This window comes from Capricornis sumatraensis, chromosome 2 (assembly GCF_032405125.1).
Source record: "Capricornis sumatraensis isolate serow.1 chromosome 2, serow.2, whole genome shotgun sequence".
Classification (NCBI taxonomy): Eukaryota; Metazoa; Chordata; class Mammalia; order Artiodactyla; family Bovidae; genus Capricornis; species Capricornis sumatraensis.
In genome coordinates, this window is record NC_091070.1 from 143,641,130 (window position 1) to 143,713,218 (window position 72,089).

The 72,089-nt window shown below is 39.7% G+C and overlaps 1 protein-coding gene and 1 pseudogene across 3 annotated transcripts; one reads left to right on the plus strand and one right to left on the minus strand.

Annotated features, from left to right (window-relative positions):
* Window positions 1-12,337: 12,337 nt before the first annotated feature.
* LOC138073658 (vascular cell adhesion protein 1-like) lies at window positions 12,338-33,170 on the minus strand. 3 transcript variants are annotated; one of them, XM_068965499.1, is made up of 9 exons: window positions 33,107-33,170; window positions 32,267-32,359; window positions 29,468-29,788; window positions 27,703-27,969; window positions 21,912-22,187; window positions 19,572-19,892; window positions 18,170-18,436; window positions 15,858-16,124; window positions 12,338-12,498 (listed from the first exon to the last, which is right to left on the minus strand). In XM_068965499.1, exons 1-9 carry the CDS (start codon window positions 33,168-33,170, stop codon window positions 12,338-12,340), a joined length of 2,037 nt encoding a protein of 678 aa, XP_068821600.1. The 3 variants fall into 3 exon arrangements, with proteins under 3 accessions (XP_068821600.1, XP_068821599.1, XP_068821601.1); XM_068965498.1 differs by having other exon boundaries at window positions 32,081-32,359; XM_068965500.1 differs by lacking the exon at window positions 21,912-22,187 and having other exon boundaries at window positions 32,081-32,359.
* Window positions 33,171-44,411: 11,241 nt separating this feature from the next.
* Window positions 44,412-44,618, plus strand: LOC138074610 (U2 spliceosomal RNA; annotated as a pseudogene).
* The last annotated feature ends 27,471 nt before the right edge of the window (window positions 44,619-72,089 follow it).

Consider the following 72,089-nt stretch of genomic DNA (forward strand, 5'->3'; position numbering starts at 1 on the left):
AGGCTATGGTTGTTCCTGTGGTCATGTATGGATGTGAGAGTTGGACTGTGAAGAAAGCTGAGTGCCAAAGAATTGATGTTTTTGAACTGTGGTGTTGGAGAAGACTCTTGAGAGTCCCTTGGACTGCAAGGAGATCCAACCAGTCCATTCTAAAGGAGATCAGCCCTGGGTGTTCTTTGGAAGGAATGATGCTAAAGCTGAAACTCCAGTACTTTGGCCACCTCGTATGAAGAGTTGACTCATTGGAAAAGACTCTGATACTGGGAGGGATTGGGGGCAGGAGGAGAAGGGGACGACTGAGGATGAGATGGCTGGATGGCATCACTGACTCGATGGACGTGAGTTTGAGTGAACTCCGGGAGATGAAGATGGACAGGGAGCCCTGGCGTGCTGCAATGCATGGGGTCACAAAGAGTCGGACATGACTGAGCGGCTGAACTGAACTGAACTGACACATTAGAAATAAAGTAATTTTGAGTAGTTCCATTGAATATCAGCAAGAAAAAGGAATGCATGACCATTTTGAGAAGAAACACATAAAAATAATTCTTTAAGGATCAGACATACAAAGTAAGTAAAAGAGACAATAAATTTACAGAATGTAGCCATTTGATTTGTTGTAGAAAATAGAGTAACATCTAAAATATTACAAAGTGTGGTATCTTGTAGGCATAATGTGTCCTTTCTCTGTGGCCCATGACAAGTCTATTGTCTCATTAATTCCCACATTATCTCTGGGCAGCAAGTCCCATTTTACAGAATGTAAATAGTAGAGTGTTTCATTTTTCCAGAATTATATATTTGGAAGCAAGATGCTACTGCAAATCTTGATTTTTTGAGTAACCTGAGGGATGTTACTTTGCCTCTCAAGGTAAAGCTTTCCCCATCTATGAAACAGGATTAAAAAGAAAAAAACACTCATCTAATAGGATTGTCTCAAGGGTTACATAAGATCCTGCAAATAGAATTAATAACACCTTTCACAGTAAACAGAAAATGCTCAACAAATACCAGCTACTCCAGAGAGAGGGGGGAACATATCTGAACTCTGATTTGTGATGTTTCTGTTGAATTCTTCTATAGACTGATGAGACACCATCCAAAATACACCAAGCATTTAAAATAATTTTTGGCCAAATTATAAACCAGACTGTTGACAGTTTTGAACCATGAAGAGAGGAAGAGTGGAGAAATTGAGTGACTATATATGAATTTGCCCTGTTCTCCATTTTCTGTGTTGATGGTGTGTGTGTGGTGATTATTACTGGAAAATGGTCTTCTGGAATCTGAACTAGAGGTCACAGTATCATTGCAAAGGCTGCCCATCACCAATTGTATAACCTGGGGATGAGGTTGACATGGAGGGATCAGATCACTGCCTCAACACCGGGCAAATGATATTCTAGAACCCTGTAGTCCCAGACCAGCAGCAACACATCACCTGAAATTTTGTTAGAAATAAAGTTTTCAGATCCTGCCCCAGATTCCCTGAATCAGCAATTCTGGGGGCGGAACCTAGCAATCTGTGTGATTTCTCCAAAAGAGTCCAAAAGGGACCAGAACCATATCCCCATGGCCTGATCTGCTTCTTAGCACAGTGCCTCCATATGTATTAATAGTTCTGCTCTGGGTAATATTAACTCATAAAAAGAAATGTCAAGATGACAAAAAACGTTATTTTACATACTTGATCCAAAAAATTAAAAAGTGAGGGCAAGCAGAGGCATAATATTCTAAGTTCCTATTGTAATTTGATTTTTCCTCTAGGTTTAATACTTTAACAGCTTAGGAACTGGACAAGATCTTGGCATTTGTCTAGTCCAACTAAAGCCCACCATCATGTGTCTAAATTCATAAGACTGTTTAGAGTAAAAAGCATAATTACTACCCAGGCCTCTAGCCTAAAATTAGCTCAGTTTTTCCAGTGGACTTTTTGAAAAATAAAAATGTCATGGCAATTGAGAGAACTTAAGAGAAATTTTTTCTGAAATTCTAATCTTGCCTATCCCTACACCTAGTTTCCTAGTGTTTGTTTTACAAATTCTGTACCAGACATCTGCTCAAGTGACTGGTGACACTGCTATTGTCCAAAGAGTCAAAGAGGAAATATTCCTAAATTACGTGGATGAATAGAAACCATTGAGTTCGGGATAAGAATCTCTTGGGAAAAAGATTACAGTGTTTAAAACCTTCAACTCCCCAAATACACACACCTGCATTCCAAGGGACTCTAAAAGAACCTTTCCCCTCTCTCCCTGAGTTGAAATTGAATTATTGCTCTTAAATAAGTCTCAGTGGTGAACTGAGAGTTCTTTCTGGCAAGAGAAATCTTCGATTTAGCATGAAATTCAAAGCCCCTGTTAAAGACAGAAATGTCCATGTAAGAATGTCTGGAATGACTGTATCAGGTTTTCTTAGGGGCTGAGACCTCGCCTTGATAAAAGAGGTGTTGCAGTGTGCTCGATGGGGCTGCCATGCGACAGTATCAGAAGAATGTGGCAGCTGTATGTGGAATAACATTAAAACAATACATACAAAATGACGGAGTCAGCTGCAAAATCTAATTGTTCTAACACTCAGATTATTAACACTATTTATGAAATACTTCTGAGAACTCTATCATAAAATGGCTTTATTCTATTTTCTTTTCCCAGTAGATTTAAACCTAGTCTCCCCTCAGAAGCCTGTGGTGTCAGGCTTTCCATGTGTCTCATATACAAGGGGTACTAATTAAAAGTGTTATTACCCTTTTTTTGACAAATCTTCAGAAGTCAATCATCTTAATTATCTTAAAATTCACCTTAAGACCTTTGCCAGCAAGTTGCCTGTGTTTGAGTGTCCCTGATTTTAATATAGAGGCATCACTTCTAGTCCACGAGGAAACAGTTAAATGAGATCAGTTAGAGTTGCTTTCAGCCAAAAGGGATCAGTATATCTGCCTTCTCTAACCTTGCTAATTACAGCATAATCACAAATGAGGGAGCGTTAGACAGTCCCCAGGAAATGTAATAAAACAAATCTAACCCACTTCCCAATTTCAGGATAGGACAAGCTTGTGGAGGCAACGTGACATGACGCTAAGAGGAGAGCAGAACGTTGTAGTCAGAAGAGAAAGTGTCACTCTTCACTCACTGAGTGACTGTGGCCAGCTCAAAATCTGATCTCTCCATTTATTCAGCTGCTAAATGATGATGATAATGACAACACCAAACTTACATATAAGAAAAAGTGGCTACCAACCCCCAGACTAGAGGGGGCTTAAATATATTTTAGCCTTATCACCAGCAATTCTAACCCTGGAATAAAATTAGAGAGTCCAGAGAGATTCTTACACAAGTTCTTAAGGATCACACACATGAACATTGACTTCGGCACCCTTTGGAGTGAGGTAGCTGGGGGTAATCTGGGTGCACATCACTGAAAGCCTGCATAGAGGAAATTATTTGTCATTAAGTAAATGTATCATAAGGAAAATGTACACATTGTATGGTAGAAGCAAGGAACTAAATATTCACCTAGTACATGTTGTTGTTGCTGTAGTCGCTGTCATGTCTGACTCTCCTGGGTCCCCAAGGACTGTAGCCCATCAGGCTCCTCTGTTCATGGAATGACCCAGGCAAGAATACTGGAGTGGGTAGCCATTCCTTTCTGCAGGGGATCTTTCTGACCCAGGAATTGAAACCATGGGTCCTGCACTGCAGGAGGATTCTTTACCGCTGAGCCACCAGGGAAGCCACCACATAGAGTACACGTGAAAGTTGCTCAGTCGTGTCTGACTCTTTGTGACCCATGGACTATACAATCCACGGGATTCTCCAGGCCAGAATACTGGAGCTGGTAGCCGTTCTATTCCCCAGGGGATCTTCTCAACCCAGGGATCGAAGCCAGGTCTCCCACATTGCAGGCAGATTCTTTACCAGCTGAGCTACATGGGAAGCCCCACAGTACATGGATGAATCCTAAATATATGGTCCTGAGTAAAAGAAAATTTTAAAGTAAATAGAAACATAAAACACGATATTATTTATATAAATTAAATGCAAGCAAACACACATGTTTTACGAGAACATGTACAAACCAAAAGGTACATGTTGAATACAATAAAAATGGCTGTCTGTAGGGAAGGAATGGGAATGAGAAACAGAAAAAAAGAGAGAAAAAATTAAAAAGGACTCTTGCTTTGAGCAGTGATGATAATGTGTCAACTGAGGGAATGATTAACTCATTCTCTGAGGTCCAGAAAGGGAAAAATTATGTAAATGGAATTTGTTAAGAAAATAATTGTTGCCTCTTCAAACTCTTCATCTTTCTTTCAACTCTTCATTGAAGAATTTTCCTTCTTTTGATCCTCATTCATTAACTATCAGTTCAGTTGCTCAGTCATGTCGGACTCTTTGCAACCCCATGGACTGCAGCTCGCCAGGCCTCCCTGTCCATCACCAACTCCCAGAGTGTACTCAAACTCATGTCCATTGAGTCGGTGATGCCATCCAATCATCTCATCCTCTGTCATCTGCTTCTCCTCCCACCATCAATTTTTCCCAGCACCAGGGTCTTTTCAAGTGAGTCAGTTCTTCTCATCAGGTAACCAAAGTATTGGAGTTTCAGCTTCAGCATCAGTCCTTCCAATGAATATTCAGGACTTATTTCCTTTAGGATGGACTGGTTGGATCTCCTTGCAGTCCAAGGAACTCTCAAGAGTCTTCTCCAACACCATAGTTCAAAAGCATCAATTCTTCAGTGCTCGGCTTTCTTTATAGTTCAACTCTCATATGCATACATGACTACTGGAAAAACCATAGCTTTGATTAGATGGACCTTTGTTTGCAAAGTAATGTCTCTGCTTTTTAGTATGCTGTCTAGTTTGGTCCTAACTTTTCTTCCAAGGAGCAAGCGTCTTTTAATTTCATGGCTGCAATCACCATCTGCAGTGATTTGGGAGCCCCCAAAAATAAAGTCTGACACTGTTTCTACTGTTTCCCCTTCTACTTCCCATGAAGTGATGGGACCAGATGCCATGATCTTCGTTATCTGCATGTTGAGCTTTAAGCCAATTTTTTCACTCTCCTCTTTCACTTTCATCAAGAAGCCCTTTAATTCTTCTTCATTTTCTGCCATAAGGGTGGTGTCATCTGCATATCTGAGGTTATTGATATTTCTCCCGGCAATCTTGATTCAAGCTTGTGCTTCCTTCAGCCCAGCATTTCTCATGATGTACTCTGCATATAAGTTAAATAAGTAGGGTGACAATATACAGCCTTGACATACTCTTTTGCCTACTTGGAACCAGTCTGTTGTTCCAGGTCCAGTTCTAACTGTTGCTTGTTGACCTGCATATAGGTTTCTCAAGAGGTAGATCAGATGGTCTGGTATTCCCATCTCTTTCAGAATTTTCCACAGTTTCTTGTGATCCACACAGTCAAAGGCTTTGGCATAGTCAATAAAGCAGAGATAGATGTTTTTCTGGAACTGTCTCACTTTTTTGATCATCCAACGGTTGTTGGCAATTTTATCTCTGGTTCTTCTGCCTTTTCTAAAACCAGCTTGAACATCTGGAAGTTCACGGTTCATGTACTGTTGAAGCCTGGCTTGGAGAATTTTGAGCATTACTAGTGTATGAGATGTCCAAGTCTAGAGTCTTCTCTTGTGTCGTTGGAAGAGGCTGTTTGGTACGACCAGTGCGTTCTCTTGGCAAAACTCTATTAGCCTTTGCCGTGCTTCATTCTGTACTCTAAGAGCAAATTTGCCTCTTACTCCAGGTGTTTCTTGACTTTCTACCTTTGCATTCCAGTCCTCTATAATGAAAAGGACATATGTTTGGGGTGTTAGTTCTAGAAGGTCTTGTAGGTCTTCATAGGACCATTCAACTTCAGCTTCTTCAGCCGTACTAGTTGCGGCATAGACTTGGATTGCTGTGATATTGAATGGTTTGCCTTGGAAATTAATTAACTATAGCAATTCTTCATTAGAGAAATTGATATGAATAACTTATCCATACATTGTTTTTTGTATCCCATTGTGATATTTGCTGTAATACTATTTTTACAACAAGGTAGAAACAAAACTTAAAAGGTTCTCGGCTTTATGGTGGTATTTGACACCAAGGCAAATGGCTGGACTCTCTGAGATCATAGTGGTCCTCCACTGGTGCCAGGTCACGGACATCCAAGGTCAGGAGAGATCTGTGGCTGTAGATTACATATTTGAGTAAGGTCTCATATGATCAAAGATACCACAAGAATCTGATTATCTTCTGTCTTTGAAAGTTGGCTTAAATTAGAAGCTTTCAGGTCAAAGTGGATCCCGTACCATTCTTCCCTAACAAACAGAAGGTTTATTCAGTGAATATGCCTACCTTAATCTATTAACCCCTTTGTGATTTTGTGAGTGGAGTGATACAGGAGAAATGAAGTACAGTCGAAAGACTTGAAGATCCAGGATTTGGAAGTAACAAACAAAAGACTGGTTCATGTAAAATGCAGTTTACTGGCTGCATCGTCCAGTTTGCTGCCCAGTAAAATCTCTCCCGCCAGGCACCTTCACACTGACTAGTCATCTAATTTACTCCCATGAGGAAGTGAAGGGGTTACAGTGAGAGGCCCTCTTTTATGTATTAACAAAAGGGCAGGTGTTTGTAGGTGTACTGTGGAGGAGGCTTCTGACATTTCCTATTCTGTGGATTATGTTTAACTTGTCACCTTGACATCTTTCTTTTGTGTTTCTTATGTTCCCCCTTTAACATCTTCACCTTGTTTTACTGACTCCTTTGTTCCATGAGATGTTAAGGGTCATCAAGCTTTCATAGCCGTTGTCAAGACATTGTCATTTTTCAGGAAAATCAGTCAATGCACTTGCCCCCTTCTACCTGGTAAACTTCTTTGTGAAGTTTAAAGTTTTGAAGAGTCTTCTTCTTTGCTCAATTTTGAGTACTTAGTCTCTCAGATCTTCTAAGACAATGAAGGAGCATAATATCTGGCCTGTCCTTAATTTGGAAGACTTATCTTCCAAAATATCTTCTCCAAATAGTTTACAGCAAGAGCATTGACATCTCTTGCTTTCTCTCTCTATCTTTTTTACTTAATTTAGGAGCATTTTTATAATAACTATTTCACCAGCATGCTCTGTGACTTCCAAGAAAGATCCAAATATTGAGTAAAATAAACAATTTTAATACTCATTATTTATGGTATAAGTACTATATATATTGGTATTTTGACTGACTTCCCTACAGGCTTTAATTTTAGTCTTTTGTGGGAGTTTAAAGTCCATTATGATATCCAACTGAGAATAAAATTTCAACTATATTTTATTTGCCTGCATTTCCTGTGGCCTAGTATTATACAGCCACATAGAAGTATGTTGTGGAAAATTCAACATAGAAGTACGTTGACCAGGATGGATGCTATTAAGTTGCACTAACCAGTCACAAGCCAGGGTTAGAAATTAAAGGCATAGGAGAGTTGTGAATTTTTTCCCTCTTGGTTTCTAATTTATGGACCGGAAGGAAAAAATGATATTCTTAGGTGAATGATATTTTGTCCTAATAAGAGCAGGTGTTGTTCAAGGTACAGCTTTATCTTCTTATCTTTAGGAGCAGTTCATACAACCAGCTTTCCTTAAATGCACATCTACTCTGATGCCTAGGCTGAAATGTGGAGGGGGATTCAGAATTGGGAGCTTGTATACACCCGTGGTGGATTCATGTCAATGTATGGCAAAACCAATACAGTATTGTAAAGTAAAATAAAGTAAAAAAATAAAATAAAATAAAATAATAAATAAATAAAAATAAATTAAAAAATTTAAAAAATAAAAAAAATAAAAATCCTATGATCAGAGCATAACGTTAATTGTTTCTTTCTCCTCAGAATGATTTGTCAAAAATGAAGAGAGCTGTGTGAAACATATCGCCAGAAAAGCAAAACAACATAACCAATAAAGTTAATCACTGTCCATACGCTGAGGTTGTGGTGGCTTTGGAATGTGTCAACTTGGCTAGTATGAACTACATTGCCAAGAATTCATTTCTCTGTATTGCCAGTTAGACTTTGTGCAATATTGGATGGTAGAAGTGAAGTAAAACTCAGATTGTTTTGTTTTCTTGTTTGGTTATTTTTGTCTTGTTTATTTTCTCAAACAAAAGCAAGATAACCAGGAACTGTTGAAACTCATAAGCACTGTCAGTTTGCTGGCTTACTTCATGGACACCAAATGATTCAGATTCTCTGGAACCTCCTGTATCTTTTCTGATTCAAGAGCCGGATGTGTTTGGGTACACAATGAAGGGTTCCAGTGTCTTACTGCCTTGAGATTGAAAGCAGTGGGAACTGACATGGGTTTCCATCCATCATTGAAGGTTCCAGCTGATGCTTATAAGTTCCAATTTTTCCTTGCTGTCTCTGACTTTACATCCACATTTCCCTTCTGACTGACTTCACTACAGGCTTCAAACTCTAGCGTCAGAAATAAGGCAACAGCCTTGCAGAGACAGTTTAACCAGCTCTTTTCCACTGTGTAGGCTTGAGTCACTATAACAAATCCCTTAATATAGAGAAATAGATATATTTCCTTCAAGTGATTCTTCCTGGACTGATACAGAGATCTAGTATGTTACAAGGAAAGGAAAAAGAAAAAGCAGTCCCCTAAGTGAAAGCATGACAAAATTAACCAGAGAACAGTGTCAACTGTAGGGAAGAGGAATGATAAAGAGACAATGGAGAGTCTTGACATCCCTCCTGGGATGGCTTCCCCACTCTACCCTTATCCATAAATTTACCACAAGGGTAACAGTTAATCTGGAATTTAACCTTCTCATGAAGGCTAGTGAATACTCCTAAAGACTGTGAGCTCACAGGCACACTAACAAGACATTTGATAACAGGATTAAAAAAACAAACAAACTGAGAAACTTATACCTGAAAAATAAGACTTAATTAGCTAGAGATTTAAAGTGAGCATTATAATCATCTTCAGAAAGATGAGGAAGATATTATTAACATAAAGAAAGAGCCAGCAGTTATATGGTATAACCAAGTGGAAATACTATAGCATAAATAAAAATTTGAAACAAAGAACTCAATGCATGATATGATAGAAGAGTAAAGACAGTTGAAAAACAAGCTAGTGAGCTAAAAGGTAAGAATGAAGAAATCTATGAAAGCACTAGGAAGAAATAAGGGCTTCTCTGGTGGCTCAGATGGTAAAGAATCTGCCTGCAACGTAGGAGACCCAGGTTCAATTCCTGGGTCAGGAAGATCCTCTGGAGAAGGGAATGGCTACCCACTCCAGGATGATTGCCTGGGAAATTTCATGGACAGAGGAGCCTGGCGGGCTACAGTTCCTGGAGTCACAGAGAGCCAGATACGACTTAGCTACTAAACAACAAACACCCTAAAGTAACTACTAAAAAAATACAAGTCAGCCAACAAGAAGGATAAAATGTAATTGCTAAAAATATAATAACCCAAAAGAAAGCCAAAAAAGAGGAACTATAGAATAAAGAACAGTAGGATTATCTTATACCATATACAAAAATTTATTCAAAAGAGACAAATGCATAAATATAAGACCTGAAACTGTAAAACTCCCAGGAGGATACAAGGGGAAACCAACAAAGTACTAGCATCCAGAATAAATATATATGTGTGTGTATGCATAGACATATCTATATACATATATATATATCATGATCCAGGAATAGAATCTGCATCGCCTGCATTGGCAGGCTGATTCTTTACCACTAAGCCACCCAGGAGGCCCATTGTTTTAGGGTAATATATATACATATTCTAAAATATATAAACATATTTTAAAATCTCCCCCAAATCAATAAGACAACCAATCACCAGGAAAACAGCAAAAGAAATGTACAGATATCCCACAAAAGGGCCAGCTCCAATGATCCTAAACACAGAGTCCTTAGATATATGATAAGATGTTCAACCTCACTAGCAATCAGGAAAATTCAACTTAAAAAAAATATGGGAAATGATTTTAAGGAATAAGAAAGGCAAATTTCTAAGTCATACAATATCACCGGTAAGCTGTTTAATAATAAGCAGCACTTATTCGCTGCTGGTGGGAGTATACATTATTTCAACTGCTTCAGAAAATAGTTTAGCTTTCCTTATAAACCTGAAAGTGTACATTTCCTACAATCCAGTGATTTCATTAGAATATATACACTTTAGAGGAATTCTTGCACCCTAAGGTAATTCTTACATGTAATTCAGGAATATGTAAAACAGTGTTTATAAAAATTTTGATCATATTGTAAAACCTATAAACAGCCCAAATATCCATCAACAGTAGGCTATATATATATATCCTATATAAATAAATTGTGGCAAAATCTTATAATGAATAGACATAGCTAAATATAACAATATGGATTAATTAAGCAAAAACATAATTTTAAGTGAAAAATAAAGTCACCATCAAATATACCATTTGAGTATATTTAGGGGCTTCCCAGGTGGTGCTAATGGTAAAGAACTCACCTGCCAAAGCAGGAGACACAAGAGACAGGGTTTCCATCCCTGGGTTGGCAAGATCCCCTAGAGGAGGAAATGACAACCCACTCCAGTATTCTTGCCTGGAGAATCCCATAGACAGAGGAGCCTGGAAGGCTACAGTCCATGGGGTAGCAAAGAGTCGGACTCGCCTAAAGTGACTTAGCAGGCATGCATGTAAGGTTTAAAAGCTGGCAAACAAAACATTGTTCTACTTAGGGTTACCTGTATAGGTATAAGCGCTTCCCCAATGGCTCAGCGGGTAAAGGATCTTCCTGCAAAGCAGGAGACACAGGAGACATGGATTCCATTCCTGGGTCGGGAAGATCCCTTGCAGAAGGAAATGGCAACCCACTCCAGTATTCTTGCCTGGAAATCCCATGGACAGAAGAGCCTCCAGGCTCCAGTCCATGGGGTTGCAAAGAGTTGGACACAACTGAGTGAGTAAAAACATATATAGGTATAAAATCCCCAAAGAAAGGAGGAGAAAGGTTAATGTACAATTCAAGATATTGTTGAAGCCTCAGTAACAGAGCTACAGTCAATAAATGGTAAATGGCATCTAAGAGGCTCTGACGGAGAAGGAAATGGCAACCCACTCCAGTGTTCTTGCCTGGAGAATCCCAGGGACGGGGGAGCCTGGTGGGCTGCTGTCTCTGGGGTCGCACAGAGTCGGACACAACTGACGCGACTTAGCAGCAGCAACAGCAGCAAGAGGCTCTGAAGAACAGTAATGCTCTATCTTTTCGCTTTAATGGTGCAGGTGCTCACTTGCTGCCCTTTAATATGTCCATGTTCATCTGCATTCACTCCTTCTGTGCATACTATATTAAAAAAATTTTTTTAATTGCAGGTTCCAAGGCTACTAAACCAGGTATTTCAATTAAATAGGTTAGGATGGCCCCAAGATAAGTAAATATCTGTAAAGTTCTCATGGTGATTCTGATAAAAGTAATCTGAGGAGCACACTTCAAGTGGATATTTCTATGGACTTGAACTCTCCAGTATTTGGAACTTGACATTATCAAAAGAGCTACAACATGATTAAAGGAGGCAACTTATAATAAATAAACACACAACTCTTTCAATTCCAGAAATCATCGCTTTACTATACAAAAAAACCCTAAACATTTACAAAAGAAAATCAAAAAAGGTTGCATTTTTAGACCACTTGGGAAAATTACACAAGAGTCTGATGAACAAACAACATCAAAAAATGTCTCTGTACCATGTCAGTACCACCCAGAGAAATCCAGTTAACCATTATACCATAGATTGAAGTGTTTAGTACCTGAAAGTCAACCCAGTGCCCTCTTGGTTTATCATTTGTCTATGACAATATAAAACCCTGGCATCTTTACACAACATGAAATTGTTGCCCATGAACTTAATAGGAATAAAATTTTATTAAAGGAGATAAAATATTAAAAAGATGACATAGTTCAGCTGCCAGTTGATATTAAGATGCATTAAGTTATAACAATCAGTTCAAGCAACATTTTAATAATTTTAGATATAGTGACTCTAGTGTGCTGATATCCCAAGCAACCTTGCTACAGCATAGTTTTACATATATACAAATCATGTTATTGTATATACACATCAAGAAATGACTCCAGTCATCTCAATGGTAGTGCCTGGTTTTTAAGCAAAAATTTTCCTTTGGCTTCTTGCTCACAGTGAGGGCCATAGGCAGCCATTTCTTTCCCAGCGTTCACCGCATTCAAGGAAGCCTGAACTCCCAGTCTCTGTTTTCCTCGTGGAATGATGAGCAGTATTGAGCATCTGGACTGATGGCATCTTTGGTAGAACATTTCGAGCATTAGCTACACTTTTGTTCTCTGTGCTTCTACAAGACTGTATGACCCTGTCATGTTGGCTTTTCTAGCAAAGTAAGTAACCATTCCAATGGCAGTTAATATTAAGGCGGATGCACAATAGAGCACGAGAAATTCAGGAGAAAAATAGTCCTTGTTACTTTCTCTTCCTGGAAAATAACAAGATGGATACAATCAATGTCTGGTATGAAAAGAAATTGTTTAATAATTACTGTCACAAGTTTTATTTTAACAGTACCACTAGTTCTCTGAAAAAAAAGTGAATTAAATCAGTGATAAGAACCAATAGAACTCAAATGCACATTTCTCTGAATTAATGAAATAATCGGCAGTTGCTATGGTCATAATGAGTCTAAAGATGACAGCTGCTAACTTTCACAAACTTGGATTCACATAGATGCAGGTCCAGTAACAGGATGGAAGGAAGGGTGCAACTTTTTAGGGCTCATTTAGAAGAGTAAGAATGGGACAAGAGTGTTTGTTTTGGGAAATAAAAGTACATACTAAAGAACTAGGACTCTGATTATTAATGAATTAAAATAACTAACCAAGTCTTCAAGAAAGATCTTGAAATACCTACAGTGCAACCATTATAGTCAAACATCATGTATGAGATAATAAGAGAAATAATTCTTCCCGATGGGTTTTTTTAGAAATATATAGAAAATTTTATATTTTGTATCTCTGAAGTAGGGCATCTTAATATACATTATTCCTCTTGAGCATTTATATCATTTCTTGACAATATGTAGTTCTCTGGATAGCTTTATATTTTGGCTTAAGTGTTACTGCCTCAAAGAGGCATTACCACCAGCCTAAATTAGGAATCTTAACATACAGGAGGAGAAGGGGGCAATAGAGGATGAGATGGTTGAGTGGCATCACCGACTCAATGGACATGAGTTTGAGCAGGCTCCAGGAGATGGTGAAGACATGGAAGCCGGGCATGCTGCAGACCATGGGGTCGCAAAGAGTCAGACACAAGTAAGTGACTGAACAGCAACAACGCACTTTTTTCCCTGTATGCTTTTATAGCCCACTACATTTCCCTCCACAGCCCTCATCACAGCTTACATTTAAACATTTGTGTGTTTGATTCTCTATTAATTTTTGTTCTCTCCTTCAGACTGAATTACATAAGGGCATGTATCTAGTTTCTTTTGATCCACCACTCAATAGCTAGTAACTGGCTCGCTGCTTGGAGTAACTTGCACCCAATAAATATCTTTCCCCCCCCCAATAAATATATTTTGAATATCAATATATATTGTTTTCTTTCTACATCCTGTCATTGTTATTTAGTTATAAATCGAGTTCATAAAGTAATAGTGTCACAAAACTTTTAAATTAGTACTCTTCCTACTATACTAAAAATCTTCTGACAGTTACAATAGTATTTAACATTTTAACCTTATAAGACCATCTGAAGAAGACAGCATGGTATTTACTAGCAATTTATCTCTGTTTATATTTATGTTTTCACAGCACAGTATGGCCTCATAAATAGTAAGTTTCTTCAAGAGGCTTCTATATTGTTTCTGTTCTAGAAGAAATGAATGATTTGACATTGATAATCACTGCTTTACTTCTAGAGGTTTCTAATCACCAATTGTCAACCAAGAAGAAAAGAATCACCAGGGTCAGATGAAGGGAAGCTGATTATTGACGTTAAAAAAACTTCATCATAAACATAATGATAATTTCCCTATTTTTCTACTTTTCCTTACTAGAGTAGAACTAAGAGTATGAGAGTAATATTTTAATGACATATTCATTATCATAATTATGCTTAGGCATCAGTATTGATGACATGGCAGGCAGTGGTATTTCTGATCCTATTGTTTTCAATTTAATAAGTATTATACTGTCTTTTGCCTTTGGTTTTTCCCCCTCAGGCATCTGCAGTACATTTTTGCTGCTGAGTTGGTTACCAGGGCAACCTTCAAATATAGTTTTCTATTAACTGTATCAATACTGAAAATTCTAAAGACTCCCAAACATTTCTATCATTGAAATACATTCGAGCAAATGTATTTCTAAAGCAAAATAAACCAAAATTAGTTTAAAATCTCAGCTAAATGCAAAGTATGACTAGTTCAAAATTCCCAGGAAAACGTCAAATTTTTATTGCCATTCATTTGTAGTTAGTTGAAGCCATATTTAGTTTGAGGGTTCTAGCTGAGTGCCCACAATGTGCTTTAATTGTTCATTTAAGTAATGAGTGAAAAATAGCAAATATGTAAAGTTATCAACTTAATAAAGCAATTAGAAAAGACAACAATGTATGAGAAAGTTAAAAAGAGGAGAAGAAGCTTTGATATGTCTTTAAAAGAGAATCATTAACTACAAAAAGAATTATAAAAATGTTAGGAATCCAAGTCCCTGGAACTAGGCTTAATTAAAGGTGGTCTGGAGACATCAAGGATTAAATAGGAATAGATGGATTTCAACCTACTCATAACTGAGATCTCAATCATCCAGAAATCTGGAAGCATTGATTATATACATCCCTGTGTCATTTTGAGTGACATGATACAAGGGATATTGTTGTGTTTTGAGGAGGTATTGTGAAGACGGAAAACATGGTAAAGTTTATAATCTTGAGAGATTTGATGAGATGAGTAAAATTTGAACCCATTTTCTGACCCAAGCTTAAATTCTCTTTACATTGATAGTTGTTGTCTCTGGGGGCCCAGTGCCAAAGGCTCTTAAAAGTTGTATTTGTTTGCAATCATGTTTATTTCAAGTCTGGCTTCCAGTACACAGTAGGAGCTCCTTACCACTCAAGGAGTGGAAGACTGAGCAATAAACGCTGACACTTTCTACTTCCACTAATAAGATCAACAGATCCTACTGAGTTCACAGATGGATTGAAATTAAGCTGGCCCCTGAAATTCCTCTGCTAGGGCGTTGCCCCCTCCCTCCCTTTCTCCATCAGAATACAGCAGGATGGACAGGGAGCTCAGATATTCTAAGGAAGTAATTCTGTAGTCTAGAGACTCCTTTACATTGTTCAGCATTAAGATCATCATTCTCAAATCCAGAAAAGAGTCAGTCTGGAAAATACCTGCAGTCACTTCTTGTTCAGAGAGTGACACTGTCTTCGGGTAGGAAGGAAAAGGGTCTAGATAAACCTTTCTTTTTCCATGAGCCAATTCTACTTCTTTAGTTTCCCTATAACTCCCAAAGAAAGATTTTGAAAATACATTTAAACACGTAAGAAATGCAAGACCTCCGAGACCAATGATAAATTCAAATAGCAAATGGGAATTCTACACTGATTTATGATAAATGTCAGCATCCTGGCTAAACTCCTTAGGATAGAGCACTTGTACATGATTATTTTAGGAAACACTAAGAAATAACCGAAATTGACATGGAATTCAGTTCCATTTTGCCAACTCATTCATCTAACCCTTGAAATTCTTTACAACCCACCAAGCTTCAGACCTGTTATAAAAATAACAAGAAACAAACAACAACAACAACAAAAGAAAAACTAACTAACCTTTAACATCAAGTGTTAGGCTCCTTAGCTGTGAGCCAACTTCATTTTTAGATTCACACTGGTATACTCCCGCATCCTCTAACTGAGCCCTGTGGATGGTATAGGCACCACCTGTAGACTTTAGCACTGTGTAGCCAGTCTCTGCTTTTTTCTTCAGAATTATCAAAGTTGGGGGAACATTCCCACATATACAGGAGATAATGACAGTGTCTCCTTCCTTGACACTCTCAGAGGGAAAAGCTGTAAGTTGTATATCTTTTGGAGCAACTGTGGAAAGAATTTAAAGATACCTCTGATTGAATGAAATAGAAACAAATTCCAAATTAATTTAATGACAGTAACAATAGTTGTCAAGATGGTATTTGTGCTTACTGTTTGCATTAAATATTTAGAGGGACAATTAAAGAAGTCAAACATTTACTGGATTCTTATAAATGATCATATTTTTAATAAAAGAAGACATCTCATGCTTCTCTCATGTCCCTTATACAAGGGTTTCAAACCCTCAGGCCATGGCCTGGTACCAATCTGTGGCTTATTAGGAACCCAGTCACAAGCAGGCAACCCACTCCAGTATTCTTGCCTGGAGAATCCCATGGACGGAGGAGCCTGGTGGGCTACAGTCCATGGGGTCACAAAGAGTCGGACACGACTGAGCGACTTAAACAACTAACTAACCAGTCACAAGCAGGAGGTGCACAGCAGACAAGTGACGCTTCATCTGTGTTTACACTCCCACCCCGTGGCTAGCATTACCACCCGAGCTCCACCTCCTGTCAGATCAGTGGCAACATGAGAGTCTCAGAGAAGAATGAACCCTTCTGCACTTGAATCACACTGAAATGAGCCCCCTCCCCAACCCATGGAAAAACTGTCTTCCACAAAACAGTCCTTGGTGCCAAAAAGTTTGGGGGCTGCAGCCTTAATGTAATTCTTACCCAACCTTAGCCAACAAATGGGTGTTTAAAAACAGTTGGAGATTTCAAATGTGGAAAATAACACTTTTTTTGGTCACTAAGTTATGCAACTATTTCTTGAAGTATAGAAGGCTTCTGAGTTTTGAGCTAGATCATTCCAGATAAAGAAATTAAGCTGTGCAGAGATGGCTCTTACAATCCTTAACACACAGTTGTTATCCTCAGCTTAGCATCTGACATACAACATCTCTATTAACATGTAAACTGTGGAGGGAGGTACCACATTATCATTTTATAAGTGAGGTTCCCTTTAAGATTATTTGCTTTGTGACTTGATACTCTTTCCTCAACCAAAGCTACATCCTAAGAGCTTTCTTTACCGTAGTGCATCGTTCTTCCAAGTTTCTTCCTTTCCTTTAAAATACAAATAATTATTGCAACAAGGTAACAAGACAGTCACAAACACCTTAGTGGAAATAATACCAAGGGGTAGGAGAGGAACTGACAGCCCTAGTGAAGAAGAGGACCTCGAACCTCAAAAGGGAAGTTATGAGGGAAATCCAAATTGACCACTTCATGACTTTGCCCAAAACTGCCTAGAGCTTCAACCTATCAACTAGAAATTATTTTGTTCTCAGTTTTGCCTCTCCATCCTGAAAAGAATAGGTCTGGATCTCCTAACTTAATCCATCCTAGTGATTCTGTGCCATTAAATTTATGAATCAGACTGAAAGGTCAGTGCTACTCAATCTCTGAATTTATAAAAGGTGTAAGTGCCTTCTTAGGCTTCTAAGCAAATCCTAGCAGACATCTCATGAGATTACCATGAGGAATTTAATCCAGTTGGATAAGGTGATTTTATATGCTAGGTGCTAAGTCGCTTCGGTCATGTCCAACTCTGCAACCCTATGGAGCATAGCTCACCTGGCTCTCCTGTCCATGGGATTCTCCAGACAAGAATACTAGAGTGGGTTGCCATGCCCTCCTCCAGGGGATCTTCCTGATCCAGGGATCAAACCCACATCTTACATCTAACCCGCACTGACAGGCAGATTCTTTAACACTAGTGCCACCTGGGCCCTAAGTAATTCCAAAATATGTATATACATCTTCCTATCCTTTTTTCAACACCATAATCAGTGCCTCATAAGTGTAACTGGAACTCTTGGCACAGTTCCTAGAGCTAGCCTTCCACTTGAGGTTGAAAGAATTTTAGGATAAGTGACTTGGAATGGTTCATGAAGAAGTGCTATTCCACATTTCCATGCAGAGCTCTTCAAAACATTCAGTGCATTTTGTTTTAGAAAATTTGTTTTAAAAGGACTTTATTCAAAACCAGTAACACAAACAAAATAAGACTCATAACTAATAACTCATTTAATCACTTTAGCTCACCTTGGATAATTAATTTGACTTCTTTTCTGCTTATTCCAGCCTGGTTAATGCCTTCACAGACATAAATACCAGAATCTTCCATTTTTGTAGACATGAAGGTAAGAGTTGCATTCTCAGAAATAGGCTGTAGATTCCCATTACTTAGCTGCCTGCTCCACAAGATTTTGGGAGCTGGAAGGCCATTGCTAGAGCATGTCATATTCACAGAACTACCTTCCTCCAGGATGGAGGAGGGACTGACCAAGATGGTTGTATCCCTGGGAGCAACTGAAAAGGCAGGAACACTTGTTAGCTTGGCTGTTTATACCCCAAGTTCCAAAGAGTTTTTATCAGTGTTGCAAAACTTGGCTATGTATTTGTGGATTAGAACAGTTTATAAATCTTGATAAGTTTACCAAAGGAGTTTTCTGCCCTCATTTACTTTAGCAGAAATAAAATTATTGTTTTTGTTGTTTAGTCCCTAAGTCATGTCTGATTCTTTGTGACCCCGTGGACTGTAGCTTGCCAAGCTTCTCCGTCCATGGGATTTCCCAAGCAAGAACACTGACATAGGTTGCCATTTCCTCTCCTGGGGATCTTCCCAACCCAAGGATTGAACCCAGTCTCCTGCATTAGCAGACAGATTCTTTACCATTGACCCACCATGGAAGCCCTATACAGAATGATCCAGAGTAGAATATGAACATATCATGGATATTTTCTAGTGGAAATAAATTCTATAGAAACATTCTTGTTGTCAAAGAATGGATGGTCAATGAAAGTATGTATTGACATTTATAGTACATTAAACAGAACATGAACTATGTAAATTGCCTGTGAAAAGGTGGACTCTATTTGTCTACCTCTTGAATCTAGGCTGTCCTTGTGACTAACTCTGACCAATATACCCTGGAAGAAGCAACTCTGTAGGACTTTCAAGCCTAAGCCCCAAGAAGCCACCTTCATTTTCACTCTCTTGAAGCCCTGCACTCTGGTGACTAGATCTATGCTACCTCTCTTCATATGAAGAAAGGAAGGTCCAGGAACTCCCAGAGAAGGCCCAGGCTTGTGAGTGAGGCTGCCTGAGACCATCCCCCACTGAACTTCCAACAGACTGAAAATGAATATGTGAGTTCATCTGATATCATATTGAATAAACTGCTCATCTGATCTTTTCCCAAACTGCCAGCTTAGAATCACATGCAAATAAACAGTTGTTTTAAGTTTGAGGGTTGTTTTAAAATATAAAATCATTATTTTGTAGTTTCTTTTCAATTATTTCATTTCACAATGGTTTTAACCATGAACTTTTTTTTTTTTAATTTTTTTTTTATTAACCATGAACTTCATGTTAACTATTACCTGGCAAACATGATCCAAAAAAATTCACATTAAACTGTGGATACACCATACATGTACTTACCATTAACATAAAGTGTCTGTGTACTCTGCCTTTGTTTGGGTTCAAATTCCATTTCATCAATAGGTAACCGAGCCAGACAAACAAGAACATTTGCAGTATCTTCAGTGGTGGGGATGAAGGTCATCTCTAAACTCTTGGTCTCTAGGGCTTTCTTACTTGCATCTTCCAAAAAGATTTTATTCATCATAATACTCTCCCCTTTAAACAATTCAATCTCCAGCCGGTCAAAAGGATACACATTAGGAACCTTGCAGCTTACAGTGACTGGGTTTCCACTCACTAACGGACCACTCATTTCAATTTCTGGATCACTAGGGAAGGCTGCAAATACCAAGCACAGTATGAGGTTTATACGCGACACTAGAAGAAAAACAGAACTAATCTTTATTAAATGCAAAGCTCTCAAAGTGAAGGTTTTAATTCAGCTGGGATAAAATGATTACTAATAGATGCATCACAACATTAAATATAAATATTTATGATACTAAATATAAATAATGCTGGAAACAAAAAATACCTAGCACATCAAATCATCAAGAAATAAATATACTTCTTACCCCTCTCTCCTTAGAGATACAGTCTTGCTGACAGCTACGGACTAGTCTTTTCAAAGGACATATCAGCTTCCACCGTCTTACTTAGTATACATATATTTTAAACATTTTAAATATTTTCCATGCTGAACTGCATGTTTATTATGCGCTAGTCCCTTAATATTCATTATCTCAGTCTTTGAAACAGCGTAATCTAAAGGGTATTAACTTATTTTAAAGCTAGAAAAATGCACAGAGAATGTATTTGATAGCTGCGGAGACTTATTAAACTTATAAAGGCTAAGAGTCTGCCATTTGACATCATATCTAGTAAGTCACCCAGCTGAGATCAGAATTCCTATTTCCTTGACCTCAGAGGCCAGGCATGGTTTCACAGAGCAATGCAGTTTAGACATTTTTATTTTGAACAGCAAGGTTTAGGCAGAAAGTTTTAAATGTTTCTTGAATAATACTTGTAGTTCAGAAAAAAGTATAAGCGATTCAGATTCTAAGTAATATTTATAACACATCTTGATACAAATCAACAAAAGTAAGATGAGAACAGTTATCAAGAGCAATGCTAAAATTTTTTCCTCCTGAAGCAAAATGTTGTCAAGTGACAGATTCTCTAATGTTTCCACATGACCATAAGGCTTCACTGCTGGTTCTCATTGCTGTTGGGAGTGTGCCTGCATCAGCAGCTCCTGGACTCTTGGTAACATGATAAAGCAATAAATTAAACTGTCTTTTGAGAGATTCAAATCCCTTTACAGACATACTCTAACTCATTTTGAGCAAAATCCTGAGAGATAACACAAGTTTGGGCAGCATTTCTGGAGGAAAATATCCACAATTGTTCTCTTGGATTCTGCTGAATAAAAACAAGGCAGAATGTGTGCACTGTGTGCTGTGCTTAGTTGCTCAGTCATGTCTGACACTATGCAACCCCATGGACTATGTAGACCCCCAGGCTCCTCTGTTCATGGAATTCTCCAGACAGGAATACTGGAGTGAGTTGCCATCTCCTCTTCCAAATGATCTTCATGACCCAGGGATCGAACTCGCATATCTTGCATTGCAGGTGGATTCTTTGCCATCTGAGCCACCAGGGAACTTTCTGACCACTTTGCATATCTTGTCCTCATTCATTATAAACTGAGGAATTCCAGCAATGTCAATTCATAGAGATTTGAAGCTCTATGATTTTGTTAAGGTGACAGGAATAGCAAGAAGTGTAGTATATGTATGCAGTATAAATCAATACTCAAATCCAGTGCAATCTTCTGGTTCTTTTTTTCACCTCAACTGCTGTGCTGACCATCCCCGGTGATCATTCTAACTCCCAGGTTTTCTCCTGCTCCACATTGCCTCATGTCTCCATCCTGCCAACTGGCTTTCAAATGTGCCTTCAAAACAGTAGTTTTGGGCCTCACCCTCCAATTCAAATAATTCATCATCCCACCCCATTATCTGAATGGGTGCTGTTTTTGCCCTTTGCAGACAATCATCTCTGTACACACCATTTACAACCAGGGGAGGGTGGTATGCAGTATGTTCAAGTCCATGATGAGAGCGTATAGACAAGACACAAACTAAGGATCAGGGAGGCTGGATTCATATGTAATATATACATCAAAGTTGCATCAAAAACTTTGGTTTGGAGATTTGAGAACCATTCACAGTGCTAAATTTCCTTCCTAAACACAAGGATCTTGTTGTGGATCACAGATTTCCATTCTGCTTCTTTCAATGGAACCGGGAACAACAACAACAACAAAAACAGTAAACAATTTTGAAATCTACTTACAGTAGAGCTTCACCTGGATTCCCTTTTCCAGTTTCTTTTGCCCACACATCACAGTGCACAGGTAAAAATGTTCATGCTCAAAACTCACAGGGCTCAGGGTCAACGTGGACTTGGAGCCCTCGCTCCTCACCTTCCCGTTCAGAGGGCTGTCTATCTGGGTTCTCCAAGAGAAAGATGGGGACTCGCAGTCCCTGACATCACAGGTCAACACGACTGAGTGGCCAATCTGAGCAGCAATCTGGGGTCCAGGAGAGATCTCAACAGTAAACATTTTCTCTGGTGGGGAGAAAAGGACAAGAAAAAATAAAATTCTTTCACCAAAGTTCAATATACAGTCTTTTTTTTCTGGCCTCTTTTCAGCTAACATCTGTGCCAAGAATATACTACTCCTTTCCACATTGGAACTATCAGGAAGGGAACCATATCTTTTAAGAACAAACATACAAAGTGCTGTGATTCATTCATTCAACAGAATGAACAGGGATAAAAATGTGTCAAGACAGAGATTGGCACCTTTTCATAACAAAAATTCATTCTCTACCCAAATGTGTTTATAATATTGTTATAACTGTGGGACAATAGCTCAAAAATATAAGATTCCAATGTGTCAAGCACTGCTTAAACCACTTTACATATATGAATGCTGCTGCTGCTGCTAAGTCGCTTCAGTCGTGTCTGACTTTGCAACCCCATAGACGGCAGCCCACCAGGCTCCCCCGTTATCTTATTTAATCCACACAACTTCAGGATCTGGTATCATTGCTTCTTCTCCTTGACTCTCAGTGTCTCATTCTACTTTTCCTTATTTTCCTTCCCTTCCTCCTTTTCCTTCTCCTCCCCTTTCTTCTTGAGGAAAAATAACTTCACCCAACCTGCAAGTGGCAAAATTAGGACTTGAAGCCAGGTGAGTCTCATTTAAGATCCCAGCTTTTCACTTGAACAACTAAATCAAAATATCCTCAAGTGGAGATAAAACCAAATCTAAGGAAAGTACTGAAAAAAAGCTATATAAATATGGCTTCTGATTAGAAACAATACCTGTAACAGACCAGTATTTAGAGCTTCTGTATCAACAGAATAAATTTGTAACGTGAAAGTCACACAGAATCACACTGAAAACACATACTGAAATCCCATTATCAGTATGAAACCAGTATGATTTCAGAATCACACTGAAAAGTCAAAATCTAAGCATTAAAGTGGTATGCAAGCCACCTCTTAAATTTGCTTAATACAACATAAAAATACTTTATAATTATTTCAATGGCTGAAATGCCAGGGCAAACTCCTAAGTCTGAAATATCTAGCAAAGTTCTTTGACTACCAATGCAATCCCTGCGGGGCACCCCACCTGCTGTGGGATGATTACTGTCTAGGGAGAAAAATAGTTTTAAATCTTGACTCTATTCCCCTAGCAAAAGTGGGAGTGGTTGGGCACCTCTTAAAGTGACAGGTGAGACTCCACAGAAAACTCACTAAAAAACTTGCCCTTGTAAATAGCTGGCTAGAGATAGAAAAAAGAAATCACAGCATATACATAAGCCAAAGGCACCACATTTTGAAGGATTCTCATCCATGCCAGAAGATTTTTTTCAGTTTGGTTTGTCTAACACGGTCATTATGGTATCTTCCAAAGAATGCTTCCCTCAAATTACCATAACAAATTGACATGCTATCAGATTTTTGAAGAAGTTCATTCAGAGCAGAAACCAGTGTTTCTGAATTCCTTATATGCTAATGTGAGAATGGAGAACATAAAGATCTACTTCCTGCCTATGAACAGTCTCAGGTTGTATTTTACAGTGGCTGCATATGTTACCATGTAAACTCATGACTCCTGAAAGAGTAACTCTGAGATAGAAAAAAGTGTTAGTCGCTCAGTCATGGCCGACTCTTTGTGACCCCATGGACTATAGCCTTCCATGCTTCTCTGTCCACAGAATTCTCCAGGCAAGAATACTGGGGTGGGTAGCCATTCCCTTCTCCACTTCTCCAGAAGATCTTCCAGGTTTAAGATAACTGCAGTTCAATTCTCTCTTCAGCACTTAAGGTTGCTAATGTCCTGTGATGCAAAATGGAGAGCAGCACTGCCCAATCCATGTTTCCTTTTCACATTGAAATGGGATACAGCTAATCATGGGAGAGAGTTATTCCAGAGGAAAGATTAGCTTTACATGCTTTTATCAGTGTAATGTTTTTCCTGGTTTCTTGAGAAATGCTGACCTAAAAGCCAACCGGTTCATCTTTTGAGAGAGTTTGAATTGTTTCTTTTTAGCCACGCAAGTTCAAATTCCATGTTTTCATATATTAAAAGTATGTTTTTTAATTTATGTTCACAAGTTATTCATTCAGTATCTACTGAGCACCTCTACATGGCAGGCACTTGTAAAACACACACACACAATAGTCCCAAACTTTAAGGAGTTTCCAGATTAATGGAAAGACGCACTCACACAAGGATTGGCTCTTACTAAAAATATTTAAATTATCTATACATCTGCCAATCTCTAGATGATAAGTTACTCTAGGGTAATCACGGTAACTTTCTATGTCTGTACCCCTAGCACCAAGCACAATTCTTCGATTCTTGGACAAGGCACCTTAATTAATGTACGTTAAACTGAACAACCTAGAGCCAGACATCCTGGAATGTGAAGTCAAGTGGGCCTTAGAAAGCATCACCAAGAACAAAGCTAGTGGAGGTGATGGAATTCCAGTTGAGATATTTCAAATCCTGAAAGATGATGCTGTGAAAGTGCTCCACTCAATATGCCAGCAAATTTGGAAAACTCAGCAGTGGCCACAGGACTGGAAAAGGTCAGTTTTCATTCCAATCCCAAAGAAAGGCAATGCCAAAGAATGCTCAAACTACTGCACAATTGCACTCATCTCACACGCTAGTAAAGTAATGCTCAAGATTCTCCAAGCCAGGCTTCAGAAATACATGAACCGTGAACTTCCAGATGTTCAAGCTGGTTTTAGAAAAGGCAGAGGAACCAGAGATCAAATTGCCAACATCCGCTGGATCATGGAAAAAGCAAGAGAGTTCCAGAAAAACATCTATTTCTGCTTTATTGCCTATGCCAAAGCCTTTGACTGTGTGGATCACAATAAACTGTGGAAAATTCTGAAAGAGATGGGAATACCAGACCACCTGACCTACCTCTTGAGAAACATATATGCAGGTCAGGAAGCAACAATTAGAACTGGACATGGAACAACAGACTGGTTCCAAATGGGAAAAGGAGTACATCAAGGCTGTATATTGTCTCCCTGCTTATTTAACTTATATGCAGAGTACATCATGAGAAACCCTGGGCTGGAAGAAGCACAAGCTGGAATCAAGATTGCTGGGAGAAATATCAATCACCTCAGATATGCAGATGACACCACTCTTATGGCAGAAAGTGAAGAGGAGCTAAAAAGCCTCCTGATGAAAGTGAAAGAGGAGAGTGAAAAAGTTGGCTTAAAGCTCAACATTCAGAAAACGAAGATTATGGCATCCGGTCCCATCACTTCATGGGGAGTAGATGGGGAAACAGTGGAAACAGTGTCAGACTTTACTTTTGGGGGGCTCCAAAATCACTGCAGATTGTGACTGCAGCCATGAAATTGAAAGACGCTTACTCCTTGGAAGAAAAGTTATGACCAACCTAGATAGCATATTGAAAAGCAGAGACATTACTTTGTCAATTAAGGTCCGTCTAGTCAAGGCTATGGTTTTTCCTGTGGTCATGTATGGATATGAGAGTTGGACTGTGAAGAAAGCTGAGCACCAAAGAATTGATGCTTTTGAACTGTGGTGTTGGAGAAGACTCTTGAGAGTCCCTTGGACTGCAAGGAGATCCAACCTGTCCATTCTAAAGGAAATCAGTGCTGGGTGCTCATTGGAAGGACTGATGCTAAAGCTGAAACTGCAGTACTTTGGCCACCTCATGAGAAGAGTTGACTCATTGGAAAAGACTCTGATGGTGGGAGGGATTGGGGCAGGAGGAGAAGGGGATGACAGAGGATGAGATAGCTGGATGGGATCACCAACTCGATGGACATGAGTTTGGGTGAACTCCAGGAGTTGGTGATGGACAGAGAGGCCTGGCGTGCTGCAATTCATGGGGTTGCAGAGTTGGACATGACTGAGTGACTGAACTGAACAACTGAACTGAAACTGAACAAAAGCACATACAAGTTCATAAGAAGTATTGAATGTACTTGAAGGGATCAAAAACTAGCGGTGCCTAACAGAAACTGCAACTGGGAGGCTGACATGAGCTTGATCTTGAAGGATGGCTAAAACTTTGCCACGTAAGGAAGGAAAGGACCTTTGAAGCAGAAGTTATAGCATAAACAGACACAGAGTCACCCACAAAGATGCAAAGGTCATTTCTGACTAGATTCTGAAGAGTTTTATGCAACGATTTTAAGAAATGTGAGTTTTAATTAATATGCAGTTAGGGTCAAGTTGAAGTCATATAAAATATGCAGTCTTCTTGTTTCAAGAAGATCGCTCTGGTAGTAGAAGGAAATGGCAACCCACTCCAGTGTTCTTGCCTGGAGAATCCCAGGGATGGAGGAGCCTGGTGGGCTGCCGTCTATGGGGTCGCACAGAGTCAGACACGACTGAAGCGACTTAGCAGCAGCAGCAGCAGCAGTACATAGGATTATGTTGGGGGACAGAATGATAGTAGGGCGACCATTTAACAACAATTAGCCATAGTTTAAAAATCATGGAGTTTGGAGGTTAAACGGGTCTATGTTAAAATCAGTAAATGCCACTAATGAGTTAATTGATGTGGCAAATCGTGAACTATTCTGAGCCTGAGCTTTTATTCACTTCATAAGGTTGTGGCAAAACCTAAAGTGGTAATATTTATAAAGTAGCAAGGAAACTCCTGGCAAGTATTAGATGTACAATAAATAAGAGCCATTATTAATCTCTGTGAGACATTATTCTCTGATCGCTAAATGAATACAAAGTACTTACTCCTTAGTCATTTCTTAAAGATCACAGGAAACATATGTAAAGTGCCTGGAATATAGCTGATGATCAGTGAATGTTATTTACGAATATCTTTCAGGAGCCCAAATGAGAGATGATGAAGTAAAGCTATGGCAAGAGGTTTGAATAGAGGTCAGAGTCTAAGAGGGATCATTTTGAAGTAGAACCAACAGATTTTGATGATATGGAATAGGAACACGAATTTCAGAGTAAACAGCATATATCCATGATACATAGCTCAAATATTGGAAGTGACAAGGGAGGAGGATTAGACATGGGAAACTGAGAATATTAATATACAAGGGGCAGAAGGAAGAGAGAAAGACAGGGCTGAGGAAACAAAAGAATGATGAGAAATGAAAGTAGCCAAAACAGCAGAACCAAGGAAGCTCTGGCAGAAAAGATTTCATCCAAAGAGCATGAGCAAGGTGAGTATATGATTGTGCTACAGTACAGAACAGACAAATGGATCATCGTAAACCATAATGAGGGTTTCCCTGGTGGCTCAGACGGTAAAGAGTCTGCCTGCAGTGTGGGAGACTGAGACTCGGGTTCGATTTCTGGGTTGGGAAAATCCCCTGGAGAAGGAAATGGTAACCCATTCCAGTACCCTTGTCAGGAAAATTCCATGGACGAAGGAGCCTGGTAGGCTACAGTCCATGGGGTCACAAAGAGCTGGACATGACTGAGAAACTTCACTCACTCACTCAAAACATAATGAAGTATTTCTGGCATTGAAGTTATTTCACTATTGCTTAAATCTGAATGATGGCATCCTTTTCAATTATTGCTTACCTTGAACAATTAATTTCACCTCTTTTCTGTCTTTCCCAACCAGATTAACTCCTTCACACACATAAATCCCAGAATCTTCTGCCCTCATAGAAATTAAAGTGAGAGTTGCATTCTCAGAAAGGAGCTGTAGATTCCCACTGTCTAATTTCTTGCTCCAGAGAATCCATGGAGCTGGTAGACCTGCACTGGTACACGTCATCGTCACAGAGTCGCCTTCCTGCAGCCTTGTGGAGGGATTCACGGATACAGCTGTGTCTTTGGGTGAGACTGAGAAGGCAGAACACAGCATTAGTCATTGCTAAGCATCATAATGGTCCCACAGGGCTACTGTAAATACTCTCATGGACGGTATTTACAACTTTCTCGATCTTTCAAACTCACTCTGCCAAACCAGCATAAAGAATTGCTGAGTCATGAAAATTAGTCAATCCAGTTTCTGACTGATTTGAAGGAGTTACTTTTTTTGATGTTTGGTGTTTTCAGATGGCCATAGATACTCAGAAATTAAGAAAAATCCTCAGAATTATGTGATTCAATTTCCCAGGTAAAGTATAAATTCCAGCTCAGCTTCCTTGGCAAATTTTCATGCAAGTCAGCTTCAATACTTCCAGTGCACAAGGCAGTCCACTGCCTTATAGTAAATACTGTCCATGTTATTTTTGGACAGCTCTGATTATTAGAACATTTTCCCTCTATTGAGCTAAAATCTTTCTCTTTGTAACTAACTTCTATACACTGGTCATATTTCAGTCCTCTATTGCTAAAGAATAATCCAAATTTCACTTCTACATGACAGTCATTCAAATACTTAATTATAGCTCTCATTTCCAAGTTTTATATTCTCTAGGAAAAATATCTCCTATTTTTGACTATTCTTCTCAAAATATTGATAAAATCCTTTCCATCTCATTCTGTCTCAGCTAGACATATTATAGAAGGCAATGCTCCTTTTAACTACGGTGTTTAGAGAAGACGAGAGCATTTTCGTCTAGAACAGAGCACAGTGAGTCACTCTTACAAAACTTTGGGATTACAAGACTGCCTCAAATCCCCCAGCCATATCCGAGAGAATGGAGACAATCAAATCTCATCTCCTTCCTCCCACCCCATGCAGACGTGTCCAGGTGTGCACACTCATATAAACTCACACACAGACTAAGCGCTGCTTGTAGAACTTCTATACTTTGATATTTCAATGCATGATGTAAGAGTTTACAAAACATAATTTAAAACATTTTATCACTTGAGCCTGTTATTTCTCACTACCCAATCAGGTGGTGGTGATTTAATCATCAAGTAGGGTTCGACTCTTGTGATCCCATGGGCTATAGCTGCAGGGCTCCTCAGTCAATGGGATTTAATAGGCAAGAGTACTGGAGGGGATTGCCATTCCCTTCTCCATGGGATCTTCCCAATCTAGGGATAGAACCCTGGTCTCCTGCATTGCAGGCAGATTCTTTACCAACTGAGTCACCAGGGAAGCTTCCCAATCAAGTGGTATTATTATTATTCTCCTTTGATAGACTGAGAAATTAAGTGAACCAAAATCATAATTAATGGAGCCATCCATACCTTGAGTTAGTTCAACTTTCTCAACCCTAATTCCGTGCACTTTTTATTGAAGTATGCAGTTGACAAGAATTATGCTCTCAGTGAATCAAAATGGTATAAAAACTACAAACATGTTTCTTCTTGACTATAGCTGCTTGGTTTATTGCTGTATACATCCAAGAGTATATTCCCATAGACAGACACAAGTACTTACTGTAGACTTCCAGTTCTTTTGTAGTTTTCCTTTCTATGGGTGGAGAATCATCATCATAAATGTGTAATGTAGCTTGACAAACAAGAGCGTTCCCAATATCCTCATCAGTAGGCGAGAAGGTCACTTCCAAGCTCTTTGTTTCCTGGGCCTTTTTTTCTGAAGGCTCCAGAAATTCCTGTACTTTCATGGAACGGTTGCCTTTCAGGAACTCTATCTCCAGCCTTTCAAATGGGTAAACATCAGGCACGGAACACGTGACTGTGACTGGCTTCCCGACCTCTGGGGGGCTACTCAGATGAATCTCTGGATCCTTAGAGAAAGCTGCAAAAGTCGAACGAGTACATGCACGTGGATTTTTTGTTCGTATTGTGTAAAGTCCCTTACTGATTTAAATCAACGTAATCTGAGTCTAATATTTTTGTGAATACAATCTTAATGCAGCAGAATGAATTGTGTAAATAGTCTTTCACGGTTTGGGGTGCATTTCCAAATCGGAACAATCTGTGAGAGAGTTCTTCAGCTCTGACCCTGCATGTACAAAGGGTTGCATGTTGCAGAGTGAAAGGAGGGAGAAGAAACTTACGCTTATTGAATACTGACACGTGCCCATCCCTGTGCTATTCATTTAACATTGATGACTTTATTCTATACTCACAACAACCCTAAGGAATAGATACCACATTCCATAGATATGAAAGCATAGACTCAGCATATTTGCATCTCTTTCCTAAGGTCACACAGCTAGTAATGGTGAAGCTGGGATTTAAACTCAAGATTTTTACTATTCCATATGACTACTGGGACTTTCATTGTGTTATATCACAGTCTTTTATCATTATGTTATATCACAGTCTTTTATTTTGGTCAGGGTAGATATACCTCATCTTACAGATAAGGAACCTGAAGCTTAGAATATCATTGCAAATAATAATTATTAGGCAAGACATGCTAAGAAATGAAAAGAGCAACTCTAAATAACTGGCTTTTGAACAGGCATTCATCCACCAGAAATGTACACCTGTGCAATCTTTAAGTTATAGAAGGCAGATTTGCCTTCCAAAATGCCTGACTCAACATCTGACTAATATTCCACTTGAAATTTTTAATGCAAGGAAAGCACTAGTTCAGTGAGCCATTGCTTTCTTTGCAAGGCTGCTTTCCATTGCAAATCACCATGATGGTAACACATTGGCTTGATTCAAGACTGTGAAATAAGAAGAACACAAAGGTCCCAACTCTAAAAAATATTATAATCAAATGTGGAATGGAGACAGGACTGTTAAATATAATGAAAGACAGACACTCTTGAAGAAAAAAAGAAAGAAACTTCAGGCAAGATAACTAAAGCTAGAAGGGCCTTCGTTTTCATTTTTAAATCTTCAGCTATTTGGTTCCTACAAGGAGAGGCAAAGGAAGTGGTAAAAATTTGTTATGTGAAGAAACAGTACTTTTCCTTTTTCCACCAATAATTTTGTCCCTTGTATTCTGAAAGAAATGCGCCTATAATCCACATAGTTTGCTGTCAGATAATGTAAGAACTGCTACTTTCCCCTATATTTACATAAGGGAGCCTTTCATGGAGCTCAGAAAGCTTTGCAGACATAAACTCTGCATGTACAACCAGCATAATTGAAAGCAGCTGGCCAAGCACAGTTTCTTGAGAAGAATTAGCTACATAAGGGATTATTGAAGAATCAGTTAAGGTTATTGGATCAAGTTGAGCTCCACTATAGCAAAAGAAAAGCAACATAATTAGAAAAGATAATCAAATAAGATCTTCCTAAAGAGATAACTATCAAGGATTCCAGTTTTCTGGCAGAAGCAGTAACCAGAATGCAAGTGATGTACTTCAGGTTATTTTTTCACTCCTTTTTGCTAATTTTCTTGCTGGATTGAGAATGGATTGAAATACATTTTGGTAGGCTAGTAAACAAAGGCTATTCATTCACATTCACTAGGCAAATCAGGTTCATTTTCCAAATATCCTTGAGGTTAAGCTGTTGAGCATTAAGAGTTAATGGCACCAAACAAAAACAGAAATAAAACCTTCTAAATTTATCTCTGCAGAAGTCAAATGAGTGAAAAGTTTGCAGATATTTTTCTTCTGTCTAAGGGGGAAGTTTTTGTACCAAAGCCCAGTATTAAGTTATATATCTCCTCCTTAAACTTTAAACTAATTTTAAGGACCAAATTGCATAAGAATAAATAGAAAATCCCTGAAGTATAGAATTCATAAATCATTTGGACATATGGACAAGTACACATGTAAGAAACCAATTGGATCGAATTAAACACACACACACACAAAAGAAGAATAAAATAAAAAGAACCTTAGAAAACTTCACTTATGGCTAAGAAAACTGAAGCCTAGAGAAGTTGAACCTCACCTGCGGTCACCATGTTCATGGCAGAGTTGGAAACAGAAGCCAAGATTTGGGTCTCTAGTCTGGTGGTAGATTCAGCTCTCTTCTAGATTTCTTGCTGCACTATGTCCCCTAGCCAAGAATCTGGACATGAGTATCCTTTTTCTTTTTTTCTTTTAAAATTATTCTTTGAGAAAATTTATTTTAAAGCAAAATGGAGAGAAAATCAAATATTGACTAAAGTACTCACAGTAGATCTCCACTCGGATTGCTTTCTCCCGTTTCATAGCCCCGCAAATCACAGTGCACAGGTACTGGTGTTCATCCTTGAAACTAACAGGATCTATGATCAGCGTGGATGTGGTCCCTTCATTTCTCACCTTCCCGTTCAGTGGACTGTCCATCTGAGTTCTCCAAGAAAATGATGGAGACTCACAGCCTGTTGCGCTACAAGTCAGTGAAACAGAGTCACCAATCTGAGTAAAAATTTTGGATTCATTTGGGAATATGTCAACTTTGAAAGCTTGAGCTGTGAAGGCAAAAAGAGAAAAACAAGCTTACCACTGGTTTGTTTAGTATTCTACTCCTTCTTCTCTGTTCTAGTATAACACTCAAATCTGACTGCTCTCTTTCCTAAACTGCTTCTAAGGAACGTGAGGCAGCTCAGGAGTCACTGCCAAAAGAAGCTGTTTAAATCATCTTTGCTTCTGAGAATTCTCACTTCTGACCTTGATGTCCATCTATTAGTTGTTTTGTCACTTGCCAAGTTTTATCTCATTATCAAGTGTAGGAAACTAAAGAGACAGACCTTCCTAGAAACAGAGTTCAATTACTCACGCAACATTTTAAAAATTCAAAAAACAACAACTTTGCTGCTCTAACTATGACAATATACGGTATGTATTAATAGCAGTAGTCAGTAGCACATTAAAAGTTAGGGTAAATCAAGTTTTCCTATTCTTTAAAAATCCAGGGCTTCCCTGGTGGCTCAGATAGTAAAGAACCCTCTTGAAATGCAGGAGACCAGAGTTTGATTCCTGGATTGGGAAAAGCCCCTGGAGGAAGGCATGGCAACCCACTCCAGGATTCTTGCCTGGAGAAACTCCATGGACCGAGAAACCTGGTGGGCTACAGTCCATGGAGTTGCAAAGAGTTGGACATGAATGACAAAGTACACATATTGCCTTTCTTTATTATCATAACAAAGTGACTGAAGTCAAAGTTAGAGCTAAAATGGAATGCTAGCATTTCAAGCAAATCAAGAAGAAGAACTTACAAACAGCAAACACCATCCAAAGTATATTTGAGACTCCAAAGATCACAAACATCTTCCTAGGCATTTACACTGCTGTTCTTATGGGAAAATAATGATTCCAAACGTTTCTTTCTGTTCCTCTTGAAGCTTCCTGGGAAGAATCTTGAGCTCTTAAAGCCAGTGAGGTTCGGTGAGGAATGAAATAGAAAGTCGTCTCTTTATATAGGGTCTTGTTGCAGAGATGCAAAAGCGGAGGAAAATCCCTTCAAGGGGAAACCTGGAACAAAGCCAGAAAAAAAGTTTAACTGACACCCAGCCAAGTCCAGCATTAACCCCTTCCATGGCACTCAGTACTGAAACTGCTTTCTCCATCACAGAAAAAGAAAACACTTCCAAGGCTAAAAATTAAAACTTTTCCTTGCTTTTCCCTCCAAAAGGATATTTTTGCATGAAGCAGGAGATCAACCCTGGGATTTCTTTGGAAGAAATGGTGCTAAAGCTGAAACTCCAGTACTTTGGCCACCTCATGAGAAGAGTTGACTCATTGGAAAAAACTCTGATGCTGGGAGGGATTGGGGGGAGGAGGAGAAGGGGATGACCGAGGATGAGATGGCTGGATGGCATCACCGACTCAATGGATGTGAGTATGAGTGAACTCTGGGAGATGGTGATGAACAGGGAGGCCTGGCATGCTGCGATTCATGGGATCGCAAAGAGTCGGACATGACTGAGCGACTGAACTGAATGTTTGTTTCAGAATAAGATTTTCTGAATCCAACTGGGGAGAAGAGAGACAGAGAGAAAGTAAATTACACTCTAGTTCTTGAAGTGGCTGAACAGGCACTATGTCATGTGAACTGATTTTTGTCCATTATGAAGATATGTTTGCAATTCAAAGACAGAGACTATATTTTCTCTTGCAAGGAAAAGGAAAAGACACTTTCTTTTGATAAATTATTTTTAAAAAGGGAGACAGCGTAGCTTCTGAGTTTCATACATTTTATTCACAAATAGTTTTTTGGGCAGCAAAGATCAAGTTTCTGAAATGATTTTCTTGAATAGAGAATAATAGAATGCTACCAAAAGAAGAGAAATATTTTCTTCTTTTGTTTTAGAAAAGTTATTAATTCTTGATTCAGTTGCTGGATAATTGAGAATCTTACATGCAGACTTGCATGCAAATGATGGAATTCCCCTGAAGTGGTAAATCTCTTAGAATGTGAGACTTAACCACAAAAGGTTAAAACATGAAAAATAATTTGTTTCTCTTATATGAGATGAGGACAACAATCTTATGCTCTTTATTTCCCCTCTAATGAAATGACTTTTTAAAAGGTATTTTTAAATAGCTGTTTTTGCCTTGCACACATGTACTTCAGTCTGCAAAACACTTACCCATCATAAAGAAACCAGAACAGCCACTTCCTTGTAATATACACGTGCAGGTCTTTCTCCCCTGTGGATCATCAGTTCCTACCATAGTCTCAGATCAGTTCTCGTTCATCACTGTATCTACTTTTGCCTTCCCAAAGCCTAATGCATGTTTTAACACTTAGCGGGTGCCAAAGAAGTATAACCATAAGTAGTTTAAATTAAAATTTGGAGAAGAAACTTCCAAAATGTTAGCAATAATATGTAACTACTGCATGAGAAAAAAATGTTGGATTTTACAAAAAAAAAAAAAAATTCCAAAGCTCACTGACTCCCAGAGATGTGTAAATAAACAGCCCTGTGCCTTTTGACAGAGAAAGACCATAACTGAGATTTGGAACTAATAATTAATTGTTCCTCATGGCTGGAGAGGTTCTGGACCTCCTCTTGGGTGCAGATGAGGCTCCCATTCAAGGATAAGGAGAGAAAAAGAAGTGGAAGCAGCTACTGACTTTAATAACATGTAAGTGTGACTTCAACTGCCAAATAGCTAAGGATCAGAAAAGTAGCTTTGGCAAAATTAGCTGATGAGCAAGTAATCTACAGGTCTTTACAAGCTCATGTCATGGAAGAAGACGATCAGAACCATGTAGGTTGACTGCTTAACTCAGAGGAGATACAAAGGGAATTATGGAATTTCAGTGTAATTCTCTGGAGCGTAAAGACAAAACTGAACAATAGGATCCCAAAATGAGATCACCAAGAACAAGTTTTTGCAAAAAAACTTCTGTTTCACACTTGAATAGAATTCTAAACTTGGAACATTGGGGAAATATTTAATCGGCTGCGAGAGCCGGCACCCTAAGCACGGCCGAGAGGAGCTCCCCCATGTCCGAGGTCAGGGGCAGCGGCCTAGAGTGCCAGGCTGCCACGGCGCAGGAACGCCGAGAGGAGCTACCCCACTTCTGAGGTCAGTGGGGGCCGAGAGGAGCTACCCCGCGTCCGAGGTCGGGGCAGCGGCCAGGAGGAGCATCCCGAAGACCGGTGGCTGCGCAGGCGCAGGAGGGCCTAGAGGAGTCATCCCACATTGAAGGTCAGGAACAGCGGTGGTAAGGAGATACCCCTTGTCCAAGGTAAGGAGCAGCGACTGTACTTTCCTGGAGCAGCCATGAAGAGATACCCCACACCCAAGGTAAGAGAAACCCAAGTAAGATGGTAGGTGTTGCAAGAAGGCATCAGAGGGCAGACACACTGAAGCCATACTCACAGAAAACTAGTCAATCTAATCACACTAGGACCACAGCCTTGTCTAACTCAATGAAACCAAGCCATGCCTGCAGGGCAACCCAAGAGGGGCGGGTCATGGTGGAGAGGTCTGACAGAGCATGGTCCACTGGAGAAGGGAATGGCAAGCCACTTCAGTATTCTTGCCTTGAGAACCCCATGAACAGTATGAAAAGGCAAAATGATAGGATACCAAAAGAGGAACTCCCCAGGTTGGTAGGTGCCCAATATGCTACTGGAGATCAGTGGAGAAATAACTCCTGAAAGAATGAAGGGATGGAGCCAAAGCAAAAACAATACCCAGTTGTGGATGTGACTAGTGATAGAAGCAAGATCCGATGCTGTAAAGAGCAGTATTGCATAGGAAACTGGAATGTCAGGTCCATGAATCAAGGCAAATTGGAAGTGGTCAAACAAGAGATGGCAAGGGTGAACGTCGACATTCTAGGAATCAGTGAACTAAAATGGACTGGAATGGGTGAATTTAACTCAGATGACCATTATATCTACTACTGCGGGCAGGAATCCCTCAGAAGAAATGGAGTAGCCATCATGGTCAACAAAAGAGTCCAAAATGCAGTACTTGGATGCAATCTCAAAAACCACACAATGATCTCTGTTCGTCTCCAAGGCAAACCATTCAATATCACAGTTATCCAAGTCTATGCCCCAACCAGTAACACTGAAGAAACTGAAGTTGAACCGTTTTATGAAGACCTACAAGACCTTTTAGAACTAACACCTAAAAAAGATGTCCTTTTCGTTATAGGGGACTGGAATGCAAAAGTAGGAAATCAAGAAACACCTGGAGTAACAGGCAAATTTGGCCTTGGAATGTGGAATGAAGCAGGGCAAAGACTAATAGAATTTTGCCAAGAAAATGCATTGGTCATAGCAAACACCCTCTTCCAACAACACAAGAGAAGACTACACATGGACATCACCAGATGGTCAACACCGAAATCAGACTGATTACATTCTATGCAGCCAAAGATGGAGAAGCTCTATACAGTCAACAAAAAGAAGACCAGGAGCTGATGGTGGCTCAGATCATGAACTCCTTATTACCAAATTCAGACTCAAATTGAAGAAAGTAGGGAAAACCGCTAGACCATTCAGGTATGACCTAAATCAAATCCCTTATGATTGTACAGTGGAAGTGAGAAATAGATTTAAGGGACTAGATCTGATAGATAGAGTGCCTGATGAACTATGGAATGAGGTTCGTGACATTGTACAGGAGACAGGGATCAAGACCATCCCCAAGAAAAAGAAATGCAAAAAAGCAAAATGGCTGTCAGGAGGCCTTACAAATAGCTGTGAAAAGAAGAGAGGCGAAAAGCAAAGGAGAAAAGGAAAGATATAAGCATCTGAATGCAGAGTTCCAAAGAAGAGATAAGAAAGCCTTCCTCAGCGATCAATGCAAAGAAATAGAGGAAAAAACAGAATGGGAAAGACTAGAGATCTCTTCAAGAAAATTAGAGATACCAAGGGAACATTTCTTGCAAAGATGGGCTCGATAAAGGACAGAAATGGTCTGGACCTAACAGAAGCAGAAGATATTAAGAAGAGGTGGCAAGAATACACAGAAGAACTGTACAAAAAAGATCTTCACGACCCAGATAATCATGATGATGTGATCACTAATCTAGAACCAGACATCTTGGAAAGTGAAGTCAAGTGGGCCTTAGAAAGCATCACTACGAACAAAGCTAGTGGAGGTGATGGAATTCCAGTAGAGCTATTTCAAATCCTGAAAGATGATGCTGTGAAAGTGCTCCACTCAATATGCCAGCACATTTGGAAAACTCAGCAGTGGCTACAGGACTGGAAAAGGGCAGTTTTCACTCCAATCCCAAAGAAAGGCAATGCCAAAGAATGCTCAAACTACTGCACAATTGCACTCATCTCACACGCTAGTAAAGTAATGCTCAAAATTCTCCAAGACAGGCTTCAGCAATATGTGAACCGTGAACTCCCTGATGTTCAAGCTGGTTTTAGAAAAGGCAGAGGAACCAGAGATCAAATTGCCAACATCCGCTGGATCATCGAAAAAGCAAGAGAGTTCCAGAAAAACATCTATTTCTGCTTTATTGACTATGTCAAAGCCTTTGACTGTGTGGATCACAATAAACTGTGGAAAATTCTGAAAGAGATGGGAATACCAGACCACCTGACCTGCCTCTTGAGAAATCTGTATGCAGGTCAGGAAGCAACAGTTAGAACTGGACATGTAACAACAGACTGGTTCCAAATAGGAAAAGGAGGACGTCAAAGCTGTATATTGTCACCCTGCTTATTTAACTTCTATGCAGAGTACATCATGAGAAACGTTGGGCTGGAAGAAGCACAAGCTGGAATCAAGATTGCCGGGAGAAATATCAATCACCTCAGATATGCAGATGACACCACCCTATGGCAGAAAGTGAAGAGGAACTAAAAAGGCTCTTGATGAAAGTGAAAGAGGAGAGTGAAAAAGTTGGCTTAAAGCTCAACATTCAGAAAACGAAGATCATGGCATCCGGTCCCATCACTTCATGGGAAATAGATGGGGAAACAGTGGAAACAGTGTCAGACTTTATTTTTTTGGGCTCCCAAATCACTGCAGATGGTGACTGCAGCCATGAAATTAAAAGATGCTTATTCCTTGGAAGAAAAGTTATGACCAACCTAGATAGTATATTCAAAAGCAGAGACATTACTTTGCCGACTAAGGTCTATCTAGTCAAGGCTATGGTTTTTCCTGTGGTCATGTATGGATGTGAGAGTTGGACTGTGAAGAAGGCTGAGCGCTGAAGAACTGATGCTTTTGAACTGTGGTGTTGGAGAAGACTCTTGAGAGTCCCTTGGACTGCAAGGAGATCCAACCAGTCCATTCTGAAGGAGATCAGCCCTGGGATTTCTTTGGAAGGAATGATGGTGAAGCTGAAACTCCAGTACTCTGGCCACCTCATGTGAAGAGTTGACTCATTGGAAAAGACTCTGATGCTCTGAGGGATTGGGGGCAGGAGGAGAAGGGGATAACAGAGGATGTATGGCTGGATGGCATCACCGATTCAGTGGACGTGAGTTTGAGTGAACTCTAGGAGATGGTGATGGACAGGGAGGCCTGGCGTGCTGTGATTCATGGGGTTGCAAAGAGTCGGACACGACTGAGCAACTGAACTGAACTGAATGAAACATCTCATAATAAAATATCAAAAATTAAGTAAGGAAAAAATCTAAAATATTGTTGGGACAAACCACAGATCACCAATAAAGAAGTAAGTATAAAGATTACATCAGATTTTCTAACAGTAGCTGGAATGCAAGAAAACAGCAGATGTTACTTTGAAAGAAAAGAACTTCACTTTTGTATTTTCACAATCAACTAAGCTATTATTGAAATGTGATTGAAAAATACATTTCTTTTTGGGCATATTAGGTCTCACAAGTTTACTATGCAAGAACCTTTTTTGAAAAAAAAAAAAAATCGAAAACCTTTTGGAGGCACTTGCCTGGCAGTTCAGTGGCTTAGACTCTGAACTCCCAAAACAGGGGGCCCAGGTTCAATTCCTGGTCAGGGAATTAGATCTTGACTATAGCGACAAAGAACCCATGCGTCCCAACTAAGACCTGGTGTAGCCAAATAAATAAATAAAAATTTAAAATCTAAACAACAACAACAAAAATAAACCTTTTGGAGAAATTGATTTAGCAAAATCAGCAAAAAGTTCAGAAGGAAGCTATAAATTACATAGTGTTTCAGTTACCCAGTACTGTATCCCAAATCACCCCAAAACTTAGTGGTTTAAAGCAGTAGCCTTTCTTTTGCTCACTGATGTGCAAACTGGGCAGGCTGACTCTCTCTGCCCACTTTCCAGCACATGGGCTTCAAGGTAGTCAAACATATAGCATATCGACTCAGGACACCCAAGGCATGCGCCTCAAGAGAACAAGCCAAGTGGAAGTTGTACTGCTTTCTAACCTAGACTATTCAATTTTTCTGTCAAGAACTGTGATGAGTATGAGAGTTTACACTGCTCACAAGCTAACAGTGTAGCCTGCCACATTTTCATGAATGTTGGGAGAAGGCACAAGACTCCTAGGTCAAGGACAAAGGATAGTTCATTAATTGCAGTAAAAGCAGTAGATGGAGAATAAGCATTCTCTCCCACCAATGCCTTGAGCCCCAGTTTCACAGGGTGTTGCATAGAGGGTCAAGCTCCTCACACACTGGGTTGCGTTTCTAGAACAGGAGCATTGAGCTTAGGAAACTCAAATATATTTTACTGAACAATAAACATTTTTATACTTCACTCTGGAGAGAGACACTCTCTATTTTAAGACTTTAAGCAAATCTGTTCTTTGCCCCAGAGGGAGATATTATCTTCTAGATCAGTTTATTACCTAAATATCCTTCAAAAGTTAGTTTAGAACAAATATGGTCAGTGCCTCTGCTTGGAAGACGTGAGGAAATGCAACAGACCCATAGAGAATCATCTCTCAAGAGTCTCATTTCTACTACATTTGTTAGAAGGATAAACATTTACTGAGAGATTGAGGCACAAGGACTTTTGCTTTCAACAAAGATGGAGTAACAAGGGCCAGCTTTACTCTCTAGTCTGAAGCCCAAAACTGGACAAAATATATGAACAATGGATTTCAAGACATTGGAATTAGAAAATGAGTGATGATAACCCCTGAGACGCTTACTCCTTGGAAGAAAAGTTATGACCAACCTAGATAGCATATTCAAAAGCAGAGACATTATTTTGCCAACAAAGGTCCATCTAGTCAAGGCTATGGTTTTTCCTGTGGTCATGTATGGATGTGAGAGTTGGACTGTGAAGAAGGCTGAATGCTGAAGAATTGATGCTTTTGAACTGTGGTGTTGGAGAAGACTCTTGAGAGTCCCTTGGACTGCAAGGAGATCCAACCAGTCCATTCTGAAGAAGATCAGCCCTGGGATTTCTTTGGAAGGAATGATGGTGAAGCTGAAACTCCAGTACTTTGGCCACCTCATGTGAAGAGTTGACTCATTGGAAAAGACTCTGATGCTGGGAGGGATTGGGGGCAGGAGGAGAAGGGGATAACAGAGGATGAGATGGCTGGATGGCATCACTGACTTGATGGACGTGAGTCTGAGTGAACTCCAGGAGTTGGTGATGGACAGGGAGGCCTGGCGTGCTGCGATTCATGGGGTCGCAAAGAGTAGGACACGACTGAGCGACTGAACTGGCTGACTGACTGAACCCCCGAGAAATGGAAAACAAACAAGTAAACTCTATGATTCCTCCCACTACTGACTTGAGAGAGTTTTTGGACCTTGAATGGGGGAGAGTGATCACAAACAGAGCTCAGAAAATTCCCTGAGGCCCAGCTGAGAGTCTGAGGAAATCAAGGTGGTTAGAGTTCTCAGGGCAGAGTACAGGGGAGGAGAGAGTTATACCCACAGATAGAAACACTGGGCTAATAAACTTACTAAAAATCATTGTTGCTCTTTTTAAAACAAAGTGGCTGCACTGGGTCTTTGTTGTGGCACATGGGCTTCATTGCCCCACAGCATGTAGGATCTTGGTTCCTTGGCCAGGATTGAACCCAAGTCCCTTGCATTGGAAGGCAAATTCTTAACCACTGGACCACCAGGGAAGCTACTTTAAAAAAATTTTTTTAAGTTATTGCTATCTTTAAAAAAAGAACCAAAACAAATAAACAAAAAATCCAATGCTCAAGATCATTTCTATCAACCCAGAACTAAATGGCAGAAAATAATAACAGGCAAAAGTTAGAGACAGAGGACAAAAAGGGATTGTTTAAAGGAGATTAAAATGTGTTAAGATGTTTGTCTGCTTGTATAGAAAGGAAATATGAAGGGTAATAAATTGGTAGAAGAAAATTTGTATAAGAAAACCATCCAAAAAGAAAAATAGAATAAATTTTTAAATAACCAGAATATAATTTAATACACCCAAACAGAAGCAAGAAAGGATTATTTGTAAGAAAAACAAGGTGTTTAGAATATATTAAATGAGCTAGCAGAAATGTTTTAATATGAGTAGTTAAAATAAAATATATGGATAAACTTAATGATCAAAAGAGGAGATCTTAGCTTGTGTTCTCAAAACCAAGACCAGCAGTGAGTAGTTTACGAGAATCAACAAGCTATAAGAAAAAGATAAAGAAAGTTAAAACTAAAGGGAGAAAAGACAAATATGAACCAAAAGAAAGCCAGGATAGTAATTTTAATATCAAAATACACTTGAAAATAAGAACATCCTAAGTGTTGAAAAGGGGTGTTCTCTAGTGTTGAGAAAATGAATAATAGTTCAAGAAGCTGCTACTGGTAATTGGAAATACTAACGCATGTCTCGGAAAGTGATATGTGAAGCAGAAATTTTCTTTGAGAATTAAAATTTACTGTCTGTGATAAGATCAAGCGATTTGATATCAATTCAAATTGCCTTCATCTCTATTAAGTTCCAGTTTCTGTCTCTATTTACTAGCTTTGCTCCTTTCAACAAGTCACTTATCTTTTTTTGGTCAGTATCCTCCTCTCAACAGCAGGATACACAATATCTAGCTAACCAACTGTGTGACTTTAAGTTTGTCTCTCTGATTCTCAACTTCCAGTTTCTAAAGTAGATATTTAAAAATACCTGCTATGCCAAAACACGTTGGTAAGAGAAAGTGAATGTAAAGGGTTTGGTGAAATGTGATGTCCTATAGATATTATTGTTGTTTTTACCATTATAGCAGCAATTTTCTCATTGTTCAAAAATTAGAACATGGCTTCCCAGGTGGCACAGTGGTAAAGAATCTGCCAATACAGGAAACCAAAGAGACCTGAGTTCCATCCCTGGGTAGGGAAGATCCCTGGAGAAGGAAATGGCAACTCACTTTAATATTCTTGCCTGGAAAATTCCATGGACACAAGAGGAGCCTGGTGGGCCGCAGTCCTTGGGGTAAAAAAGAGTCGAACTCAACTGAGCACACACAAACACATCATTACAGCAGTAATTTGCTCACTGTTCAGCTGTTCAACTGTATTTGCTCATTGAAACAGCTGTATTATTTCAAAAATTAGAACATGGCTTTCCATGTGGCGCAGAGGTAAGAATCTGTCTGCCGATACAGGAGATCCAAGAGACAGGTTTGATCCCTGGGTAGGGAAGAAAATGGCAACTCACTCTAGTATTCTTGCCTGGAAAATTCCATGGACAGAGAAGAAACCTGGTGGGCTACAGTCCATGGGGTCGCAAAGAATCGAACACAGCTGAGCGTGCACACACACACACTTCATTATAACAATTCACTCACTGTTCAGCTGTACTGTTTGAAAAATTAGAACATGTCAATGTAATAATATTATCATGTATGTACACAGAATGCATATATTTTCACACTATTTTTCACCACCCAATTAGGTATTGCTATTCCCACTGTAAGACAATGACACTAATTCAGAAAGGTCACAGAACTGGACAAGGATCATTCAGCTAGAAACCTACAGAGCGTGTATTGAACTCATATCTTTTGGACACCACTATTAAAATGTGACACTCTGCCAAGTAAAATATACATAACAAGCGTTCTAATCAAACAGTGAAGACACACTCTGGAATGAGTTAAAACTAGGAAAGGAAATGGCCCCTTAGTCCTTAAAGAGGTGAAGAGGCATAAGGAAGTAATTAGAGAAGTAGTCAGCTTTCATTGCACCTCAGAGCACAAGAGAAACCAGTGTCATAAATGCAGTGAGGCATCTAGTTCTCTGCGTCTTCAGCCAATGGAAGGCAAGAATGGCACAGAAAGCCCTCATACTGTCAACGATTCCACACAACGCTCTATTTCAGGGCAAATGTATACGGATCATTTCTTCTACACATGGCACTTTCTCAGAAAGCACAAAATGAAACCAGACGCTGAAACAAAGGAATGACCTTTCTTAGCAGCAGCTGAATGCCCTGGGTTCTTTTCTTCTCTCAGTAGTCAACAATATCCAGGAACTCACTGCCTTTCTAGGCAGGGAAGGGCAATCCATGGATGAGCAATGGAGACAAGAAGGAAGGAAGAGTCTCACTGGTGGAGTTGTTTGGCAGACACCCAAGTTGTCTGTCAAGTACTTTCTCAGTGTTGGTGAAAGGTGAGACTGGGTTAAAATTGTGAGGAAGCCACTGTAAGTCCTCTCCCTTCCCCCGGCCATATTTCAGAATCTTCTTGCTGGGAAAGCCCCATTTCTCTTTCCCCACAGCAGCCAGCTTTCTCCTACTTCCTCATCGTTCTGACTACAAATCTGTTTTTAAGCATTTACACCTAGGGGTAAGAACAAAAAGTATTTGCTCTGGGCACACTTGCTCTTCAAGCTTCATCTCTGGTCGTTGACTGAGGGAGTCATTCACCTCATCGAGGCAATTTTGAGGAGAAAAGAGGAGAAGCTCTGGATGGAAGAAGCTGAGGGTCCCTCCATGCCTGTGAAATCTCAGAGCTGAGGTGCAGGCTTACTCCTAAGATGGCAGGGCAAAGCAGTGGGCAATTCCCTTTCTACTTGCCAGCTCCATATTGCACTATTTACTAACCAAGGATTTTGAGGAAGGAAATTTTGTGGCTACCTTGTCAGTGAGGGAGAAAAAATTCCACCGGGGGTAAGTGGGCTGTTTTATGAACCACAAAGAGGAAATTAAAATCCTTTCCCATCACTTCTTGGTATTTTGGCTAGAATCAAGTGTAGTTTCTGTTCTTATCAGTTTAATATCTTTTCCCACTGAAAAATGTGGCTCTGCTATGTTGGGGCCAGGAGTAATCAAACCAGTGTTAGGAGGAAAGAAAGTGAAGCCTCTCAGTCGTGTCCGACTCTTTGCGGCCCCATGGACACCAGGCTCCTCTGTCCATGGGATTTTCTAGGCAAGAGTACTGTGAGTGGGTTGTCATTTCCTTCTCCAGGGAATCTTCCCCACCCAGGGATCGAACCCAGGTCTCCTGCATTGTAGACAGACGCTTTACTGTCTGAGCCACCAGGGAAAACAAACACAAATTATGAGATTTTCTAATCAAAGTAGCTTCCCGGGTGGCTCAGTGGTAAAGAACCCACCTACAGTGCAAGAGACTCCAGTTCGATCCCTGGATGGGGACGATCCCCTGGAGGAGAAGATGGCAATCCACTCCAGTATTCTTCCCTGGAGAATCCCATGGACAGAGGAGCCTGGCGGGCTACAGTCCATGGGATTGAAAAAGGGGTGGACACAATTTAGTGACTAAACAGCAATTAAATAACACACTTCAACCTTTGATTTTCCAGCATAAAGTAAGGCTTGAGAATAAATGTGGTCTTAGGTTTTTTACCTTTAGCCATAAAAGTTATCCTCATTATGAACTTCTCAGGGGAAACTAGTTAACCAGAGCCTAACCTGCTGGGGTATTATCAGAGTTCAACTGATCTGAGGGAAGAACATTATCTAATTACAGTCACCTCTAGCCTTCCATGTGAATACAGGAAAATACTCAACCCCACCCTGTTCTAGTCATTCTGTCTGGCCTAAGGCAGGGAGGGAAAAATGAGAAACACTTCTGAAGTTTCCGCTCTAGAGGCACAGGCTCATTAAAAGACTGAGACCTAATCAGAGACTTTAGAACACTTCCCTATCCCCCACACCTCACCACCATATTGTGAAAGGTGCTTTGACAGCATTCCCTCTCACCTGGTACATCATGTCTAGCTACCAAGACACAGCAAGGATGTGGAGCCACAGGAGCTCTCATACATTACTGGGGGGAATGCAAAATAGCACAGCTACTTTGGAAGATAGTTTTGGAGTTTCTTACAAAATTAAATATACTCTTACCATACAACCCAGCAATCACTCTCCTAGGTATTTTTCTAAATGAGTTGAAAATTTTGTTCATTGTTATTCAGTCACTAAGTCATGTCTGACTCTTTGTGACTCCATGGACTGCAGCACTCCAGGCTCCCCTGTTTTTCGATATCTCCCAGAGCTTGCTCCAGTTCTTGTCCATTGAGTCAGTGATGCTATCCATCTCATCATTTGCTGCCCTCTTGTCTCTTTGCCTTCAGTCTTCTCCAGCATCCCGGTCTTTTCCAGTGAGTCAGCTCTTTGTATCAGATGGCCAAAGTACTGGAACTTCAGCTTTGGCACCAGTCCTTCCAATGAATATTCAGGGATGATTTCCTTTAGGATTGACTGGTTTGATCTCCTTGCAGTCCAAGGGACTCTCAAGAGTCCTCCAGCACAACAATTTGAAAGCATCAGTTCTTTGGTGCTCAGCCTTCTTTATGGTCCAACGCTCACATCTTTACATGACTGCTGGAAAAACCATAGCTTTGACTATAAGGACCTTTGTTGGCAAAGTGATGTTGAAAACATGTCCACACAAAATCCCGCCAAGGGATAGTCATAGTGAAACAGAGCAAGACCCTGTGGTCCTTTCCCACTATGTTCTCTGCCTGACTTTGTGGGAAAACCTCAACCAAAAGATAAATTTAGTCAAAGAAATGAGAAAAGGCAAAAACAAAAGCAAACAGTCCAATAAGACTAAATGATAATAGTTTAGTCATTGAAAGTGAAGGACAGTGAAAGTGTTAGTCACTCAGTCACATCCAACTCTTTATGACCCCATGGACTGTAGCCCATTATACTCCTCTGTTCATAGAATTCTCCAGGCAGGAATACTGGACTAGGTAGCCATTCCCTTTTCCAGAGGATCTTCCCGCCTGTGATTGAACCAGGGTCTCCTGCATTGCAGGCAGGTTCTTTATTGTCTGAGCCACTAGTGAAGCCCAGTTTAGTCATTAAGCATAGTCAAGAATCTTTAGTTCCTTCTCAAGGACTATAGATAATATTCTAAGCCATGTCCTGGGAGTTTTCTTATAGATACTGAAACTCCTACCAGGTAGAAGTTAACTGCATGATGACCAGACCGTAGCCATTAAATAAACTGCCACAATTCCCGGAACTGGCCTCAAAGAAATAGGAACACATCAACCCTGGAATTGAAGATTGACATGTCCATTATCAACATCCCCCATCAGAATGGTACATTTTTAACCTTTAGATGAGGTTATTACTATATTGACATCTCATAATTATCCAAAGTCCTAAGGGCTTACTCTTGATGTTGTACATTCAGTGGGTTCGGATGAATGCATAATAATATATCTTGTTGTTGTTTAATTGCTACGTCATCCCTGACTCTTTCGTGAACCCATGGACTGTAGCCTGCCAGGATCCTCTGTCCATTTTCCATGCAAGAATATTGGATTTGGTTGCAGTTTCCTTCTCCAAGCAATCTTCCTGACCCAAAGATTGAACCTGCAATCCAGGAGACCTGGGTTTGATCACTGATGGGGGATGCTGAGAATGGTGGGGGCAATGCATGTACAAGTATAGGGGATATATGGGAAATCTCTATACTCTTCTTCCAATTCTATTTTTAAAAAGTAAAGTCTTTTAAAAAAAGAAGGAACCATTTAGCCATGCTACCTCAGTGTCTGACCACTTCCACAACAAACAAAAACAAACAAACAAAAACTCCCCTAAAGCAAAAACTCTTAAACAGGGGAGTAAGCATCTCTTTTTAGTACCAAATCTATGGGTAAGGTACGCTGTTGTTTAATAACAAGGGAGTGTAGCTAGAAAGTCAGAGCTAGTGGTAGAATTCAAGGTAAGTAAAGTCCACACAGAGGCTTTATTCACAGCTGTCTTCTTTGCTTATAAAACTTCAAAACCATAGTTTTACAATGAGTATTTAGTGGAATAAAACTCATGCATCTCAAGATTGCTGTTAATTTCAATTATTTGTGCTTATTGGTCCAGTCTTGCTGGCCTGTCACCTGGAGACTATTGATTAAACAGTAGCAACAGCAGCAGGGGGTGAAGTACTTCTCCTGTGCTCACCAAAGATATTTTGTAAGTAATTATTTTGGCTACAAAGTTCAAAGCAACCACTTTCAGGTTAGCAGGTCTGTGGGTCACATTTGGAAAGGCAGAGATTTCCTGTCAAAATGTGGACAGAAAGAATAATCTTCCTCTATCTTTACTTCAATTGCAAAGTAAACTCCCTGTAAGGCATTTAATTTATTTATTTTCAACACAAAGATGATTGATTGCACCCAGATGAAGAAGGGGATTCAGGAAGAGGAAAAGATAAATGGTCATTCCTCTGCCCAAAGGAAACATTCAAACTCTTACGTTTAGGCCACAGGACAGGTCTGTTCTCCACATGCTGGCAGTCTTGGGGTCCAGTGGGGAGCAATTACTAAACACGTGTGTACATAGCATAAACCACAGAGCCCCAGTACCCCTCATTGTAACCAGGATGTATATAACTTCCCTTAAAACAACAGTATCACAGTAACTATTCTCACACTGCCATGGGACCTGATTAACTGCTGGAAAAATCTAAGCTTTTATGCTTCAACCACTGCCTGGATATGGAAAGGGAGAAAAGACAGAAAAGAACTGATAATGAGGGAGTGGAGGTGGTGGGGAGTGTGAGGAGATTTGTCAGAAAAGATTTCCCAGAAAGAATATCTCTTGGACTAAGATTTACAAGATGAGTGTATAGTCTTCTGGAATTCTGGAAGAAGGGACAGTCTAAGTAAAGAGTCAAAGATGAGAAACAGCCACTCATGTCTTCTGCATCTCCTCATCTTTTGGTATGAGCTCATGATTTGGGATCGGAGAAGGCAATGGCACCCCACTCCAGTACTCTTGCCTGGAAAATCCCATGGACAGAGGAGCCTGCAGTCCATGGGGTCGCTAAGAGTCAGACACAACTGAGCGACTTCACTTTCACTTTTCACTTTCATGCATTGAAGAAGGAAATGGCAAACCCACTCCAGTGTTCTTGCCTGGAGAATCCCAGGGATGGGGGAGCCTGGTGGGCTGCCGTCTACAGGGTCGCACAGAGTCGGACACGACTGAAGCGACTTAGCAGCAGCATGATTTGGGATGGTAGCATCATAGCCTGCACTATTTATTTAAATTTATTTATTTATAATTCGATGATAATTACTTTACAGCATTGTGTGGTTTCGGTAATATATCAACACGAATCAGTCATAGGTATACATATGTCCCTTTCCTCTTGAACCTCCCTCCTACCTCCCAACCCATCCCATCCCTCTAGCTTATCACAGAGCACCTGATTTGAGCTCCTCACATCATACAACAAATTTGCACTGATAGCCTGAACTATTTAAATGGCTTTTCTCTCCTGCTCTCTTCCCAGTGTGTGGCATATCAGATCCATTCAAAGGAGTTTGACCATAGGCAATTTGCAACCTCAGAGTTTTAAGGCAAAGATAGCATGGTGGCAGGGAGGAGAATGAATGGCAGATCCATTTGGAGTTAAATGTAATAGCTCAGAAAGAGAAAGAAAAACTGCTGGCCTGAACTCAGGGCCAGACTAAGATACGTGAGGAACGTGAGTTGTCTATCTACCCCCATAACTGGTATTTTCTCATATTTGCTCCACATTTGTATAGAGGAGCTGGGTGCTAATCCCCACTCAGCAAACACCCAGCCCTGCATTACCCACAACCCACCTGTTTCCTAAGGCAGCTTAGAGACCACCTGCTGTTACTGAAGCAGATTCCATGAAGGTCTCAGCCCTCACTCAGCTAGTGCAGGGTCGTCCTTAAAAAGTTATCAGTATAAACAAAATTTTCAATAAACGTTAAGCACCTCTTATAGACTAGCATTCCAGCTTTCAGCTGGCTTGACATACTCCTTGGTCTGTCGCTGCTTAATTAAATCATAGCAGAGTACTTAGGTAGGAAAGGATTGAGAGAGGCACTGTTAAAAAGTGGAGTGAGTTTGGGATTGACAGGTATACATTGCTATATTTAAACTTAAATGCCCTTCGATGAAAAAAAGAAAAAAAAGTAAAATGTGACCTGGCAGCTGAAAAGCAAGAGTTAAGGCCCAGGGTAAAAATCAGCAGTGAACAGTAGGAAAGAGGAACTGGAAAGGCAGGAAAAGAAACTTGAAATAAGTGAGTCTGAAAAGCTGTGTTAGGGTTGCATGTTGTTGAGTCACTATGTTGTGTCTGACTCTTTTGCAACCTATGGACAGTAGCCTTCCAGGATCCTCTGTGCACGGAATTTCCCAGGCAAGAATACTGGAGTAGGTAGCCATTTCCTTCTCCAGTAAATCTTCCTGACCAATGTCTCCTGCACTGGCAGGTGGGTTCTTTACCACTGAGCCACCAAGAAAGGCATTTGAGTTGAATAAGAGCCCCCAGATCACAGAGGCTTGACACAGAGGCTTAACAAAATCCCATGTGGTTCTCAACAGGAGGGCTCTCCGGGGAGGCTTTCCTCAAGGTGGTGACTCAGGCTATTTCTCTCTGGGGCTCTGCCTTCTCATGGTTTTAAAGTTGCCCTGATGTTAGCCTGCCAGCAGGTGTTTAGAGGATCAGTTCAGAAGTGATGTATCCCTTCCTCCCAGATTGTTGACAATAAGTAGTTGTGAGGCCCACTTTGACATAAATGGGGCCAGGAAATGTAATCTCTACCTGGGGTGATGCTGTCTAGCAAATCTCCATTATAGAAGAGGGACCTTAAAATGAGCATCTTCCAGCCAACTCTGCCGCAGACACCAAGGGGAGACAAAATTCAAATGGCAATTGATAAAAAATATTCTTTCTTAATCCCTAAAAATGAATGGATAAACAAATGTGGTATATACATAATATGGATTATTATCCAGCCTTAAAAAGAAAGGACATTCTAACATATACTAAATATGAATGAACCTTTAAAATACTGTGCTAACTAAAATATGCTAGTCGTGCCGTGCTAAGTTGCTCAATCACGTTCAACTCTTTGTGACCCTTTGGACTGTAGCCCACCAGGCTCCTCTGTCCATGGGATTCTCCAGGCATGAATCCTGGAGTGGGTTACCATGCCCTCCTTCAAGGGATCTTTCTGACCCAGGGATCAAACCTGAGTCTCTTACTTCTCATGAATTGGCAGGTGGATTCTTTACCACTAGCGCCACCTGGGAATGTATATGTATGGCTGAATTTCTTCGCTGTTCACCTGAAACTATCACATTGTTTGTTAATCAGCTAAACCTCAATACAAAATAAAAAGTTTAAAAAATCGAATAGATGTGTATTACCTTTAAAATCTGTTAGACTAAAAGGCAGACAATTCTCAGGTTCTGAGACTGCTGGTTTTGTTAACTTTGGGAAAAAATTCTTCTAGGATATATGCAATGGTAGATCTCTGAGATACACCTACCCTGCCGAGATTTGTTTTTTTCTTTATTCAAGAACACTTGACACCCTCTAACTTGAATAGGCTTGTATTTTCCCTAGTGACTCATACGGTAAAGCATCAGCCTACAGTGTGGGAGATCCAGCTTCAATCCCTTGGTCGGAAAGAGCCCTTGGAGAAGGAAATGGAAACCCACTCCAGTACTCTTACCTGGAAAATCCCGTGGACGGAGGAGCCTGGTAGGCTACAGTCCATGGGGTCGCACAGTTGGACACGACTGAGCGACTTCACTTTCTTTTTTCTTTAATTTGAATAGGCTTAATTGTATGCTGTAACTTAACATTTCTCAGAGGACCAGAAGATAAATCTCTTGCCAAGGAACATGCCACATAAACAACTTCCTCTGGGATTTTAACCTTTTTAACAAATAGCTCTGTCACAAAGCGTACAGAGGAAGTGACAGGATGTCCAAGTAAAATAGACAGCATTGGCAAGAAATGCGCATGTGGAGCTGCCCCCAAAGTCCTGACAAACAACATGTGTGCTCTCTTTTCCTCTTTGTCTCCATTCTTCTGACCCTCTGGTTCTGATTTTCTTACTTGCTTGTTCTTCTTCAGTCATCTCTGCAGCATCCTTTAAGACAGTTATTGGGCAAAGGGGAACATGAACTCGGTGCTCATAAGAACAAAGTGCCTGGTAGAAAGGAAGCACTTAAGAACTTTTTTAAGGAGCTAAGATTGAAGATTGCAAAGCAGCCATTTCATTACAAATGCAGTGTGTGTGTTAGTCACTCGACAGTGTCCAACTCTTTGTGACCCCATGGATTGTAGCCTGCCAGGCTCCTCTGTCCATGGGATTCTCCAGGCAAGAATACTGGAGGGAACTGCCATTTCCTTCTCCAAGAAATGCAAAGTCTGGCTAATTCTTCAATATAGTCTTGCTATTGGTGAGACTTCAGGCCATTACAGAGTATTGAGTAGAGTTCCTTGTGCTGTCTGTGCTATACAGGAGGTCCTCATTAGTGCTACGATTCATGGGGTCGCAAATAGTCGGACACGACTAAGCGACTGAACTGAACTGAACTGAACTGTTTGTATATACGTGAGTCCCAATCTCCCAATCTATTGCTCCCTCCATGCAACATGATAGCCATATGTTTGTTTCCTACATCTGTAACTCTATTATTGTTTTGTAGGTAAGTTCATTTGGACTCTTTGTTTTAGATATGAGTAGTAGCTCATCTCCTCCAAGGCTTCTTAGGGTCCAGAAGGGTCAGAATGTTTTTTCTAGCCTTCCTTATATCATTTACAGAGTTTAACTCTTCACCAGGCATGTAATAGTTGCTTACTATATGTACATGTTGATTTGATTTTTTAATCAAGGAATATAGGCACTTTTCAAACACAATGGTAACAAAAATACTTAAAAGACTTCCATAGAAAACAACAGCAGTGCAGTCTCTTGTACATATCTTCACCCATACCTGACTTAAGCAACTACTTTGAATTCTCATAGCCATTTCTGCGGGCACCTTTTATTGTCTGATTTATCTCCTCTATTGACTTTTTGCATTGATAGAGGACTTAATGTCATTAAAACACCACTACTCATACACTCAGTTCTCTTCTCCCCCTGTCTCAATAAAGTCATATCACAACAGTAAAAGAAATACTAGATATATTGCAAAGATAATGCAACTGTTATTCAGTGCTGAGACAGCATATGCAAGAATTACATTTTTCTATATTAAAAACCTTCTGTTTCACTTCCTTTTATCCTTTGCACAGTTTTCTATGTGACTAATGATTCCATCATATTTGCTAAATGTTTGTCTATATTCTTTCTCAAGAGCTCTTTTGTTTCCCCTAGAGTTCTCTGGATTTCTGCGTCCTTCTGCCCAACATCATTCTGGGACTTCCTTCCCTTGGCTGCTGTTACTTAGCTAGCTCTTTCTCAAGTCTTGTCATTCTCAATCCAGATTTACCCATCCTCAGTAAATCTTGCCATGCCAGGATGCATGGAACTTACATCTTTTGATATCTTATATGCATAAAAATTAATTACTTTTCACAGTTGGCTTCTGAATAAAAATGAGCCAATAAGTGGGAAATGGAATAGCATGTTCAAGGGCCCAGAGGCAAGAAAACATGGCACATTTGTGAAACTGTAAAAGAATCATAGGCCTGCACCAAGCAGATGAACAACAAGACACTAAATTGCAGCATCATTTTTATAAGAAGATAATTTCAAATGAGAACAGAAGAAATAACTTCAGCTGACTATTAATTCGATAACTTACAAAAGCCAAGAACTGTCTGGAGGAGCACAGGAGAGTCTTATCTATATAGTTGGACAGAATTAGAAACAAAACCATTAATGATTTTACATTCCAAAACAAAATTCAAACAGCAGCAAGATGTTGTGGAAACAAGATGATTCAAGGAAACATTTTTCTGCTGCCTTTTAATAATTTCATCTGCTTTCGAATGAGATCATTATGGCTATTTAGTCATTATAGTGGTTCCCAAACTTAACTGTGTATCAAAATTACAAGGAGAACATTAAAACAAATCAAGAGAACCCACTTGGCTAGAGTTTAGAAATAAAGGATGAGGAGAAAGAAACTGAGAGTATTGTGGATTAACAACTAATGGAAGTTCACTTGTCTTCCATGCTCTCAGAGTGTCCAGTTACCATCCTATTCAGGGAGCAGAGCCTATGCCTTATACCTCACTTCATCTCAATGCCCAGAACTCTCTCTGGCCAATGGCACACACTCAATAAACTTATGTTGGATAAAAGAATCAATGATACTCTTCACTTTCAACTATAATTGCTGATAATCTAACTGCCCCACAACCCTACCACTCCTAACTAGCCGGCAAGATACTTGAGCACCTCAATGATATGCATTATATCAGCATACCTAAATAAAATATCAAAAGTATGAATACATGCAAAAATAAATATAATAAGAAGGAAGTTATTGAAATAAAGCAGTTATGTAGTATATAAACCTGATAACAGTTTTAACTGATTATTTTTTCTGATATCAAAGGAACAAGCCAAGGCATGCTGTATTTTGTTGTTTCTTAAAGAATATGTAAGCAACACTAAAATTTTAAGTTTGGAGATGAGGCTTGGAAGTGGGGAGAATAGAAAACAGCCAGAGACCTCTGGGAGATTCTTCTGAGCATAAGTAATATTGAATTGGACATAAGAGTCCTATTAAAAGGAAATCTCGATAACCCTGTATGCGAGACAGCAAAAGAGACACAGATGTATAGAACAGGCTTTTGGACTCTGTGGGAGAGGGTGGGATGATTTGGGAGAATGGCATTGAAACGTATAATATCATATATGAAACGAATCGCCAGTCCAGGTTCGATACAGGATACAGGATGCTTGGGGCTGGAGCACTGGGATGACCCAGAGGGATGGTACGGGGAGGGAGGAGGGACGGGGGTTCAGGATGGGGAACACATGTATACTTGTGGCAGAGTCATGTTGATGTATGGCAGAACCAATACAATATTGTAAAGTAATTAACCTCCAATTAAAATAAATAAATTTATATTTTAAAAAATAAATAAAAATAAAGCAAAAAATTTTTTTAATGTTTTCTTCATAGTTTAGGTAAGGAAACAGAGAATTAGAAAGGGAGCATAACTTTTAAAACTAGTAAGAAACCAGGTCAAATTTAAACCAAACCTGATTTGTTCTAATAAATTAGTTTTTTCCAATGCAAAAAAAATAAAAGGAAATCTTGCAATATTCTTATTACACAGCTGTTAATTAGCAACATATAGTTTCTGTTGGATTTTTTGATAAATAAACATTTACAATACAGGAGCTCTATCTGACTATTATTTGCAAGAGATAACAAAAAGCTGACTAATAATATCTTTAGTGCAGACACTGAAAACTTCCTCATCCAGGAAGATGATGCTTAACAGGATAAGTTTAACCAATAACCTGCCAGTGTGTGAAAAAAAAAGAGTCAAATAATTACAATAACAAGCTTCAAAACAATTTTCCTAAAAATTTAAAATTCAAGAATTGAAATTTTAAGTCACCTAAATCTAGCAAATCTTGAAAAACCATGCTGCATAAATGTTCAGAAGTCCCCAGACGTGTAATTTTGGGTGGTAAGTCTTAAACAAGGACAAACTTTGTGGTAAGAAATTTTCCTACTTTTCCTTTGGGAAGAAATAAAAATTCTGTCAGAATATTCTATGGTCCTTTTCTTCCCTTTCAACTTTTAAATTTCTTTCTGGTTATTAAAATAATATGCATCTACTTGTAAAGTACACGTAAGTAGGTATCTTATTTTTTTTCCGAATTCCTTACACAACTGAAATATAGCGTGTATATTTAGAATCTTGACTTTTCCATTTACTGTCTTTGTGAATAAAATTGACTTATTTCTGATTGTTCTCATGTAATACATTTATAAAATAATAAATAAGGTGTGAACACTAAGGATTTTAACATATATAGCCAAATTGCTTTCCAGAACTTTTGTACCAATACACTTGCCAAAATTTAATGGTAGTGCCCATTGTATTTCACTCTATATTAGCACTGGATTTTTAAAAAATTATTCTTTGCTAATCTGAAAGACAGAAATGTAGTTTCCTTTTTGTCTAGTTTGTACTTACTTAAGCACTAGTAAAGTTCTTTATATTTTCTGGTTAGTTATATTTTTCTTATGTGAATGGGAGGTTCATGTTCTTTGCCTGTTTATCTCTCAAGGTATTACTATTTTTATTATAATTTTGTATGACTTCTTAATATGTTAAGATTATGAAGCTATCTATCATGTTTCATAGAAATACTACACTTTCTTGATTCTAAATTGCCATTGATGGAAAGACATACCATTACTTTAATAACAGCTTTTAAGAAAAAAATGAAAGCTATACTTAAAAGATGTTGATTATAAGACATCTTGATTTCAGAGATGTTAAGGTACAGGTAATTTTAAAATATTAAATTGGGGAGTATATTAAAATACAAAGTTGGTTCCAAAAGGAGGATAATGACTTGTGTGTAGTTTAAGAGTTTATGTGTGCATGCTAAGTTGCTTCAGTCATGTCCGACTCTTTGCAACCCTATGGACGGTAGCCCGTCAGGCTCCTCTGTCCATGGTGATTCTCAATACAAGAATATTGGAATGGGCTGACATTTCCTTCTCCAGGGGATCTTTCCAACCCAGGGATCGAACTCCCGTCTCTTATTTCTTCTGCATTGGCAGGAGAGTTCTTTACCATTAGCACTACCTAGAAAGACCCTTAAGAGTTTATATTTGGGTATAAAAATTATTCAAAATGTAAGATAATGGTTGATATTTCAGCAATATGATTTAAGATGGTTATTGGGTAACTTGCTTGCTGTGAAAATAATAACTATCTTAACCAAAGGCTCTTTGGAGCTATTTGTCAGGGCAGCCACCAACAAAAGCCTGTTAGTGAAGGAGTTGTTCGTCCCAGCCTTGAGGAGCAAACCAGTTCCTTGGGGTCCTCTGGTTGCCAAAGCGAAGCTCACTCCAGTCTACACTCTTGTGCTCCATCTCTGGCCTGGAGTGATGGGAAAATGCAACGTTTGCTCCCCCACTGGCCTGGGAATATTTCTTCCCTTTACCATGAATCTAGGCATGACAGGAGGGAGCAATAATGCATGTTTTTGTTTTACTCTCACCTGTGAACTTCTATTTTCTGAGTAAAAGGGCATTCTACTTTTAGTTGGATTTTTAAAATCTACCTTTAACTAACCAACATGACATAGACTGAATCACCTCAGTGTTATCCCAGCTTTGTTGGCTTCTGTCTTAATTTAAAATTTTAATACTTTATTCATCATGAATATTTTTGCATTAGTTTTGATTTTTTCTGAAATATGGCATTAAAGTATTATTTCTCTTGATTACGGAGTGACTCCCTTCAATTTTGTACCTGAGATGAATACCCTGCTCACCCCACCCCTAGTCCAGATCCTGCCCTGAATGACTGTGTGGAGCAGAGCCCATCTACCAACTGCATTGAACTGGGTGTAATAAATGTTCATCGTGCTATAACAACTGAAGTCATTTATCTTAACTAATATAATTTATTAATTTATGTGATTAATTTCCTGGATATCCAGCAGATGTTTCTTAAACTTATCCTTAATTTAACAAAGACTTCTATTTCTATAATATCCAAAACTTGTCGTGTGGCTAATTCAGGAGACATGCTGATAATTAGCTTCTATTATCATTTTGGAATCCATTAAAGACCTTATATCATTGGTTCTGCTCAGAATAGTGTCCCAGATCTGATACTCCTCCAGGGGATCTTCTCAACCCAGGGATCAAACCTGCATCTCTTTTTTGTCTTTGAGTCTCCTGCATTTGCTGTTGGGTTCTTTACTACTAGCGCCACCCGGGATGCCCCGGAGAGCATACACATTCAGGTATCTTGAGCAGCAATATAGTACAGTAGTTATATGCACAGACTGTGGGATCAGATATTCTGGATCTGAACACAAATTTGGTGGACTGAGTAATCTTAGATTTGATAGCAACTTCTTCAAACCTCAATTTCTTTATTTATAAAATGACGCATGTAATAGTACCTGTCTTACAGTGTTGTGTGAGGAAGAAATGAGATAAGATTTGGCATATCGTCAGTAAATGAAAATTATTAGTAGTTATTCTAATTTTCTTTTGGGTATAGGTCACTTTTTACCTCTCCCATTTAGGTATTTGATGTAAATCTGAATTGAGACAATATTATCAACTAATGGTGCCTGATTTATTTTAGCATAATCATAGATGCTAGACAAAAACACTGAAATTTAAAAAGCTGTACAGTAAAGAGGTCCTGTGCCAGTCCTGTTGCTGGGAAAGCAGTGGAATGGACAGGCAGGAACTGCCGCAGCCCGGAAACTCAGGTGTCAGACTGGCTCCAAAGAGCTTGAGTTACCACCCATAATGGGAGCTGTCAGCAGGGGAGTTATAAATAAATATGGAATCTCCTCTCCCATTGGATTAAATTCAAAATATGCAATAGCAACTTGAATTAAGATATCTTTGCCAAAAAGAAATCAAAGAAAACAATGGACTTTGGAATTTTCTCTTGAAGTCAATTTCCCAAAGGGACTTTTTTTTTTTTTTTTTTTGCTTGCTTACTAGCTTGTTACCTAAAAATGTCTCAATTCACAGAAAACAGTTAACAGGAAAAAAAAAATTATATTACCCCATATCTCAATGGCAATTCATAGAAGATGAGACCAGATAAGAAAACTGACTTTTTGTTTCAGTTTATCGAAAAGATTTGTGTCCTGGATTATGAACTCGTGGATTCATTGAGCTTAAAGCCATGAGGGACCCTTGAAAGCACTTGGATACCTCCTCCACCTCCTCCACCTCCTCTTTCTTCTTCTTCTTCTCCTCCTCCTCCTACTTTCTCTCCTTCTCTTCCTTCTTCTTTGCAGATGAAGAAACTAAGGCTTCCAAAAGAAGGAGAAGTTAGGTCCCCTGACTTGATCTAGTGCTTATTCAGTATGATTCTTCAGCTGTATGTTGCCTAGTCTTCCTTAAGAGTTCTACAGTTGCAAAGATCTTCACTCTGTCCAAAGATTTCAGAGCAGGATGCTAAAAACATGATAATATTGGTAAATTCCAATTTCTTTTTAAAGTATTTTAAAAAATGGAAAAGAACAAGCAATGGTTTTGAAACCCACGCTAATGTCTCTTTCAAAGGGGTGAGTATTACATTTTAGTTGCTCAGGGCTGGGACCGCAGACATACATATGCTTTTTTATTTGGACTCTCAGGCCTTCTCAGACAAGATTTAATAAGATTTGTGTTTTGGTAGAACACAGAGAAAAGGAGGGGCAATTGTGATTTGAGGAGTCAGGCGAGGCTACAGTGATTCGGACTGGTGACTCCAGTTTTTCAGGATGAGTAAGTTGAGGTTGTGTCATGTCCGACTCTTTGCAACCCCATGGACTGTAGCCTAACCAGGTTCCTCCATCCATGGGAATTTCCAGGCAAGAGTACTGGAGTGGGCTGCCATTTCCTCCTCCAGGAGATCTTCCCGACCCAGGGATTGAACCCAGGTCTCCTGCATTGTAGGCAGACGCTTTACCATGTGAGACACCAGGGAAGATCAAGTTGAGGTGGACAAGATAGGAAGGGTGTTGCTGGTAAAGGAAGCAATAAACTGCAAGTTTTGTTCTTCAGAGGTGGTGACTCATGGCTAAATTCTGAAGGATGAGTAAGAATATATAGACAAGATAGGAAGAGCAATCTGGGAAGAGGAAACAGAAAATCTTTAAAGTTTCTTTCCAGTTTTGATAAGCTTCTGAAGGGCAGGGGCCATGTGTTGCTCAACTTTATAACCCTAACTCTAGCACAAAGCCTGGCCAAGGGTAGGGTATACTGTTGAGTAAATGATGGATGGATGCAGAGAGGAGAGGGGTCCTCATTTTCAGTCTGCAGAACTTCACACTGTATCCTAAATGGGGCCTGGGAATCTATGTACTTTTCCAAGCTCCCCCGAGCCTCTAGCATAAGACCTTCATCAGACCCCATGACCAAGGGCAACATCTGGCAGCAGCTGCTTGGCTGTCTAAGACACACCAGTCTGAAGAGGAAGGTACTGTTTTCTTAGTTTGGGGCTTTGGTGGGGAATGAAGTAAATCTTAACAAAGAGATAAAAATAAGCTGCAGGATAAATCAAATTGTCCCTTAATAAAACATGGAGTGGGGGTATGGGTGGGGGTGGTCAACAAATTAAATTCCCCTTAGCGGGCAGACAGTCTTCCTTTGATGTTGGTTTTAAAATTAAGGATTGTTTTATAGTATCTGGATAAAGTAAGCTGTCCCCCTAGCTACAGAGCTGACAGAATTTAAGAGGAACATGCCTAAACCTCCCCAGATCCCTAGTTTCTGAAGCCTTCTGCTACTTCTAGACACTAAAGTTGGGGTTGTGGTTGTGAAGGCATTGGGGAAAATCACTTTCGTCATGTTGGATTTTTTTTAGCAGAAAAAATAATACAAACAAATGGTATTTTTTTTCAAGTAGAACAAAAGGATAACATAAAACAATATACATACTTGTTGGACCAGAGTGATGGGTAAATGGGCAGGTGGCTCATTATATCGTTCTTCCAGCCTGACAATGTTTAAAATTTTCCCTAAAAAGATATATTTTTAAAAAGCGCTTCCACTCATCCTCATGGTCCGTATCCTTTTAGACCTCCAATTCCACTCTCCAGAGTTACATATGGCAATTATTTCTGCTATATTCTTCCGAACATTCCCTGACCATTTATAAGCACATATCTGCACATACAGAGCCTGATTTTTAAAGTAGTATCTTATATGCATATTAGTTGGAACCTTCATTTTTTTTCTTAACAGTACATTACATAAGTGCTTTCCACAGCAGAGCTCATTCTTTTAATGGCTATGTAGTATTTCATTACAAGTAGCTATCAATGCTCTGTACACTCTGCGGAATTCATGTTTTAAATATCCTTGCAAATACAGTAGGTGAAAAAGTGTTTCATTAATTATAAGTAAGGGCCAGCATTTTTCATATATTTATTGATCACTCGTATTTCTTTCTTTGTGAATTTCTCGTTCAAATCTTTTACCCATTTCTCTCTCAGGGATTTTCTTGTCCTTTCTTTTATTTGTTTGTAATGTTTCTCTAAGAATTATAAGGCAGTTTCCTCTTGCCTGATATATGCAGATATTTTGGAACACAGTGGAATGGTATGGTCAAGAGTAGCCCTCTGGAGTCAGATGACCAGGCGGCTGGAACCCTGCTCACACCTGACAGGTGATACAACCAGCCTGCTCCAAACATCCATCAAAAAAAAAAAAATTCAAGATTTGCCTCTCTTAATATCAAAGACACCAGATAGGAAAAATTTTCTCAGCAGGTGCACACACACACACATACCTATTAGGACCCTTTCTACAAGACTTCCTCAAGAACTTTCACAAGTGGATCTGATCATGGTGACTCTGCCAAAGGCTGCAGTCTTTTCATCTTCCAGAACAATGACTTATCTGGAAGTACTGCCCTTCCAGGGTGATCTGACCACTGAACCACTCCCACCATTTCGTCCCCTCCTCTCCTCTTTTTCTTCTTCTTACCCACTCACCCCCTCCCACAACCAGAAGACTAACCTCTTGGAGTTCCTTCTTGGTGTTCCTCAGCCTGGATAATACTCAGAAGAGACAGTCTGGCTCTTCTTGATCCCCAACCAAGGTGCAAGCCCCATTGTTTACTGATATTTTATCATTTCCTCTCATCTCACTCGCCATTCCTTTTCTCTCTTCCAAATCTTTCCTCTGAGTCTCCCACCACTCTCATCCCATGATGAAGCTTCCTACATCTTCATGGCACTTCTCTCTTTGCCTTAAATAAAACGTAGCTCTTTCCTGAGACACCAAGCAGGCTCTTGAGTGAGAGCTGCTCCTTTTCCCACATCCTATGCAAAGCTTTTGGGTCTGAAAATTAAATCAGGACCTTCCTTACTCCCCACTATTGCTCTCAGACCATTTCTCCTCCACACTTTTGAAAAAGCCTCTATTTACTGTCACCAAACTTACAAACTTACCTGCAACTATACCCATAATTTCGCTCTCTTTTCCTCCTATTTCAATATTCCTTTCTGCTTGGGGTTGATCTCGCCACTCATGCTCTTGGCCCCATTCGCCTCCCAGCTTTGGAGGTACCTCGGAAAGTGGAACTGTTAGTCATTCAGTCAGACATGACTCCTACAGCGCCATGGACTATATCTCGCCAGGCTCCTCTGTCCATGAGATTCTCCAGGAAAGAATACTGGAGTAGATTGCCATGCCGTCTTCCAGGAGATCTTCATGACCCGGGGATCAAACCCACATCTTTTTTGTCTCCTGCATTGGCAGGCAGGGTTTTTTTTTATCATCACTGAGCTACCAGGGGAGCCAAGTTGCCTAGGGACAATTCTTGACAGCCATGTGGCCCTAGGCAAGTTCTTTGCCATTTGTAAAATGAAGACCATAAGATTATTTCCTCTTATGAAGATTAAGTCCGTGAATATGTGTAAATATAGAATACATGTGTTCTATATTTAGAACAGTGCCTGATCCATTGCAAATATCATAGAAGTGTTTACTAAATCATTCACATTTTAAAATGTCTCTCCTGTAACACAAACCAAACCTACAAACAGTACACTTTCCCTAGATCCCACTTTCCTCTCTATGGGATCCCACTACCACATTATGCTTTTTGAAACACTGTTGACACTTACTGGGTGTCGACAGTAAGTGTCATTACCTTGCATTTGCAGCGCAACTTCCTACAGATGGAACTCACTAAATCTATTCTTAAAAATGATACTATTTACAACTTCCTAGTTGAATCCAATAGCTTCTTTCCAGTCTTTACTGCTTTTTTTTTTATTGGTGTTTAATTATAAAGGCTCACTGCTGACTGTATAGCATCATTGTCTTCTTCTGTTTCTGCTCTTAAAAGTCCATCCACCCCACTCTGTCCCTTTAATGTCCCTTTCCTTTGGCACAATCCCCTAAACAGAGATGTCCCCAAGATTCTGCTCTAGATTTCTCGGTGATCTCAGGCACTAGCAAAGCTTTGATCACCATTTCTAACTTCAATCTCCATTCCAGATCTGGGCTGAGACAAGCAGAGAGACATGCCTCCTGGACATCATCACTTGGATGAGAAGCTAAAACTAGTAAGTTCAAATGTATCCACCAGTCTGCCACCTCCACACATTTCCTACTCTCTGAGGTGTTTTTTTGTTTGTTTGTTTGTTTGTTTTTAGGGAATGGTGCAGAGTTTACCCTGCCCTCTAAACCCAAATCCCATTTGTATTTCTTGGATGCCCCCTCTTCCTAAGCTTCCACATCTGGTCAATCATCTGTTGCTCTGATCTCTTCCAAGTCCATTTTTTTTTCTGAATCTCAAATCCACTGGGTTTCCGGTCTGCACCAGCCTCTTTGCCTCTATGGCCTCACTGAAGCCAAAGTGATCTTTCTGAAATTTGGACCTGATGCTCCGTTTCCCTGGCTGCCAGCATATCACAGGCTACCTGTTGCCCTAGAGTCCAAACTCTTAGCCCCCAACCAGGACATATTAGATGTCACTTGCAACTGCCACAGAACTGATTTTTAATAGTCTGGGAATTTGGCATGCCCCCTTGTTAAGTCAAGGCTATGGTTTTTCCAGTGGTCATGTATGGATGTGAGAGTTGGACTGTGAAGAAAGCTGAGCACCAAAGAATTGGTGCTTTTGAACAGTGGTGTTAGAAGACTCTTGAGAGTCCCTTGGACTGCAAGGAGATCCAACCAGTCCATCCTAAAGGAGATCTGCCCTTCGTATTCTTTGGAAGGAATGATGCTAAAGCTGAAACTCCAGTACTCTGGCTACCTCATGCGAAGAGTTGTCTCATTGGAAAAGACTCTGATGCTGGGAGGGGTTGGGGGTAGGAGGAGAAGGGGACGACAGAGAATGAGACGGCTGGATGGCATCACCGACTCGATGGACATGAGTTTGAGTGAACTCTGGGAGTTGGTGATGGACAAGGAGGCCCGGCATGCTGCGATTCATGGGGTTGCAAAGAGTTGTACATGACTGAGCGACTGAACTGAACTGAACTGAACTTGTTAAGTTATTGATGACTGAAATCAGTCAGGATAGGCATGGTCTATGGAAATCGGTCAAAGACCCCAGAGCTGGTTTACCAACATATTTCACCTACCACCTCATCTCCTAAAACTTCCCAGCTGGAGCTCTGTTCTCCAGCTGTACTGAAACTGAACCATTGCCAAGTGCCCACTACTTCTCCACCCTTGTACCACACTGCCGCCAAAGGGCATCTCCTCCTCTTCTATGGTCTCTATGCTACTCATTCTCAATTAGTCCTCACCGCTTCAAGGAGGCCTTTCCTGATGCTCCTCCCTCAGATTAACTGCTGTACTCCTTACCTGGTGGCTCAGACAGTGAAGAATCTGCCTGCAATGCAAGAGATCCAGGTTCGATCCCTGGATCAGGGAGATCCCCTGGAGAAGGGAATGTCAACCCACTCCAGAATTCTTGCCTGGGAAATTCCATGGACAGAAGAGCCTGATGGGCTACAGTCCATGGGGTCACAAAGAGTCAGACTTGACTGAGTGATTAACACACACTCCTTCTATGTTCTGTCACAGCACCTTGTCCTTCATAAGTCTGTGTTTGCATCCATAACTACATATAAAATGAAGGCTTTCTATTTGCCACACAGTGTAGAAAAACTTGAAATGCATGACCTCATTTAATCCTCATGATAATCATATGAGGTGTTTGCTTTAAGATAGAGAAATTTAGTATCAGAGCAGTTCTGTACGCTCCACGAGGTTAGAGGCTACCTGCACACCCAATGTATATCACAGTGCTGGTACTCAGTAGTTGTTCAACACAGGTAGACATTGAATAAATTAATTCTAAACCACTAAAACAACTGCTTGCCAAATTCTACATTATAACATTCACCGCTTTTGGTCCCCACATTTATCAATATTCATATATCCTCTACAATTGTACAAATGATATTGACTGAAAAGTTTCCCCACGGCTCTCCATAAACAGCTGGTGCAAGACTCCTTTTGCAGGCAGCAGTGATCAAGAGTGCACCATAAACTCTATCATTAATCAGACCCCAACTACACGTTGCTTCTGGGTTTCCATCTACCTATCAAGTCTCAGGGGCTAGGGTTTCTGTCTTAAAAGCATTGGCTTCCAGAGGTTCTGCAGGATGCTCAAGTACTTTCTCAGTGTTTTATCTTTAAGTTTTGATTTCTCCATGACCACAGCTGAAATTCAATTGACCTTTTCCCATGGTTTCAAAACAGCAGCTAAGAAGCTGAGTTTTAAAATTGAACCAGAGACAGGGGTTATGAACCTGAGTGCTCTCCCAGCCATTTGGTTGCACTGTAGACAATTAGGGCACAGTTTTTCCCCCAATTAAATGATATTTATTTGAGAATGAAACTGCTGCCAACTGACTTTACCTCTTGGATTTCTTTGGTGTTCATGACAAGTGTCTGTTGTACCTTAGTGGGACCTTTCCTATCAATGGCATCCTTCACCTCTCTGTTGTCCCATTATGTGTTGGTTCCTTAAATGGGTTCAAAAATCCTAAATACAAGAGAGCATTTCCTCCTTGGAATGGAACCATATGTTTCCTGTAAGTAGAGCAATGGTTTATTTGAATCATTAAGAAAAATCAACCAAATCAAGGTAAAAGAATTTTTAAGTCAATTGATTAAAAATTGGTTCTTTTTAAAATGATGTGTAAAACTCAAACTTTTATTGATTACTCCTGAAAATTAACTACCAGAATCAGAGATGCACTAATGGGAGGCCATTGTATTTGAAGAAAACCAAAGTAAAACCGTTCTATGAGAAGGGTTCACTCTCCCTTTTCTTTAGTCTCCTTTTCCAAAGTATGCAACACACCAAAGCAGACTGAAATAAACTGTTATGAGAATTACATAAAGGGGGCTACTTACCTGATTCAGATTTCTATAGTTCACCATACTTCAGAGGGGATTCTTTTTTTTTTTTTAATTTTTTATTTTTACTTTATTTTACTTTACAATACTGTATTGGTTTTGCCGTACATTGACATGAATCCACCACGCGTGTACATGAGTTCCCAAACATGAACCCCCCTCCCACCTCCCTCCCCATATCATCTCTCTGGATCATCCCCGTGCACCATCCCCAAGCATCCTGTATCCTACATCGAACATAGACTGGCAATTCGTTTCTTACATGATAGTATACATGTTTCAATGTCATTCTCTCAAATCATCCCACCCTCTCCCTCTCCCTCAGAGTCCAAAAGTCCGCTCTACACATCTGTGTCTCTTTTGCTGTCTCGCATACAGGGTCATCATTACCATCTTTCTAAATTCCAGATATATGTGTTAGTATACTGTATTGGTGTTTTTCTTTCTGGTTTACTTCACTCTGTATAATCAGCTCCAGTTTCATCCATCTCATTAGAACTGATTCAAATGTATTCTTTTTAATGGCTGAGTAATACTCCATTGTGTATATGTACCACAGCTTTCTTATCCATTCATCTGCTGATGGACATCTAGGTTGTTTCCATGTCCTGGCTATTATAAACAGTGCTGCGATGAACACTGGGGTACATGTGTCTCTTTCAATTCTGGTTTCCTCGGTGTGTATGCCCAGCAGTGGGATTGCTGGGTCATAAGGCAGTTCTATTTGCAATTTTTTAAGGAATCTCCACATTGTTCTCCATAGTGGCTGTACTAGTTTGCATTCCCACCAACAGTGTAAGAGGGTTCCCTTTTCTCCACACCCTCTCCAGCATTTATTGCTTGCAGACTTTTGGATCGCAGCCATTCTGACTGGTGTGAAGTGGTACCTCATTGTGGTCTTGATTTGCATTTCTCTAATAATGAGTGATGTTGAGCATCTTTTCATGTGTTTGTTAGCCATCCATATGTCTTCTTTGGAGAAATGTCTATTTAGTTCTTTGGCCCATTTTTTGATTGGGTAGTTTATTTTTCTGGAATTGATCTGCATAAGTTGCTTATATATTTTTGAGATTAGTTGTTTGTCAGTTGCTTCATTTAGTATTATTTTCTCCCATTCAGAAGGCTGTCTTTTCACCTCGCTTATATTTTCCTTTGTTGTGCAGAAGATTTTAATTTTAATTAGATCCCATTTGTTTATTTTTGCTTTTATTTCTGGAATTCTGGGAGGTGGATCATAGAGGATCCTGCTGTGCTTTATGTTGGAGAGTGTTTTGCCTATGTTCTCCTCTAGGAGTTTTATAGTTTCTGGTCTTATGCTTAGATCTTTAATCCATTTTGAGTTTATTTTTGTGTGTGGTGTTAGAAAGTGATCTAGATAAAAGGACTTCCCTGGCAGTCCAGTGGTTAAAACTCCATGTTTCCACTATAGGAAGAAACTAAGATCCCACATGCTGCACAGCATAGCCAAAATATATATATAAATAAATAAATACAAATTTTAAGATAAAAAATAAAAGAAACAATTAAAAATGTTTGCTGAAAATAAATGAACCCACATTCTGTACTGTGGACCACATGTAAAATGAGCAGTGAATTATATCGCTGTTAATATCCACTATGTATGGAAACCTATTTTGATTAAAATTTTATATTTCATTTACTTTTCTAAAATTTGGTCCACAAACTATATTCACAGGGAAGTACTGGATACAGCCATCATAGTATCATCAGTGTATCACCAATGAAGTGCTGATATCTTGAGTATGAGCTTAAATTTTGTATCTCCAAGTATAAACTTCTGATAAACCTCCATTTCCTTCTATATTTTTTTAATTTAGCTGTAATATACATATAATAAAGTGCTTAAATCTTAAGTACAGCTTAATTAATTTTTACATGTGTATACACCCATGAAACTATCATAAGGCTTCCCAGGGCCCATTCCAGGTCAATATCCTCCAAGGATAACCACTGTTCTTCTATTTCCATGAGTTAGTTTTAACTGTCTTTGAACTTTATACAAATGGAAACAATTATTTTGTATCTGCCTTCTTTCACTCAAGGCTATGTCTGTGAGATTCATCCATGTTTTTGCGTGTAACAATAGCGTGCTCTTTTTCATTGTTTTGTAATATTCTACTGTGGATGGACATTTTGGTTTGTTTAAATCTTGGTTGTTATGAATGAAGGAACTATGAACATTCTAGTATATCTTTGAGGTGGAAGTATTTCTCTTTAGGTAAATACCTAGAAATAGAATTGCTGCAGTATAGAAGTGGCTATGTTTGGAAACTTTAGCTAATTGGAAAAAAATGGTGATGGGGAGACAAAAATTACCTTCTACTGGTATCTACTTGTGTTACTTGACATTCTTAGAGAGGATTTTATAATTGCAGTTGGCCAAATGAAACAGATGTGATTCTAGGTAAAATTGCAAGGAGCAAGTGGGAAGTCAGAAGGTACTTGAACTACATCACTAATACATTGCATATGGGCCGAATGAGAATTATTTGTGTGATTTATTTGAACCTATCAGAAAATGCCAAAGTTCCAAATATTCTGGTCATTAAAAATTCTTAGAAAGATGAAAGTGCTCTAATTAAACTCAATTATAAGAGCTTTGATGCAATACAAAGCTCACCCTAGACCCCAAGTAATCACTAAGGAATACTTTTCAACAGGAAAGTAAACAGTACTCTCATCAACTTTGTTTTTTCCATTCGTCACTGTGGGGTTTGGTACTTCCAGTTGGAAGTCATCAGTGAGAATAAAAATATTTTCAATTATTATTTTATCCACGGCACCCACCTTCAAATAAAATGTCTCCTCCTCCCTCTCAGGGTTTTTCCTAGCTTGAGTTAATTCTTTGTGTAGAAAATAAAGCTGGTGCCAAATACAAGTTAATAATTATATTGTGCTATCCTCTGGGGAAGCTGAAGTCTGATCAACTTCCTCCACATTGCAGAACTGTTTCTTCTTCCCCTCGAATGTTTCCTTGCCCTCCCCTACCCTCCTCTCAATCACCACACACAAATGACTTGTGTTTACCTTTTCTGTCCTAGTCTCCATTCGCATTTTATTCTTTATTACTCCACCTTATTCTCTGTAAAAACCCCTTTGAAAATACAGATCTCTAACTCTCTTCTCACATCCCACTGGCATTAGATCAATTATACAAAGGTTATCTTGAGGTTTTGTCTAGACTTAAAAAAAAAAAAGAAAAGCATCCTGGGAATAGTTCCAGGCTTTTTGATTAACTGGGCAGTTCTGGAAATTGTCTGCTGTTGTCGTTCCTCACTTGAATTACGGTATTCATCACTGGTCCTCCATATCAGGGTGTGCTGCTGAGAGTTCTGGTTCTGCTAATACAGGATGTACCAGTTTGGACTCTCATGAAAGTGTTCATTCTGTGTTCATTCTCAGAAAGAGGTGAAATGATCTAAAGAGAAGTATTTATTTAGATTTCTTAATAAAAGAGAGTCAATGTTAAACTTTTTCTAAAAAAATTCTACAAAGTCCTTATCAAGATCAATGCAGTCCTCAAATTTTTTCCTTCTAATGGTCTTAACTTCTTTTGGCTCAATTTAACTTTGTTTCACAGAAATTTGGATCAGAGCAGACTATGTTATACACTATGCAAGCAACCATTCCTCATGATCATCAACCGTGTTCCTATGTGGGAATCTACATGTACAATTCAGAAAACTATGGAACTGTTTAGGGCACCTCCAGCGATGAAGCAGGTGACTTCCACCTCGGGTTCTTTGCTTACTCCTTGAAGCACTGAAGGCTTGTGAATGGCATCCATCCAAGCAAGAAACCAGTAGGTCGCCACAGAAATGACTGTGCAAAGGGAGCCCAAACCGACGAGGGACAGTGTGGTTTTCTGGACTCTGTTTTCCTGATAAAGGAACCGTGAGGACCAATCAGCTCTTGCAGGTCCAAAACCCTGGCCCCCGCGGGCCATTCCATTTCTAAGCCAGACATAATTGTGTTATTGGAAGAAGGAAGAAACCCCTGGATGGTTGTGAGAAAGGAAGCAAGAAGCTGGAATACAGATTTGGATTCAAGTTATAAAATAACCAGTGATAGAAAAACGTTTGTATCTGGGAAACATTCATCTCTTTTTCTGCATCAGATCATTCATGGTGGTGAGAAACTCTATGAAGAATGTGGGAACGCTTTTTGTTGTGCCTCAAACCTTGCTCAGCATGGAAGAGTTCATTATGGAGCCGACTGCCAGGACTCCAAGATGGCGTCGGTTTTACCACTGAAGAAAAAGAAACTCCTGGATGTCAAATTAAGGGAGCTGCCAAGCTGGATACTAATGTGAGATTTCATCCCTAAAGGCATTGCTGGAGCATTTCAAAGAGGTTATTGCCAGTATTACAACAAGTTAAACATGAAGAAAGGGAGTGTCGCTGGGCTTTCTGTGGTGCTGGCAGCTTACATGCTTATCAACTGTTGCCATTCTTACAAGGAGCTTTGTAAGTCTCTTGCGTTGTTTTGCCTTTGGTGGGGTTTCCTGTGACAGGGTGGTAATGGTTCTCTGTCAAATTAAGAAGTCCATCATTCTGCCAACAGCTGAAGAACTGAAAGGACTTATCAGAATATAGCCCATAAGTGAGAAAATTGTGGCAAAGACAGGAAAATGAGATGAGGATGGGGTAAATGAGATGAGATGAGAAAGCTTGGGCAGCTTTCTCTAAGTTACCGCAGGCAAAGGTTGGTAGAAAACTTGGGTTTATCTTCTAGCTGCTGCTGTGGCTAAGTCGCTTGAGTTGTGTCTGACTCTGTGTGACCCCATAGACAGCAGCCCACCGGGCTCCCTCGTCCCTGTGGTTCTCCAGGCAAGAACACTGGAGTGGGTTGCCATTTCCTTCTCCAATGCATGAAAGTGAAAAGAGAAAGTGAAGTCGCTCGGTCGTGTCCGACTCTTGGCGACCCCGTGGACTGTGGCCTACTGGGCTCCTCCATCCCATGGGATTTTCCAGGCGGGAGTACTGGAGTGGGTTGCCATTGCCTTCGCCATATCTTCCATTGTGAATAAGGAAATAGCTTGAGTGCTACAATCCAGTATCTGTAGTCTCTGGAAAAGCGTGCCTATTTCTGAGACTTGAGGGGTGTGTGTCTGATAGGAGACACCTGGTCAGGAACTGTTTCCCTGGTGGCTGCTGACTGGCTTTCACGGACCATTTCTGGCTGCATTCAGCCCCTTGCCAGTCTGGCACCCAGAGCAATGAAGGATGGGCTCATGGGTGCTGTTTTTCTGAGTGAGTGTTCCTTCAGGGAAGGAAGAGGCTCCCTAGGTGGCAGATTAGCTCCTAATTCCTCAAACAGGTTGTGGGTCATCTCCTGAAAGGAATTCTTGGGATGGTTTCAAGTGATCTTAGCCTGCTGCCCTCCCTGTCATCCTGTGCTTTCACCATACTTTTGAAGAAATTGATCATTTTGCCTTTCTAACTTCAGAACAAGAGCAGCCAAGCGAGTACCACTGAAGAGGGCACATTCTGCATTCCTGACCATCACCTTTGCCAGGCACCCCTGAATCCTTTCATAGCCTATTGGAGAATTAACCCCCAATTAAAGATGACTGGTTAAAAAAAAAAAATCTCTCTTAGCAACTTTCAAATCAAGTAATATGAATTATAATCACCATTCTGTATATTACATCCCCATGAGTTATTTACTTTATAATTGGAAATTTGTGGCTTTTGGCCTTCTTCACACAGTTCAGCCACTGCCTCTGGCAGCCATTAGTTTCTTCTCTGTATCTGTGACTTCAGTTCCATCTTTTTGTTTTTGATTTTTTTTCGAGTCCACATATAAATGAGGTCATACAGTATTGGTATATGTCTTTCTCTGTCTGACTTCACTTAGTATTATGCCCTCACCCATCCATGTTGTCACAAATGGCAGGATTTCCTTCTTTTTATTATTGGATAATATTCAATTGTGTACATGCCACATTAAAAACAAATCTCTTGATGATCTCTTGTTTCCATGTCTTAGCAATTGTAAAAAGTGCTGCATTGAACACTGGAGTGTAGATATATTTTCAAAATAGTGATTTTGGTTCCTTTGGGTAAATACCAAGAAGTGGAACTTTTGGGTTAGATGGTAGTTTCTAGTTTTAATTTTTTGAGGAATCTCCATACTGTCTTTCATAATATCTGAACTAGTTGACATTCTCTCAGCAGTGTAGAGCTTCCCTGGTGTCTCTCAGATGGTAAAGAATCTGCCTGCAGTGCGGGAGACCCAGGTTTGATCCCTGGGTTGGCAAGATCCCCTGCAGAAGGGAATGGCTACCCAGTCCAGTGTTCTTGTCTGGACAATTTCATGGACAAAGGAGCCTGGTGGGCTGCAGTCAGTGGGGTTGCAAAGAGTCAGACACTACTGAGCAACTAACACACACATACACCAGCAGTACACAAGGGCTCCCTTTTCTCTACGTTCTTGCCAACGTTTGTTAGTTCTTGTTTTAATAGCCATTCTTACAGGTATGAGGTGACATTTTATTGTAATTTTGATTTGTATTTCCCTGATGATTAGTGATGTCAAGCAACTTTTCC

What these genes read in the sequence shown, in the direction of transcription:
- LOC138073658 (XM_068965498.1), bottom strand. Translation starts at nt 33,170, where the DNA reads ATGCCTAGGAAGATGTTTGTGATCTTTGGAGTCTCAAATATACTTTGG. An exon ending in AAAAGAACTGGAAGTCTACA is followed by an intron (nt 27,970 to 29,467) that starts GTAAGTACTTGT and finishes CTGCCTTCTCAG; the next exon opens with TCTCACCCAAAGACACAGCT. An exon ending in ACAGACACTTTATGTTAATG is followed by an intron (nt 18,437 to 19,571) that starts GTAAGTACATGT and finishes CTGCCTTTTCAG; the next exon opens with TTGCTCCCAGGGATACAACC.